We start from the raw sequence: 70571 nt of genomic DNA, 5'->3' as shown, positions 1-70571 counted from the left end.
TATGAAGCCAGCATCACTCTAATACCAAACCAGGTAAAGACGCCACCAAGAAAGAAAATTACAGACCAATATCCCTGATGAACATGCATGCAAAAATACACAACAAAATACTAGCAAACCGAATTCAAAAACACATCAGGAGACTCATACACCATGATCAAGGGGGATTCATCTCAGGGATGCAAGGATGGTACAACATTTGAAAATGCATCATCATCATCTACCACAGCAACAAAAAGAAGGATAAAAACCACATGATTATCTACATAGATGCTGAAATAGCATTCAACAAAATTCAACATCCATTCATGATAAAAACTCTCAACAAAATGGGTAGAGAGGGCAAGTACCTCAACATAATAAAGACCATATATGAGAAATCCACAGCCAACATCATACTTAACAGAGAGAAGCTGAAAGCTTTTCCTCTAAGATTGGGAACAATACAGGGATGCCCACTCTCCCCACTGTTACTCAACAAAGTACTGGAGGTCCTAGCCACAGAAGTTGGACAAAACAAAGAAATACAAGAAATCCAGATTGGTAACGAAGAAGTCAAAACTGTCACTATTTTCAGAAGACATGATATTGTACATAAAAAACCCTAAAAACTCCACTCCAAAACTGCTAGAACTAATATCTGAATTCCACAAAGTGGCAGGATACAAAATTAATACACAGAAATCTGTTGCTTTCCTATACACTAATGATGAACTAACAGAAAGAGATATCAGGAAAACAATTCAATTCACAATTGCATCAAAAAGAATAAAATACCTAGGAATAAACCTAACAAAGGAAGTGAAAGACCTATACACTGAAAACTACAAGACACTTAAGAGAAATTAAAGAGGACACTAACAAATGAAAATTCATCCATGCTCTTGGCTAGAATTAATACTGTCTAAATGGCCATCCTGCCTAAAGCAATCTATAGCTTCAATGTACTCCCTATCAAAATACCAATAGCATTCTTCCACGAACTGGAACAAATAGTTCTAAAATTCATATGGAACCACCTAAGACCCTGAATAGCCAAAGCAATCCTGAGAAGGAAAAATAAAGTGTGGGGAATCTCACTTCCCAACTTCAAGCTCTAATACAAAGCCAGAGTAATTAAGACAATTTCGTACTGGCAATGAGAACAGGGCCACAGATCAGTGGAACAGAATACAGACTCCAGATATTAACCCAAACACATATAGTCAATTAATATATGATAAAGGAGCCATGGACATACAATGGGGAAATGACAGCCTCTTTAACAGCTGGTGTTGGCAAAACTGGACAGCTACATGTAAGAGAATGAAACTGGATCAAAAGTAAATTCGAAATGTATCAAAGACTTGAATGTAAGTCGTGAAACCATAAAACTCTTAGAAAAAAACATAGGCAAAAATCTCTTGACATAAACACGAGCAACTTCTTCATGAACATATCTCCCCGGGCAAGGAAAACAGAAGCAAAAATGAACAAATGGGACTATATCAAGCTGAAAAGCTTCTGTACAGGAAATGACACCATCATTGAACAAAAAGGTATCATACAGTATGGGAGAATATATTCATAAATGACAAATCTGATAAAGGGTTGACATCCAAAATATATAAAGAGCTCATGTACCTCAATAAACAGAATGCAAATAATGCAATTAAAAAATGGGCAGAGGAGCTGAACAGAGAGTTCTCCAAAGATGAAATTCAGATGGCCAACAGACACATGAAAAGATGCTCCACATCGCTAGTCATCAGAGAAATGCAATTTAAAACCATAATGAGATATCTCCTCACACCAGTAAGGATTGCCACCATCCAAAAGACAAACAACAACAAATGTTGGCAAAGTTGTGAAGAAATGGGAACCCTCCTACACTGCTGGTGGGAATGTAAATTAGTTCAACCATTATGGAAAGCAATATGGAGGTTCTGCAAAAATCTCAAAATAGAAATACCATTTGACCCAGGAATTCCACTTTCAGGAATTTACCCTAAGAATGCAACAGCCCAGTTTTAAAAAGACTATGCACCCCTATATTTATCGCAGCACTATTTACAATAGCCAAAAAATGGAAGCAACCTAAATGTCCATCAATAGATGAATGGATAAAGAAGGTGTGGTACATATATACAATGGAATATTATTCAGTCATAAGAAGAAAACAAATCCTATCATTTGCAACAACATGGATAGAGGTAGAGGGTATTATGCTCAGTGAAATAAGCCAGGTAGAGAAAGACAAGTATCAAATGATTTCACTCATATGTGGAGCACAAGAACAAAGAAAAAGGTGAAGGAACAAAGCAGAATCATAGAACCAAAGAATGGATTAACAGTTACCAAAGGTAAGGGACTGGGGAGGATGGGTGGGAAGGGAGAGATAAGGGGGAAGGGAAAAAGAAAGGGGGCATTATGATTAATATGTATAATGGAGGGGGGCATGAGGAGGGCTATGCAGCACAGAGAAGACAAGTAGTGATTCTACAGCATCTTACTGCACTGATGGACAGCGACTGTAATGGAGTTTGTGGGGGGGGACTTGCTGAAGGGGGGAGTCTAATAAACATAATGTTCCTCATGTAATTATATATTAATGATACCAAAAAAACAGTGAAGGAGAAATAAAATCTTCCTCAAACAAATACTGAGGGAATTTCCTTTCAGTAGATATGCCTTGCAAGAAATGTTAAAAAAAATTTTCAGAGAGAAATAAATATGGATCAGAAATCTAGAACACATAAAGGAAGAAGTATCAAAAGAAGAATAAGTGAAGGTAAAATAAATGTCTTCTTTTGTTTTTCTTAATTGACTGAACAGATGTTTCTTCAAAGTAATAAAACCAACAGTGTATTTTATTGTACCTGCTTATATTTACATCTTATGTATATGTGTATACACACACACATACACACACATTCTTATGTATAAGTAAATTGAATGACAACAATTACACAGGGACAGGAGGGAGCAATTAGTATTATTTGGTTATGTTATTTATGCTACTTGTGAAGTATTATAGTGTTATTTGAAAGTGGACTTAAATTAGTGGTATGTATACATTGCACACTCTGCACACTAGGAAAAGTAAAACAGAAGTATAACCAATAAGCTAAGAGAAAATGAAATCATATAAAATATTCAATTAAAACTACAAAAGGCAGAAAAAATAAGACAAAAATTGGAGACAACAACAGGGGCAATAAACAGAGAACAGTAACAAATTGGATAGATATTAATCCACCTATGCAATGATCATTTTGAATGCAAATGATGTGAATACAACACTTAAAAGGTTAAGATGGTTAGAGTGTGTCAAAAAAACAAGACCCAAGTAAGTCATCTACAAAAACCCACTTTAAATATAAAGATACATAGAAATTGAAAGTAAATAGATGTGGAAAAATATACCATACTAACACTAATTAAAATAAAGCACAACCAACTATATTAATTTTAGACAGAATGACTTCAAAGAAAGGGACATTATCAGGGAAAAAGTGGGGTGTTACATAATAATACAGGCATCAGTACTCCAAGACATAAAAATCTTTAACATGTATGTACTTAACAACATAGCATCAAGCCATGTGAGGCAAAAATGAAGAGATTTGCAAAGAGAAATAGATAAATCCACTATTAGACTTGGAGACACCAACACCCATCTATTAGAAATGGACAGATCTAACAGGCAAAAAATCAGTGAGCACATAGTTGAACTCAACACCACCGTCAATTAACTGGATATAATTCACATCTATAAACTACTTCATTTAACAAAAGCAGAATACACATTCTTCTCATGTTCACATGAGCAGTCATCAAAATATAAATCACATTCTGAGCCACAAAATATACTTTTAAAGGATAGAAAACCTACAACATCTGCTTGGAACACAATGAAAATAAACTAGGTATCAATAATAGAGAGATAACTAAAAAAATCCCAAAATGGAGATTAAGCAACATATTTTAAAATGATACGTGGCTTAAAAAGAAATCTCAAAAGAAGTTATAAAATATTTTTAACTAAATGTGTAGCATGCAGCAAAACAGGGCTTGGAAGAACATTTATAGCATTGAATGCAGATATTAGAAAAGAAGGAAGATTGAAAAATCAATAAACTAATAATCAGTGACCTTGAAGGGATTATGCTAAGGGAAATAAGTAAGATAGGGAAAGACAAATGCTACATGATCTCATATGGTGGAACTAAAAAATAGTTCTCATAAACACAGAGAATGGATTAGTGGCTGCCAGAGGTGGGAGGGGGGGAAAGTGAAATAGGTGAAAGGAGTCAAAAGGTTTAATCTCCAGTTACAAAATAAATAATTCATGGGAATGTATTATACAGCATAGTGACTGTACTTAATAATATTTTACTGCATATTTTAAATTTTCTAAGAGATTAGATCTTAAAAGTTCTCAATACAAGAAAAAAATTCTCTATGTATGCTGATAGATATTAGACTTATTTTATATCATTAATATATTAATATCTATTAATTATGATTTTATATTTTATAGTATAAGCAATATCATTTATATTTATGATATTAATTATACAAAATTATATTAACATATTACATAAGATGATCTAAATATATTCTTATATTTAATTATAGATTATGATATATACAAATATCAATCCATTGTATAGATGAAACTAGAATAATGTTTTATATCAAATATACTTTGATTTTCAAAAAGGAAATATCTTAATCAGTCCTTTAAGTTTCTACCTTAGAAAACTAGAAAAAAGGGCAATTGAATCTAAAGCAACAGCAAGAAAAGAATAAGAACTAGAGTAGAAATTAGTGAAACAAAATCAGAAAATTAATAGAGATGATTAATGAATCTACAAGGTGATTCATTGAAAAGATCAATAAAATTGATCACCCTCTGGCCAACCTCAATTAAAAAAACCAATAGATAAAAACTACTATTAAAATGAAAAAGGGACCATCACTTTAGATGCTATGGACATTAAAAGAATAATAAATGAATACTATGAATAAATTCTTTGCCCACAAATTCTATGAAAGGCACCATTTTTTGAAAGACACAATTCCTTGAAACACGTAATTTGTCAAATATCACACAAAGAGAAGTGCACAATCTGAATTAGGCCTACATCTATTAAATTGAATCAATAATTACCTTCAAAAAAGAGAGGACTATACCCAGATCGGTTCACTGTTGAATTCTATCAAATATTTAATGATAAATTTAAACAAATTCTCTATATTAACCTTCAGAGGATAGAAGCAGAAGGAATACCTCTTAGCTCTTTCTATGAGACCAATATTACCCAACCTCAAAACGAGATGAAGACATTATAGCAAAAGAAAACTACAGACCAATATTTGTCATGAACACAGATGCAAAAATCCTCAGCAAAATTTAGTAAATTGAATTCAACAATGTACAAAAAGAATTATACACTACCAAGTAGGATTTATCCCAAGTATGCAAAGCTGATTCAATATTCAAACACTGTTATGCCCCACTGTATCAAGAAGCTTAAAGAAAAAAATCACATCATATCAGTAGATATAGAAAAAAAACAATTGAAAATATTCAGCACACATTCAAAACTTTCAGTAAACTAAGAATAGAGGAGAACTTTCTCAACTTGATAAAGAATATACATAAAATACCACAGGATAAAGTCATCTTTAATGGTGGAGAGCTCCAAGATTTTCCTTTAAGATTAGGTACAAGCAAGACGACCTCACTCACCATTTTCAATATTGTACTGGAAGTTCTAGCTAGTGGAATAGAGAAGAAAAGAAAATTAAAGGGCAGAAAGACCCACACAATATTGTCGACTGAGCATTAAGAAAGAAACAAAGGCAATACAGTGGGTAAAGATAGTCTTTTCAAGAAAAGGAGAAAATGTGCTGGAAAAACAGGACATCCACATGTAAAAATATAAATAATGAATTCTAGACACAGACCTTACACCCTTCAGAAAATTTAACTCAAAATGAATTATAGATCGAAATGTAAGATGGAAGGATTAAAGATGGTGGTGACAGAGGTGAAAGAGAACTCCTCCTAAAACCACATATAGTAGGAAAATAGAATTTAATACAACTAATCCTGAAAGAGCAACAGGAAAGAAGGCTGCACCAGACTGCACACACCTGGAGAAAAGAGCAGACTTCATGGAACAGGGTAGCATACTGAAGCTATGACCTGGCAGGGCCCAAGTCCTTCCCCCACCCCAGCTCACCAGCGGTAGGAAAACAAACATAGCGGGAAGTGAGTGGAGGCCTGGGACTGCTGAACATCTACCCCGGAGATCTGCTCTAGGAGCATAAACCTACATTGCATGGTGCTCTGGTGATTTAGTGTGGTTGGAAAGCTAAGACAGGTTGAATACCTGGAGAGATGAAGATTCCAACTGCTTGGAGAAAACAAGGATTCATATCCAGCTGATCTGGGTGGGCAGTCTGAGAGACTTCCTAAAAGCGAGAGGGCTGCTAAAGGGGCAAGGATTGTACAGAGCTTACTGCTCAGGAGAAAGGACAGTGTGACAAAATTGTCCAGGGTGCACTCTGCCCAGCAGGTTGGAAGGTTAAATGATCGTCAGACGTTCCATACCCCTGGCTGGCTACACAGCTGCAAAGACCCCACTTTGATACACAGCCTGCTGTCTCTTCCTCCCGGCTAGCCTGCACCTGGCTCAGGCTCGCAACCCAGCAACCCTTGCCCTGTGTCAGGCCAGCCAGAGGTAAGCCCCGCCTACAACAGCTAGAAACACAAAGCATAGAGGCTTACACTTGGTTTGGTCCACTGATTTTGGCAGTGGAGACAAAACAGCAGCCGGGAAGCAGTAAACAGCTCTTTCCTGCACCCAAGCACCAACACCGCTCCCATGAGACAGCCAACATTGCTCCAGGGCTGAGCAGGTCTAAAGAGTAGAGCTTCTGGGCACTAGAGGGCACAACAAATTATGAAATGTCAAAGGAAACTGGTTCAAAGCAAAATTATGAATACACGTGAGAAAGATTAATATGAAATCAACCACATGAAACTTCTTGAAAGAAATTTCAAAATAAAAATCATTAACATGCTCATGGAGATACAGAAAAATATCCAAGATGTCAGGAACAAATTTAGGATGGAGATCCAATCATTTAAGAATACAGTGGAGGATATTAAAAACAGATTAGATACAGTAGAGGAAATGATAAAATGTAGAAATTAAGGAAGAAGAATACAAAGAAGTTGAGGCACAGACAGAAAAAAGGATCTCTAAGAATGAAATACTGAGAGAACTGTGTGACCAATCCAAATGGAACAATATTTGCATTTTAGGGGTACCAGAATTAGAAGAGAGAGAAAAAGGGATAGAAAGTGTCTTTGAGAAGGTAATTGCTGAAAACTTCCCAATCTGGGGAAGGAGATAAGTCTCTCAGGCCATGGGGATACACAGCTCTCCCAACACAAGGGACCCAAGGAAGACAATACCAAGACATATAATAATTAAAATGACAAAGATCAAGGATAAAGACAGACTATTAAAAGCAGCCAGAAAGAAAAATAAGATCACATACAAAACAAAATCCATCAGGCTATCATCAGACTTCTCAGCAGAAATCTTACAGGCTAGAAGGGAGTGGCATGATGTATTTAATGAAATGAAACAGAAGGACTTTGAAACAAGAATACTTTAACCAGCAAGATTATCATTTAAATTTGAAGGAGGAATTAAACAATTTTCAGATAAGCAACAGCTGAGAGAATTTACCTCCTACAAACCATTTCTACAGTGTATTTTGGAGGGACTGCTATAGATGGATGTGTTTCTAAGGTTTAATAGCTGTCACAAGGTAATAAAACCACAGTAAAAAAAAGTAGAAGAGCTAATTACTAAGCAAATGCAAAATTAAATCAAGTACCCCCAAAGTCAATCAAGGGATAGACAGACTACAGAATATTATACCTAATATATAAAGAATGGACGAGGAATAGGAGAAAAAAACCTTTAGATTGTATTTGTAATAGCATACAAAGTGGGTTAAGTTAGACTCTTAGATAGTAAGGAAGTTAACCTTGAACCTTTGGTAAACACAAATCAAAGCCTGCAATGGCAATAAGTACATACCTATCAATAATCACACTAAATGTAAATGGTCTGAATGCAACAATCAAAAGACATGGAGTTAGTGAATGGATAAAAAAAAACAAGACCCATCTATATGCTGCCTACAAGAGATTCACTTTGAACCCAAAGACACACACAGACTAAAAATGAAGGGATGGAAAAAGATATTTCATGAAACTAATAGGGAGAAAAAAGCAGGAGTTACAGTACTTGTATCAGCCAATATAGACTTCAAAACAAAGGAAGTGACAAGAAACAAAGAAGGACATTGCACAATGATAAAGGGGTCAGTTCAACAAGATATAACCATTATAAATATCTATGCACCCAACACAGGACACCTACATATGTGAAACATACACTAACAGAATTAATAGGGGAAATAGAATGCAATGCATTCATTCTAGGAGACTTCAACACTACACTCACTCCAAAGGACAGATCAACCAGACAGAAAATAAGGACACAGAGCCACTGAACAACACATTAGAATAGATGGACTTAACAGACATCTATAGAACTCTCCAACCAAAAGAAGCAGAATACATTTTTCTCAAATGCACATGGAACATTTTCAGGAATAGATCACATATTAGACCACAAAAAGAGCCTCGCTAAATTCAAAAAGTTTGAAATTGTACCTACCAGTTTCTCAGACCACAATGGTATGAAACTAGAAATAAATTATGCAAAGAAAATGAAAACTTCCACAAACACATGGGGGCTTCACAACATGCTCCTAAATAACAAGTGGATCAATGACCAAATAAAAACAGATCAAGAAATATATGGGTACAAATGACAACAATAATTCAACACCACAAAATCTGTGGGATGCAGCGAAGGCCATAAGAGGAAAGTATATTGCAATACAGGCCTACCTCAGGAAAGAATAACAATCACAAATGAACAGTCTAAACTCACAATTAACATAACTACATAAATAAGAACAAATGAGACCCAAAGTCAGTGAAAGGAGGGACATAATAAAGATAAGAGGAGAAATAAATAAAATTGAGAATAAAACAATAGAGGGAATCACTGAAATTAAGAACTGGTTCTTCAAGAAAATAAATAAAATAGATAAACCCCTAGCAAGACTTCTCAATAAAAAAAAGAGTCTACACACATAATGAGAATCAGAAATGAGAAAGGAAAAATCACTACAGATACCACAGAAAGAATATAGAAAGAATTATTAGAGAATACTATGAAAAATTATATGCTAACAAACTGGATAACCTAGAAGAAACAGACAACTTTCTAGAAAAATACAACCTTCCAAGGCTGACAAATAAGAAGAAAGTTTGAACAGACCATTTACCAGCAATGAAATTGAACTGGTAATCAAAAGAAAAAAAAACCCTAGACCAGATGGCTTCACCACTAAATTTTATCAAACATTTAGTGAAGACCTAATACTAATTCTCCTTAAAGTTTTCCAAAAAGTAGAAGAGGAGGGAATACTCCCAAACTCATTCTACATGGCCAGCATCTAATACCAAAACCACGCAAAGACACCACAAAAAAAGAAAATTACTGACCAATATCCCTGATGAACATAGATGCAAAACTACTCAACAAAATACTAGCAAACTGAATTCAAAAATATATCAAAAGATCATCCATCATGATCAAGTAGAATTTATTCCAGGGATGCAAGGGTGGTATAACATTCAAAAATCCATCATCATCCACTACATCAACAAAAATGACAAAACCACGTGACATTTCCACAGATGCTGAAAAAGCATTTGACAAAATTCAACATCCATTCATGATAAAAACTCTCAACAAAATGGGTAGAGAGGACAAGTACCTCAACATAATAAAGGCTATGTATGACGAACCCACAGCAAACATCATACTGAACAGCGAGAAGCTGAAAGATTTTCCTTTAACATCAGGAACAAGACATGGATGCCATCTCTCTGTACTTTTATTCAACATAGTCCTGGAGGTCCTAGCCATGGCACTCAGGCAACACAAAGAAATAGAAGGCATCCAGATTGGTAAGGAAGAAGTTAAACTGTCACTGTTTGCCAAGGACATGATATTGTATATAGATAACACTAAAGAATCAACCCCAAAACTACTAGAATAACTGAATTCAGTAAAGTTGCAAGAACACAAAATTAATACACAGAAATCTGTTGCATTCCTATATACTAATGATGACCTAGCAGAAAGAAAAATCAAGAAAACAATTCCATTCAGAATTGCATCAAAAAGAATGAAATACCTAGGAATAAACCTAACTGAGGAAGTGAAAGACCTATACCCTGAAAACTATAAACACTCATGAGAGAAATTAAAGAAGATACAAATAAATAGAAATACATCCAGTGCTCATGGATAGGAAGAATTAATAGTGTCAAAATGGCCATCCTGCCCAAAGCAATCTAGAGATTCAATGCAATCCCTACCAAAATGCCAAAGCATTCTTCCACAAACTAGAGCAAATCGTTCTAAAATTGATATGGAACCACAAAAGAACCTGAATAGCCAAAGCAATCCTGAGAAGGAAGAATAAAGCAGGGGGAATTACACTCCCCAACTTCAAGCTCTACTACAAAGCCACAGTAATCAAGACAATTTGGTACTGGCACAAGAACAGACCCATCGACCAGTAGAACAGACTAGAGAGCCCAGATATAAACCCAAGCATATATAGTCAACTAATATACTATAAAGGAGCCATGTACTTACAATGGGGAAATGACAGCCTCTTCAAGAACTGGTGTTGGCAAAACTGGACAGCTACATGTAAGAGAATGTAACTGGATTATAGTCTAACTCCATACACAAAAGTAAACTCAAAATGGATCAAAGACCTGAATGTAAGGCATGAAACCATAAAACTCATAGAACACATAGGCAAAAATCTCTTGAATATAAACACGAGTAACTTTTTCCTGAACACATTTTGGGCAAGGGAAACAAACGCAAAAATGAACAAATGGGACTACATCAAACTAAAAAGCTTCTGTAAAGCATAGGACACCATCAGTAGAATGAAAAGGCATCCTACAGTATGGGAGAATATGTTTGTAAACAACATACCTGACAAGGGGTTAACATCCAAAATATATAAAGAACTCACATGCCTCAACAACCAAAAAGCAAATAACCCTATTTAAAAATGGGTGAAGGATATTGAGACAATTCTCCAAAGAAGAAATTCAGATGGCCAACAGGCACATAAAAAGATGCTCCACATTGGTAATTATCAGGGAAATGCAAATTAAAACCACAATATCACCTCACACCAGTTAGGATGGCCACCATCCAAAAGACCAGGAACAACAAATGCTGGTGAGGATGCAGAGAAACGGGAAACCTCTTAGACTGCTGGTGGGAATGCAAATTATTTAAACCATTGTGGAAAGCTATATGGAGGTTCCTCAAAAAACTAAAAATGGAAACACCATTTGACCTGGGAATTCTACTTCTAAGAATTTACCCAAACGAGTTCTAGATTCAAAAAGACATATGTACCCGTATGTTTATTGCAGCACTATTTGCAATAGCCAAGATACGGAAGCAACCTAAGTGTCCATCAGTAGATGAATGGATAAAGTAGAGGTGGTACACATACACAATGTGTATTATTCAGCCGTAAGAAAACAATTCCTACCATTTGCAACAACATGGTTGGAGCTAGAGGGTATTATGCTCATGAAATAAGCCAAGCGGAGTAAGCCAAGTACCAAATGATTTCCCCTATTTGTGGAGTGTAACAATGAACCAAAACTGAAGGAACAAAACAGCAGTAGACTCACAGACTCCAAGAAGGGACTAGCAGTTACCAAATGGGAGGGGTGGGGTAGGGTGGGTGGAGAGGGAGAAGGGGATTGAGGTGTATCATGATAAGTACACTTGGTGTAGAGAGGGTCACAGGGAAGACAGTGTAGCACAGAGAAGACAAGTAGTGAATCTGTGGCATCTTACTACACCGATGGACAGTGAGTGCAATGGGGTATGGGTGGGAGCTTCATAATATGGGTGAATGTAGTGATCACAATGTTTTTCATGTGAAATCTTCAGAAAAGTGTGCGTAACTGATACCTTAAAAAAAACGCTAAAAAAATCAATAGATTTCCAAAGTATTAGAAAAAATCAATAATGTAATACTGTAGAACATACCACATTGGCTACAGAAGCCATAAAATAAAAATATTCCTAACAAGAAATGTATAATATGTATTATAAGAAAAATATAGACTTAAGAACATAAAGACATGAAAAAATGGAAATAAATATTATGTACCTTGATGGGTAACCTCAACACTTAAGTTATTCTCTTCAAATAATGCTATGAAGTCAATACACTTATTTCAAAGTCGTGAAAATATTTTTCAAAGGCACAAAACTGTTATGCCATTATTATGGAATATTAAATGCACAAAAATAAAAAGGCTGAAAGTGAAGAATACACACTCGAGTGGACCATAATATTAAAACACTGTGGCTCTGGTACAGACATAGATATGTAGATCAATGAACAGAGTAAAGTCTAATACAGAGCAGGAGTAGGTAGAGAATCAGTATGTGAAAAGGTGGTTCTGAAAATCATTCAGATGTAAACTTAATTATAAATGGTGTTGGGAGAATGAAACAAAGAGATCCCCAAGCCATATTCTCATAAAAACAAATTTCAAAGTGAATTAGATTTATATGTAAAAAAACTTTTATCCTTTAAAAATATACAGAATACTTTTTACAAACGGGATGAAACTGGCATAAAATCAAGAATCCATAAATAATTTACATATTTAACTGTATGAAAGATTTAAACTTTTTTATGGAGGACAATACCACAAACAAAATCAGAAGACAACCTATCATTAGAAGAGAACATTGAAACACATCACAAACCATTAGTTAATATTCATATGTATATTATTCATGTGTATGAACTATAATAAAAAGGTAAACTTATAGACTATGAGCAGAGAATAACAAAAGAAAATTGCCAGGAAAAGAAACAAATGGTCAATTTATGAAAATATGCTCAAATTTATAAATAATTAAGGAAATGAAAATTAAATAATAAAATGAAATAGTTTTTGTTACAATGGCAGTAATTTAAAGGCTCTTAAATATAGTTCCCAGTGCTGATAAAAATATATAGTAAACAAGCAAGTTGCATAGTCTAAGGAAATTGTACAACTGGAGAATGACTTGACAATACCTAGCAAAATGTAAAGTTCAAAGTATTATCATTTCAAGATCCTGCCCTGTCTTACAAAAAATAGTGTAAGCATTAAAATATATGTACAATATTCATTACAGCACAGTTGTAATAGCAACATTTAAGTTCACTAATAGTCCAAGAATAGGTGAATGGATAAAGACATTTCAGTATATCCATACATTAGCAAAGATAGTCATTAGAAAGGAAAAAGGCAAACAATACATTGGCACTACGAAGTACGTTCATGATACATTAAGTGGAAAAAAGCTACTTGCAGAAATACTTATATATTATTTTTTAATTAGTAATTTTAAAACAATGTGTACAAATGGTCACATAAACTTAGAAAAAAGCCTATTAATAAACATCAAACTGATAACATGCTACCCACAGAAGTTTGCTTAGATTGGAAAGAGTAATTAGTAACTTTAAATTAGCAATTTTAAAACAATGTATACAAATGGTCATATAAACTTAGAAAAAAGCCTATTAATAAACATCAAACTGATTAACATACTACCCATAGAAGTTTGATTAGATTGGAAAGTGTAACTATCACATTTTATGTATTTTAATATTTGTTCAAAGGGGCATGTATTACTGCAATTTCAATAAATAATTCCAGTGCTTTTAAAATGTTATCACTTTACATACAGAAGCCAAACTACAGCAAATAATTCCAGGCAATCTGGCTCTAACATAGCTTTTAAATTCACTTTCAACTATACTTCTCACCCATGTTCAGTCAGTTATCCCACTTCACTTTTCTGTAGCATTTCTAAATCTCATTCATTTTCCCAGTCAATACTGCTTCATCATCTGAATTCATACATTCCTCCTTGAATATGTCTTGAATATGTACTTTATCTCCATTTAAGACCATTCTCTTGAAGACAGAAATTGTCTTTTATATCTTTATGTTCCCAGTGTCCCATGAGAAATGTTTGATACATTTTTGTTCATGTAAATTTATTGTCATGCTATATTGAACACACTTTCAAAATCTGTATTAGTTCACATATTCTCCCCATTTTTAATGGAAGCTTCAAGAAGACTGTATGTAAGTGCTTTTGGAGGCAGTTTAAGATTGTGACTCAGAAAGATCCCAAATTTGCTTCCTTCCATAGGCACACTGAATCTACAGCCACATATGGAAAGATCTGAAAACCAGCTGAGTAGTTCCTCCACATCAGATAAATGAGAAAGAGGCCACAAAACCAGGTAGGGCAAGCTGAGACCCAGCTCTTCCAAAACCCCACTGCTGGGTGCGGCAATGTGCAAGTAGGAGGGAACTCATACACTCTGAGCTTCTCCCTGAGGAACAAAGGGTTTGTTACCCAAATTAGAAACCCCTACTCTTAAGACCTGTACCTAAAAGATGAGTCCCCAAAATATCTGGCTTGAAAACCAATGGCACTCGGGTACTGGAGACCCAAAGGGCTGTCGCTGAGAAACAGCTTTTAAAGGGCTAAGTGCACGGAAAACTACAAGACACTCATGAGAGGAATCAAAGACACCAATAAATGGAAATCTATTCCATGCTCATGGATAGAATTAACAACTGTCAAAATGGCCATCCTGCCCAAAGCAATCTGCAGATTCAATGCAAACCCTATCAAAATACTAACAGCATTCTTCAATGAACTAGAACAAATTGTTCTAAAATTCATAAGGAACCACAGAAGATCCCAAATAGCCAAAGCAATCCTGAGAAAGAAAAAGCTGGGAGGATTATGCTTCCTGACTTAAAACTCTAGTACAAAGCCAGAGTAATCAAAACAATTTGGTATTGGCACAAGAACAGACCTACAGACAAACGAAACAGAATGAAGAGCCCAGGTATGAACCCACACATATATGGCCAATTAATATATGATAAAAGAGTCATGGATATACAATGGGGAAAAGACAGCCTCTTCAACAAGTGGTGTTGGGAAAACTGGACAATATGTGAAAGAATCTGACTGGATTATTGTCTAACTCCACACACAAAAGTAAACCCAAAATAGATCAAAGACCTGAATGTAAGTCATGAAACCATAAAATTCTTAGAAGAAAACATAGGCAAAAATCTCTTGAATATAAGTATGAGCAATTTTTTCCTGGACACATATCCTTGGGCAAGGGAAACAAAATAAAAAATAAACAAGTGGGACTACATCAAACTAAAAAACTTCTGTACAGCAAAGAACACCATCAGCAGAACAAAAAGGCATCCCACAATATCAGAGAATATATTCATATACAACTCATCAGATAAAGGGTTAACATCTAAAATATACAAAGAACTCACACGCCTCAACATCTAAAAACAAATAACCATCCAAGAAACAAATAACCTGTTTAAAAAATGCATGGGACCTGAAGACATTTCTCCAAAAGAATACAAATGGCCAATAGGCACATGAAGAGATGCTCCACGTTGCTAATCAGGGAAATGCAAATTAAAACCACAGTGAGATACTACTTTACACCAGTGAGGATGGCCAATATCCAGAAGACAAGAAATAAATGCTGGTGATGAGGAGGAAAAATAGGAACCCTCCTATAGTTTGTGGGTATGTAAATTAGTTGAACCATTGTGGAAAGCAATATGGAGGTTCCTCAAAACACTAAAAATAGAAATACTATTTGACCCAGTGATCCCACTCCTAGGAATTTACCCAAAGAAAACCAAATCCCTGATTTGAAAAGAAGTATGCACCATGTTTATCAGTGCACTACTTGCAATAGTCAAGATATGGAAGCAACCTAGCGTCCATCAATAGATGCATGGATAAAGAAGATGTGGTACATATACACAATGGAGTATTATTCAGCCATAAAAAGATAAGAAATCCTCCCATTTGCAACAACATGGATGCAACTAGAGGGTATTACACTCAGTGACATAAGCCAGGAAGGGAAAGACAAATACTGTATTACTTCACTTATTTGTGCAGTATAAAACAAAGCAAAAACAGAAGGAACAAAATAGCAGTAAACTCATAGACACTGAGAAGTGACTAGCGGTTACCAAGGAAGAGGGGTTGGAGTGGGTGGGGGTGAGGGTAAAGGAGATAAAGGGGCACAATAATTCACAATGACAATGTAGGTTGGTCACTGGGATGGTAGTACAGCATGGATAATACAATCGATTACTCGGTAACATATTAATAGATAGTAATCACACTAAGGTGAGGATTTAATATAGGAAACTTTTGAACCACTGTGCCATATATTTGAAGCCAACATATGACTGCATATCAAAGATACTTTAAAAAAAAAGCAGAATCTATCACCTTCAGAAGTTACCAATGCATTCTACAGCAGGACAAAACAAGGTATCCAGGAGTAGAATGAAACTATGCCTGACGAAACACTGAATGTAGTCACATTCAAGATATTAACTCTATCAAATCATATACTTATTATCACACATCTGTTGGATTCCTTTCTTTGCCCATATCATTTAGGAAATCTTCTTACATAATTTCAGTGAGGCAGACCATAAGACCCCCTCTTGCCTCAAAGAACCCCATTTTCTCCTAAACACAGATTGGATCAGAGCTGTTTCCAATGCAGCATGGCTCTTCAATTCCTTTTGTGGAATTGATATGGAAACTTGGGAAAAGCCTTTCTCCTTTTGAGATTTACATGAATGGAGATGGTGATGGTCATTTGTAGAATACTTAACTATGCCTAATATAAAGCTATCATTGAATGCCAAAAAAAGTGATATAACTGAATTCAATTTCACTCCCTATAACTTTTTTCTCTAGCCAATACCTGACTGAAATTCTGAACACTGAATAATTTTCTGTTCTTGACCATATTACATGTTGCTGATATATTTTTAGAAATACTATAGGTAGAGTACATGGAAGAAACCTTGCCTCTCTCAGTAAATAAGGCTACCATAGATGTCTTCAAATAATTTATCAAAAATTTCAATTTTTACATGTCCGTTTGAGTCCTCTGCATATAAAAAATAAAAAATCTTGCAATCTTTCACATCACATTCCTGTCAGTTTTTTCATGCAAAAAAATCAGAAGTGGAGAAACGAAGTTGAGTATTAAATGAGCTCATTAATGTAACTATACAGAATAACATGATACTTGCTAAGAATGTTAGCTTTTGAAAATTAATTGGACACTAAACTTAATACACAGAATACAAAAGTAATGGATTAATATCTAACCAGATACTTTAGGAAAACCCTCAGTAAGGAAGCATGAAGGAAATGTTTAATATCCTTAGAACCTCGAACCATCATTTTGAACATTTACTGATTCATATTTTTTTCCCCCCTAAGAGATGGGAAATCTCTTTTCCCCAAGAGTGGCTTCTTCAGAAACTCCAAGTTGGGTAATAATATGGATATAAATCTTGAGCAAGTTATTGGCTTCTCTGCACCTGTCTCCCCATCTATTAAAATAGGAAGTGGGATGTTAATGTGGGGATGAAATGCCAGTTCATGGAAGCACAAAGTACCCTTACACATGAAGTGCTTGGTATCATAATTTATTATTACTATTTGAGGAAAATGACTTTAATATTACCTTCCAGCTTTGTATAACTGGTTTGCTCTTAAAGTATCATTTTTGGTGATTCCTCTGCATCTTAGAAATTCTTTGAAGTTTAAAAACTTGAACAGAAAAACCTTTAATATTAACATGTATAAATTTACTGAATACAAATAAAACGTCAGTAAAATAACATATATTACCAAGTTTAGTTATAATTAAAGGCAATGTTGAAACTAGAACCTGGATTTCCTAACACCCAGTTGTCTTCTTTCCTCTCTACCACACTGCACAGATTTATAATACATCCTTTGGCTTTGTTTTTGAAATAGGTAACTATAACTACTATTGTGAACACATGAAAAAACATATTCTAAATGCCAGCTAGAATGTGAATGCAGTAAACTGATAGTTTTAAACATCTTTCATGAGTGAAGTTCTTGTCTTCTTTCAGACCAACAAATATAGATTAAACGTAAAATTGTGATCATGATTTAGTACAGAGTGCAACTGTAAATGACACTAAATGAAAACAGTAAAAAGTGGTCAAACATTCAAATATCCCAAATGTTTAAATATTCAACTTTGAACAAAGGCCAAAATTTCAGGTATAATTCAAGAAACTGAAATGCAGAAGTCTCTCACACTTCTTACATGACTCTCTATTTTTAGATTGTTACTATAGGGACGGAGTGATGGTTAACTTTAAATATGAAACTAGAAGAGGGTTAAATTTTAAAAAGCGTACTTTTAAAGTAAAATAGAAAATATCTGTAGAGTTCACTTTTCTAAGATGAAAACAGAAAACCTGAAATAAGAAATCAATCCCGTTAACCAGAGTAGATCCAAAAATTTTGACAGATGAATTCTTAACCAAAACACCAATGACTCCATTGTGTACCATTAGTTCTTACATTAGAAATATATGTAAGCTTTTAATGTAATTGGCCGAGGTCAATCATTTCTGCTAAAATCTGCAAAGAAAGGGCAAATGGAGTTCCTAGAATTCCTGAACACAAAGCATTTTTTTATGCCCAGATATGCATTAGAAAACAACTTACATCAGGTAAGAAAGAAATACAACAGGTAATTCTCATCTTTATCAATTTATTTTATACAAAACAGTAGCAATGTAGAATATGCGCATTATCTTCCGCTGCCACATACACAAGTTGTGAACATTCCAAGCCAATGTACACAGTTTGAAGGGGAAGGCTAAACAATAGCATCAACCATGCTACTGAACATAGGAATTTTTTATTTAAAAAGATTAAAAATTAGATAGCAATGTCTTCTTTATATTGCTCTCATCATTGAAGACTAACGAAAAATAAAAAGTGACTTTTTAAGATTAAAAACAAGAGACTAGGGAAGAAACCAAGAAGCTGCTATAACACTGCCAGACTCAAACCATCATACTTTTCAATATTTGCATACTTAATAGCAGCATTATTTTTACTGAACCGTGTGCAACTATGTTTAGAAACACATCAAAGCAAAAATATCATGGCAGTCATCAATCAAGACCCAAATGAAACAAAAAACAAAAAAATAACTCTAGGATGAACACACTATAAGCATATGAACATTTATGGAGAATAAATCAGTATCTACATTCTTGGACTTGTTCCATTCTGCCCCAATAAAAGTGTCAACTCAAACTGTCAACTGTGCATTTTTGGAGGACTTGAGTTTTTCCAGTTCTTATTGTACTGCATGCTTGGAACAAAGAGGGACATAATAAATCCTTCTACACAATGAACTTTATAAGTAGACAGATGAAAATAAATTTACTACTTGTAAACACACACAAAAAATTCAAGATTTTTAATCTTTAAACAATCAGTGCTTCCAAAAGCAAATTATCTTCTGTATCGACCTCTCTCCCCTCGGTCTCTGTCCCGATCACATAACCGCTCTCTTTCTCTTTCTCTGTCACGTCCTCTATCTCGTTCTCTGTCTCTTCTGTTATCTCTAGGACGGTCTCGCTCTCTCTCCCGGTCTCTTTCACGGGGTCTACTTCTCCGACCACTGACAACAGCTTGCGTGCGACGAAGGAAATCATCCACCCTCATGTCATAATCATGCTAGAAAAGTTAAGAAATGGATTAGGTATGTGGAATCCCTATATTGTAATTATTGTCCAGTATACTGAAAGAATATAGAGAAATGTATGATGCATTAATTCACAGACTGTAATTCTGATATTAAGAATTTAGATGTCTTACTAATTAGACTTACAACAGAGGTTTATCCAACTCATTAAAAATAATTTCTCAGTTTCCTATGTAACTTTAATAACTTTTCCATCGTATCCCTTTAATAAGACTGAGGCAAAAGTAATCACCCAGTAATGACCATAAACCATCATGCTGCCATTATGCTAAATGTCATCAGTTTTCCTTCAACAGATGAACTCTAATTTTTCCTCCTCTGATTCTGCAAACCAACCTGAACCAACTCTGCCCTCTTAAGGTGAAATCAGGAATTCTTAAATTCCAGATTTTCTTCAAAACTCAGCAACTGTTAAAGACAAACAAGTTTATGGGATTTGATAAAATGTTAAGAAAATATGTACTTCAGTTAGACTGTGAAGTCTACTCCACACAGAGCTATAATACACAAAAGGCTGAGGATGACAAGGAAAGGTAAAAGAAGCAAATGTCTAAGTGAGGTGTAAGTTGTTACTGAGGCTACTTCTCAGCCTGGCCCCTGATCTAGCTTTCTACCCTAAGTCCTAAACTCACCTTTACTTACTGAACTTAGTTTCTCTTCAAAAGACTGTTTACATATACAGAATATAAGGTTCAAAACACAATTCTACAATTCCTTTCATATATAAAATGTGTATGTTAGCAAAGAATGTGTATTGTAACCCAAAAATTACTACATAAAGGTGTATAAAATAGAACTTGTTGAAAAAGGACAAGTATACTTCAGTGAAGGACCTTGGAGAAGACTTCCTATTTTGAAAATCATGGTACCTATAAGCATTTTTAAAAACAGCAAAACCCATCTGGTTGACTAAGATTTTATCATGCCTAGTTTCATCATACATGGGCTATAGTATTTCTTTCTGTGTGATTGAAATAAAACTATTACAGTCTATTAGGATTCTTAACTTGTTTTACTGAATGTTAAATATATTAATATGATTTGATTTTCAAGGATTAGTATCTTTATGATGATAAGGAAATGACAGTAGTTAAAAGTATCTCAAAGATAGGTTAGGAAGTTACTGCTCGGTCTGGCCCTCTCAAATATGCATGCTCTTCACCTAAGTTGGAAGATAAAAATGGTTTATTTGGCCCAATACAAATTCATCATTGTGTGTGTGTGTGTTGGGAGGGTAGGAATTTGGGTCAGGGTGTCAGTCCCAAATTATGCATCCTATTTTAACCACAAACTACCTTTCTAAGGCTATCAAACTTACATAGGAGGAGAGGAACTATGCTAACAAGTGCCAGGAAATAATTTCACTTTTAAAAGTACTATTAGGGGAAAGAAATGGATACTACATAATAAACAAACAGCTCAACTAGTATAATGAAAACCCAGAAACATCAAACTAGAGACTTTCATTCAACCTGTTTTGAAGTGATCAAAAAAAGCTTTCATGTCCACTGTATCAAATTATTAGAACCAATAATCACTAAAGGACAATTATTATTCTGCTACATTTCTTAACATATTTGTCATTTGCTAGCATTATTATAAAGAATCAGGGATAGAGATGAAACAATTAATTTGGTTACTAGTTTTAACAAAATTTTGTAGAAATGGAAATATATGACTAAATGATAAAATTATCTCTAAGTTTAATATACACCATCTATCCTATGAAAATTGAGTCAGAATATATAGAAAACTTAGAAATCCTACTTGTAATATTGAAGTTATAACAGAAGACTACAGGACAGGAAAAAAATATCCTAGCTCACTATATCCCCAGGACATTATCTAAGAGTTATATGTAAGAGTTGCCTCAACTTAAGCAGTTTGTTTGATCAGAAAAAAGATATACATAGTCATTTAAATAATCCAAAGGGGCTAGTCATTTTGAATAAAAGAAAGTTGTGAATTACTCCACAACAGTTTGCAGTAAAAATATGAAACAGTCCATCACTCAACATAATCTGGTATCCCCCACACTTATATTAACTACAGAATTCCTAAGTCACAAGTCCCCTCACACTTGCTTTCTCTTGCACTTACTACTCGTTTATCTCTGTATCTTGCTTCGTGTGGTACTGGATGATGTCCTGAGTAAGGGGGATGAGCTTGAGGAGGTGGAGCATGGTGCTGATAGTAAGGATGGTGTGGAGGCTGTTCCATTCCAGGATAAGGAGCCTTAAAAAAAGAAAACCATTTCTTATAAGCATCTACCAAATACCCTTATCAACAAACCATTCTTAAAATTCCCATGCCCAAACCACCCACCCCAAACAAGTAATTTGTACTAACAATTTACTTTGGCAGCATTAAGATTCTTTAAAATACCCTCTTTATTTGCTTGTTGAAAACATGTGCTTAATAAACTAATTACACATCTTTTAAGATTAACATATTTGTACTTTTGTACTGTCATTTAAATACTAACATAAATAGCTAACACTTTCATAGTGCTTCCTACGAGCTAGGCACTGTCCTAAGCACTTATATATTTCATTTAATTTTCATAGCAACCCTATGAGATAGGTACTATTCTTAATCCTGGTTTATAAAAGAGGAAACTTAAGCACCAATTGCCTAGGTAGCTGGCTTAAGATAACATTGTTAGTAAAGGGATGGAACTGGGACACAACATCAGGAATCCTGCCTCTAGAATCAGAGAGCCTAACCACTATTAAAAATCTATTCTTAAAAAACAAAAAACAAAACAGAACAAAACAAAACCTTCATGAGCTAATAACTTTTTAAAGGCCATTATAAAGTTAAGAGCACGCCAAAGGTTATTTCTCTAGTTCATGCCAAGATAATATTAAATATTTTGATTTTTTTTCTAATTTTATAAAATCTGAAGGAAACCTAGTAATTCATCTATCTGTATAAAGTACCTTAAGTGAAACAAAAGTCAGATGAAGAGACCACATTACAGGCAGCATTTAAAATTAAAGAAAAGAAAAAGGAAGAAACAATAGGAACTACTTGAACTTCCAATTTTTTATTTCTTGGGCTAATGCTTCAGCTACCCTCAATTCCTTGAAATATACTCTTAAAAATAATATCCAGTTTTCTTCAAGGAAGAGTTAAAAATTAGGAACAGGGTTTAATAACCTTATTTTATATAATTCACTGAGTATTAGGATCAGGAACTGGGTTAGACTCTACACATATTTTATAAATTTAGCTTCTCAACAGTCCTGCTATGAGGTTAACACTACTCCATTAAATTTTAAACCACACAAGTACAGGCATTAAGTCCATTCATTCACCTGCCTTGCATAGTGTAAGTACTAAATACAAGTTTGGTGAGTCAAAGAATAAATGCCCACTGAATTTTACTGGTAAGGAAAACTAAGAAATGTATTATAAACTTGCCCAAGATATTAGAGCTAAAAGTGGAAGATATTTTAAGCCAGGCAGAGTTTGCACTACTAGCCACTATAATAATAAATCTTACCACTTTATCAACTAAGCCTGTACTATTAACACAAATCATTTAGTTTTAAAAACAGCATGCATTTATTATATATTTCAAGTCTGTTAATAGTAACTATAACAATCATATTCAAGCAAACACTCAAAATATATGGAATTGCAAAGAAAGTTAAGTAACTTGCAAAAATAGTAATACAAACCATTCCTTGCCAAGGTGGTGGTGGTCCCATGTTATGAAATTCCCTCACATAATCATTGTAGGACTAAAATGAAAGATGACAACATCAATAATAAATAAAATCAAACCCAGAAGTACAAAGTCAGAACCTGATTTTATGCACATTAAATATGTAAATGAATGCTTACCCCATTTAAAAATACATCTCGGCGAACTCCTGAAAATCGTCTGTTGGGAATAAGATTTGTGAAACTAAATTCAGGTAATTCATAAACTTGTTCCAAGAATGTAATTCAAAACTAAGCAAGAGTGAACCCAACTTACCTGTCTACTTCCTGGTATCGTGGATCCTTTAAATACCCTGTTCAAACATCAAATATTTTAGTAAATCAAATTTATATTTTTTTACTATGGCATTATAATTAAATGTTCCTTACCACTCATTTCAATTCTTCCCATGGAATACAGTGATGGTACTATTGCATTGCTCCATGTTTAATTTTTTGTCAGATTACATGATAATCTAGGAGGTGACTGAATAACTTACTGATATCACAGAATTATAAACTTCAAGACATTTTTCATATGGCTCTTCTAAATCCATACCCCAATTCTGCTAGATAGATAATATCTTCATTCTGCACTATAAAGAAGGCAAGGGCAGAGCAATTATCTTGAGGACACTGTAACAAAACGTCCTTTAAAACTAATGTTTATCTTCCACCTTGGGTATACACCAGCTTTGCTAAATCAATCATAAATTTTCAAAATGCAAACTTCAAGGCAAGTAAAGCAAAACTGCAAAAATGAAGACATTTTAAATGACAGAATGATAATGATAAGACAAATATTCTGCCCCTCACCCCCTTTTAGTAAAGGATTAGCAAATTAGAATGCAAAAATAGTGGCCATATTACTAGTAAGAAACGAATTTCATTCTCTGGAATATCCCATTTTGGAGAAGAATGAAACTTATCAAGCCACTTGTTACATTATAGTGCTATAGTGCTTGCTAATCCCAATTTCCAACTACCTAACTTTTACAAGGGTATCATTGACTGTTTTAAATATCTTCTCTTAAATAAAGTTTGTCTTTTTAAATTCTGGTTAAGGAAAAGATTGACTGAATAGCTGCTTTTAGATTACAAACCAAGTGTTTGCCATTCCTCCCTTCATAAAGCCAAAGAACTTTTATATAGAAAAATAAATAAATAATTTCAGTTTCCAGTTAAAACTGTATGCCACATATATACTAAGTATCATAGGGAGTAAAAAGTATAATAAGAGTGTAAGGTCACTGCTTTTCCTAACTATATTTAATCTTAAAACACATGCAGTTCCATTTGTGTAATTAACTGATTATAGTGAGTCATACTAAAATAAAATAGATCAGGCAATTTAACAAAGTAACAGGAAGAATTACGAAGTAAGGACTATTAATAATTTCCTAAGGTTTAAGCAGTCATGTCCTTGTTTTCTCACTTCTAAAACTATAGGATTATGATATATGAGAATGTGTGTGTGTATGTGTCTAAAATAATTTTAAGTCAAATATCTGCAGGATTATAAAATATTAACCTGGTCTCTGGTGAAACTCAGGGGCATAGTCAATCCTTGGTTTCTTTCTGCTGTTATGAATATCATAATCTTCTGGTCGACGCCTACACAAATTAGACACATTAGAAATTAAACCAAAAACTGCTGGGAGAACAAATAGCAAAGCAAGAGTTTCTGACAGAAATAAGGACAAAGAATAGCCCATTATTTCCTTTAAAGCAACACCTAATTTTTGATAAGCAAATCTTAATGTTTCTAACTTTTAATTCCTCTAATTATTACAAACCAATTCTGAAACATATTGCTGGATGTAGATATTCTCTGTAATCCTCATGCAATGATGAGAGAGTTGGGAAAAGTAACCTGCTAAAAATATATATGTCACATTTTAGTATTCTGAACAAAAGTTAATGAGTTGCCCTCAAGCTAATATAAATACCCCATTTAACAATCAAAACACTCCCAAATAAAGTCTCCATTCAGGTATAAAAAGGAAAAAAACTATCATTACACAGCAGGTTAAGTCCAAAGCCTATACATTTAAGCTTATTAATGTCATTTCAGAATAAGTCTAAACAAAATTCAGAATTAAAAATTTTTCTTTTGCTTTGCACAAAATGATACTTTTCACATGATCATACAGAAAATTTGATATTAGAAGTGAGTTTACAGGGAAGTTTTAAAAAATCTTAGTACTTTATAAAACTAACTTCTACAGTTAATAACATTTAAGAATTAAAGGTATTTTTTTCTAGAGACAATGCCTTAAAATAAAACTGGTAATAAGTAATGGGGCAGAATATTTAACAGTTCATAAACGAGCTCAAAGTATATTCTTTAGAAGGTGAAATTTTACTGTCAGCAGAGGGCTGTGCTTTACTGTCTTCCATAAATCTCAATAGTTAATGTAATACATCATTAATATACTTCATTTTACTTAGTATTTAATAGCTACATAAAATTCAGAAATCCAAGTATTTTAGGTAATATCTTTTCACCCTTAATATCAAATAAAAACTTTATAACCTGACATCACTAGTTTTGCAGCAATTTCTCTGCATACCAAGTGCTTAACTTTCTGCAACACAAGTTCACTCAGACTGCAAAGTGCAATAAAACCCCAAGCCCCCCAACAGAATAAAAACAGTTCCATCAATAAATTAAGAAGATTAAAAGCTGGTTTAAAAAATAAACATACCGCTTTCTTGTAGTTTGGGGAGTGCATATACGACCGGTATAAAACATGATAGTAACAGTTCATATAGTAGTCCAACTACTGACTTTAAGCTGTAAGCCACAAACATATATGGAGGCCCTGGCAGGCTTGAGAAGGTGTAGTGGTGTAATAATATAGTTTGCAGTCCATTGCAAAACTGAGGTAAAAACTTCACTTGTATGTACTGTATTGCACTGGAAACCTCTTAGCTTAAAACTTCAAAAGACATCTTGGTGTTCAGTCCTTTTAGGCCAAAAATAAGGGGGCTCTGCCAGGTTTCCTCCTACCTACTTGACAGTGTCCTTTTTAAGCTCAAGAAATGGGGACTCTTGTTGGATTATCTGTACCTACCACAGGAAGTTTCCACCAAAAGGAAACTTAACCAAAGGTTTCATCCCATCAACCATACATCCAACAGTCTTTAGCAGAATATTTTAGATTTAGCTGTATGCAAATCTACACAGGGGAAGGTGTTGGGTAGAAGGGCTTAAATCAGTCCTTTGCAAAGACTTCTCCAATTCTGTAACAAGTTAAACCCCCTTTTCCTGGAAAATGCTGTTTAGTTCATAAAGTAGTGATCAATAAACATGGCGATCCTCTAAAAAACACTTTAAGTCCACAGGTACGTACTGCCAGCATCTGGAAAAGCTGTAAACAGACACAGCAACAGCCCTTCTTTTTGGTTTGTTGCCGGGTCTCCCAGGGCCACTTGATCCCCTTTGGAAAGAACCTATTGTTTTCAGAAGCTCAGCAAGATGTGTGAATTCACTGGGTACATGTTAGAGAATATTTGGCAATGGGGTTAACACATCACGGTGGTAAAATCTGAAACAGTCCCATAATGCTCCTCTTGAATATCAAAATAACTTAAAATATTTTATCCTCTAAATGAGGCGTCATCTTCTGAAAAAATATTAGTGATCCTTTATAAAAGTCCCATATCTGATCAGGCTTATCCAGAGATACACCTGAAAGAAAAGGCTTTTTTACAAAACATTAACAATTTTTGCAAATAAAGACTTCCTCCTTTCTAGCCTGTTCTTAGTAACAAAGCCCTACCTCATTTCAATGGTATACATTGAATTATCAGAATATTAACTGATCTAAACTGGTTATTGCTCTTTAGCAAGTAATTCTTTCTGCATAAGGAAAGATCCCCATATTCCTCTTGAAAAATGACTGAGACCAAGGTGACCATGTGAAATCCTCAATGAAGCCACAAACTAGTCCATGCAGCTTGATTTGAGGATTTTCTGTTTCTTCTTTACCGCAGGACAAACTTTTGACGAATCACATTCATTCCTCCATCATGTTATTCTGATACATGTGCCTATTATCAGTCCAAAGAACGTTTCTAACCTTCCCACATCCCGGACTGGTTCTCGACGGGATGGACGTCCTCTTGATCGGGGCTGAGAATGCATTCTTCTCTTGTGACGCATTTTATGAATGACCTGATACAAGTCAATACTTTCATCCGGGGGAAATAGAAGACAAAGCTGGGTTCCACATTCAAGTTCAATTTCCTGGAATAGTAAAGTGGCAATTTATAAGACGAAAACAGGAGAAACTTTACAGATGTGTTGTATTTTCCTGATGGGCAAGAACAAAAACAGACTGACTTGGAGGCTTCCTTCCCAGGGATGATGATCATATAGGGTTCCAATAAACTTCCTTGGAAGGTTTTTGAAAAACCTTTCAAAAGTGTTTTTTATGTCGTTACATAGGGTAAAAACTAAATGTAAAAATCTCTGAAGTTAACAAAACAAATGCAGTTGCTTAAACTTCTGTTAACAATCACCCTCTGCAAACAAGGGAATTATTTCTTTGTGCAAAATACAAAAGTATCAGGACAGTCATCTATCTTAATATATAGTAGAGGAAAAACATGTTAGTGTGTGCCAACAACTTTGATAATTATGAAATGCTAACTACACTGAAATACAAATGAGATTAACTACAAAGGCAGACTAACCTGAGGGCTTTTTTAAATTAAGTTTTCATTTTCAATTAACAACATTTTTACTTATGAGCAATGAAAACGTTACTTCTATTTCAAAATTATGTGTAGAAAACTAAGAGGGTCAAAGATTTGGTTTATTTTAAAATCACTACACACTTTTAATTTCATTTTCAGCCTTGAAAACCTAAATACATATAAAGTTATCTTTTCATAAAGCTTCATTCTATTCATAGAAAACTTCAACAAAGATGTCAAATGGCATTAAATAAATGCATATTGTACAAAGTGCAAAATCTTATTAAACAGTAATAACAAAAAACATTTTAAATCAGGCCAATTCTTAAAAACTTTTGCTTTGATTGTATTAATGAAAGTACCATATAGTTATCTATCTTTCAACATTAATGGAGGTACTATTTATCAGCCATAATCACAGTAATCATGAACTCCAAATTAAGAACATTTACCCTTAATGTTTCACATAAATTCTTTTAGAAATGGTTTAAAAAATGTCCTGCAATAAAGAACTCTGAAAGTATACATTACATATGTGTTTTTAAAAAATCAATTGTACAACAAACCTGTCCATCACGTCCGATTTTTACTGGCTTATGTTCATTCCAAGGATTGGTGAGATGAGCCGACTTTGTGAAGGGTAATTCACGCCTAAACGCAAAGTATTATTAATTATAGTCTTTGTAAAATCCTTTAAACTTTAGTAGTGAATTCCTTAAGTCAATCATAACTTAAATGTGGCTAATATTTAAAGAATTATTTATTTAGCCTGGTAGTGCTTATTCCCCAGAGAGGGAGCTCTTTCAGAGACACACTCTTCTCACATTCTCCAGTGTTCTCAAAGAAAGCTAAATAATATAGTGCATGAAACACGAGCTTGGACACCAAGACAGTTTGGGGTTTATATTCTAAGTTTCTCTTTCTCTCAACTTCTGAGCCTTTCATCTTATAAACAAGGATTTCACCACTTACTTCGTACTTGTTTTAGTTTAGTTTACAAATGAAATGACATATATAATGTTTATGGTATTTCATGCTTCTCTGTACTCAAAAAATTGTAGTATTGACTGATTGATCAAGAGCTAATATTCTTAACCAGGCAGTAAATTCCAAATGAAAATAAACTGTCCCTATCTTTGGTCCTATACTTGCCCAGATTCAAGGGTCCCCCCATTTTCAGTAAATCAGTATTCTTCACTACCCACAGAATGGCTCAATACAAATATTTTAATTATAAATTTATTCATTTGCATATATTATGCCCTCCATTTACACTACAATGCCGTATCTACATCATGTAAGCATATCCGGGTTCTAAGCTCTCTGAGCCAGAGGGCAAAATGGTCTCACCAATTTCAGAAACATATCCCGTATTTTTGTATTGTTCTTTATCATTTTGCTGAATGCAAAAATGACACAAAATGAATACTTATTGGTTGTCAAGAAATAACCAGCGATTAGCAGCATTAGGTAAGTATTTACCTATTTATGCATAAGTAATACAAAATTAAATGCTTTAATTATAGAACTATATATATATCTATGATACAAATTACTCAGCCAAAGATGGACGTATAAAGATGAGTAAGATAAAGAACTGCTTACATTTCTAACCTTTCTTCGAACAACTATTAAATAAGAATAAACAAGCGCACACAATTATTTTGTAGAATGGGTACCATAAATAGAACACATGAGTTTTGTTTTGTTAATGTGGATGATCGTATTTATTTGGAAGAGAAAGGAAAATAATCAGAAAATGCTTCCTGGAAGAAGTGACATGTGGGATAAGCCATAAAAAAAAAGTGAGTCAGGAAAAGCCATATGTTGAGAGTTAAGGCAGTTACATTTGAAGCAATGAGAAGGAAAACACAAGCAACTTGGTACAGTAGAAAGTTATATAACCATTTATTCTCATCTTTCATGTATTTTCTTCAAGGTGAATACTGATTGCTCAAATTTTATGTAACTTTTTTAAACCCCAGATGAAATTTTGACATTGACAGGGAAAATCTAAAGTTAAGGTAACAAAGTGGCAATGCTCTAAGGTGATGGTGATATCACTGTACAGGGGAAGTGGGCAATGAACGACGGCAACACCCACTAGGTATTACTAAAAGGCCTAGATTCTTTGTCTAATAAAAACATTACTTCACCTATCAATCTTAAATTTTATTTCACCTTTTCAGGGTATGAGAGGTAAAAAAAAAAATAATAATAATAATAAAAAAAAGGTATTATTAAGCTAAAATAAATCCATATACCAGAAGTCTAGAATATCCAGAGGCAGATCTCTAGTTAACAATTCTTTGTATTTTGTTTAATACTGTCTTAGATACTTCCTGTAAATTGTCAGTTAAAAAAATAGTTAGAGGAAAGGAATAACCTACAGGCACCAAAATACAGGAAAGTTACACATTATTATTGCACAGTTATCACTATTTAAATATTAGCAATGGAATACCCACAGTTCCAAACACAGGTATATGCTGAACTTACCTGTTTCAGCTTGGGGTTGAGATTCCTTGGTGGCATTGGTTCTAACTAGATTCTAATGACATTAGCCTAATGTTTTGACAAACTAGTTAATCCCAGCCAGGGTATATCAGAACTATGAGGCCTTAGTCAAAATAGGGCTTAGAATAAGTTAAGAGAAACTGCAGGCCCGTGGTCACCCCAATTATAGAATAAACATACTAACAGTTACCTTTTGAGCATTCAAGTATAATGAGGAAGGCACAAAATGACTATCTTTACTGTGAGTATGTCCAAGAACAAGAGAGTGGTGACTCACTGACTTCAAGGACCTTGGTAAATGGAGCAAATGCAACAAAGCAGTGTAAAAGTATACAGAAACTTTAATGTACTGGACAGTGGTTTGGTTATTAAAGGTAAAAGGAGTAGTGGAGAAAGCCTGAAGAAAAGAGAAATGGGTTATTTGCAATGTATGTGAGAGAGGGTAAGTATAAAATATAGTCATAGACTTAATTCTGGATACAGAGTATAAAGTTTTATTTTGAGCTCTCAGTAGCAATTTAAGTAAGTCAACTTTTATACTCCACTCTCCTACCTGCTAACATGCACCCTCTGGTCTTATACTTCAGTGTGCCTACAAAACCCCCGAACCACTAGGAACAGGTTTGAGTTGGGTCTCAGGATTCTACATTTCAGCAATCAATCAGATACTCCTGATGAAATTCTACTGATGATACTGATGTGTTCTAGGGACCACACCTACAGAAACTTAAATTTAGTTATTATCAAATCCAAAGGGTACTTATATATAAATCTAATAATTACCATATCTAAAAAGAAAAAATATGAAAAAGTTACTATTAGTGATAGCAAATGTAAATCTCATTTTATACAGAGAACTTAGGAAGTTCAAGAGACTTACCTAAGTATTAATGAATTATCACGTGTCCCTGCAGAACTCTTAAGAATGATAAAATTACTCCTGAACATAACTTATGAGTTAATTAGAAATGTTAAAATCATAGTTTTTTACTTAGGGACTAGGCAAATCTAAAACTTACTTGAAAATAAGCTTCCCTAACCAAAATTCTACACAAAGTATTAGTAGATGAACTACTGGGTTTGTACCTCTTCTGCTGCTATACATATTTAAGGCAAGTTAGTAAAATAGCTATTAAGTAAATGAAGAGGAATATGAAGACAATAATTATGAAAAATTAACCCACTTTCTAAAATTAAGAAAAAAATTTCTGTATCAATAATTTGAAAAATAAAGAATAAAAGAACAAGTAACACTCAAAATGTAATTTGCTGCAACCAATCTAAAACTAGGTAATTATTTCTTCTATTTCTAAGAAAGTATTACCTCCAAATATTTTCCAGTGACACTAATAATGTTTCTAAGTCATGAAACCATTGACTAACAAATTCCTCCTTTGGCCTTTATATTTAACTAACCAAAAATAATACTAATAAAAATGTCCATTTGTAGCCCCATAGAGAAGGGTGTTCCTTGCCTGGGACAAGTTCCCTATTAATCGGGTGAAATTGAAATAAGTCATGGGAAAGGGTAGGCTGGTAGAAAGGCTTTTATTTTTATTTATTTATTTATTTATTTTTGAGAGGGCATCTCTCATATTTATTGATCAAATGGTTGTTAACAACAATAAAATTCTGTATAGGGGAGTCAATGCTCAATGCACAATCATTAATCCACCCCAAGAAAGGCTTTTATTTTTTACAGTCACTAGCCAGCCCCAGATCCGACTCCTCTGGACTCAGCTGACTCTCTCCTTCCCTAGCCCACTCCTTCTGGCAGGAACTCCATGGATGGGTCCTTGGTGAATGGCAAATGCCAGACCAATTACATACCAGCAGGAATGGAGGGGAGGAGAGAATGGCAGTTTTCTCTCCATCCCTTGTCCCAGATTGATGGGAGGCCGTGCAGTGGTGTGTAAATACCTACTGATATGTAAATGAACTAAGGCTAGGCAGTAGATTCTGAAAATTCTGCCGTTTACCTCACACCATCTTGGCAGAGAAAGAACTAGCACCTTGTTTTCCCTATAAACTGTCACCAGGGGGATATCACCTACAGTCTCACCACCTTAACACTTGCATTTCAATCATTTCAATATTATTCTGCTTTTTCATTTATTATCACCTATCCATACTGTTAACATGGACAATTATTTCTGCATTTTACGCTTAACTGGTGAACTGTAAGTTACTTAACCAATTTCCTATGAGACAATTTAGATTCCTTCTAATTTTTCCCTATAGAAAGTAATGATGGGATGGATAATGATACATTTTCATGCATATAGCTCTTTGCTACTCTATTAACAATAAACCTAATACACTATTTCCATTATATCACTACACAATGAATGTGGGCTCTCTATCCTAGCCATATACCTCACTCCCAATTACCTGCTCCGTCCTCCCATAAACCTATGGTTTCTGTTTCTATTCTTTCACTTGTGCTAGTCTTCCTTCCTGAATATGAATAGCATTTTTCCTTCTTTTTCTTATATAATTCCTCCATATCCATCAAAACCCAAGACCTAAGCCAATATATAACTTAAAAAAAATCCCTATGGTCTCTTTCAGGTTATATTTATTTAGCAAAAATAGATTTGTTGCATGCTGCACAAAGCTTGCTTAAATAATCAGCTTCTTCATGATGCTGAAATAACTTTCTAGACCCAAGATAGAGCTACTTCTGACCAAGATGTCCCATAAGCAAACCGAAACTTAAATTTAAGTTGTGTGTGCCTGTCAATTCTCCACTCTACCAGAAATGAGCCAATCCCCAAACACCAAGTGATCTCTGGGCTTTTCTCATGCCAAACAAGGATAGGGGACCCAAACAATCAGATATTTTCTACACATCTCTTCCTTGTTTTTCACTCTTAATCCTATAAAAGCTTCCATTTCAGGAAGTTTTACAAGTTTGTACCACCTAAATTGACTTTTTAAATTATTTTTTAAACATTGTTTAATCATTTAGTAAGAACATAAAAATAAATGGTAGTAACTCAGTGTTCAAACTAAGTCTATTTTTCTAATAAACATACTTAAATTTTAATTTCTCTAGTTTCAAAAGATCACAGTACAAACTAATCTATAACTTCCTTTAAAAACACTACTTGTTTACAACCAAATTAGTCACCTCCAAAACATCAACCAAGTCAGTGATTATTTCTCCCTTTCCCAGTAACTAAATGACATGTTAATCCCTAAAAGTACATAGATATATGCCAGATAACATCCCAGGCAATTGTCTAATTCAAGACAAATTAACTATTTTATTACTAATACAGAAAACAAATGAAATATTCAACTCCACTAAATAAATCTTTGCCCTTTGCATCCTGTATTATAAAGGTGGTGAACAAGACAAGCTAAGCATATTGATGTTATTTTTATTGTAACAATGGTTGAATATTAATATTGTTAAATTTTATGGATCCAACTCAGCCTACTAATGAGACAGAGACTAATAATCAGAGATAATAAATTAAAACTAAACAACTGTGGAGTTTTAACATTAGTCCCAACTGTTAGTCCATTCAAAACAAGGGCAATTTTTAATTATCTACATTAAGCATGTAATTTACCTGCAAATCCAATCAATTTTAAAGACACCTCCCAGCATTTTAGCATTCATTCCTGCTGGAAGCACCCAATGTATAGGAGATCCTCCATGATGTGATTCTGAAGAAAGTCTTGCAAATCCTAGGGGAATCAAAGCACAACATAATGTATAGATGCTAATTAACCAATGTTCTTATACACCATAATTATTTTTACTCTTACCTTGAAATTTTCCACTCTCTCTGACAGAAAATATTAAGATAACACTCCTTGCAGATCTGAATGCAGCATTTAATTTCTTCTCATTTACAGGCAGTGTGGACCATACACCCTGTCAAATGATGTAAGGATCACAGACTGAAACTACTGCAAATTATTCATGCTTCTAATTTTATTTGCAAAAGAACAATACTACTGATACTGTTGTACTTAAAATTCAAGTAAGCTATGATGAAAAAAGATTTTATTAGCTGTCAGAATAATGTAATATTAAGAACTGAGGAGAAATACGGAAAGGATTAACAACCTTATCAAAATCTTTAAAAATAGTAATCACAAAGAGAGGAGGCAGTGTTTCAAATCGGTGGGCTAGAATTCTACATAATAAAAAGATCTAAAATTATTTTAATATCACAATCACTTACTATGGTAAAAATATGCTGCTTAAAAGTACATCACAACATCACAATATGTACATTTTTCTTCTTGAAAAATTGTGCCTAACCAAGTAATTAAAAATTATTGTATTAGGAAATCTGTAAGCAAAGAATTTCTGTGAAGTTTTTATTAGCATTTCTCATGTTTTTTACTTAAGTTCAATTTTTTTTTGTATTAACAGATTGACTGAAGAAGATTTTAATGAATTATTTGTTCATGATAGATTAAAAGATACCATTGTAATATAAAATAGAAGCTCCACTTCAGTTCAATCTGGTCATACAAACCAGATCTCATTTATACTAAATGCTTAATAAGTTCTGCCTAAATCCACTTCAGCTAAAGAACAAACTTCCACTAGGTAGCTATCTGGTCTGTATTATTCCTCTGTCTATACAGTTTGACAGGTAATGCTTATCTTAAATTAGAAATAAAGGATACTGATGCTAACATGGTTAGAAAAATGTTTAACTTCAATTTTAACTTCCTAAAAATCAGGGGAAACTGTAGTTACTCATTTTAAACCAAGAACAGAAAGATATTAGTTTGTGTAACAAACAGATATATCGTTATAGCAAAAACATAAAAAGAAATTAGTATCTTACAACATCCTATTGGGCATAGCCTTTTGTAAAGCCCAGGGTAGGTCTTTAAGCTAATTCTTTCCTTTCCTTCTAAATCCAAGTGATCTTACTTATAAAAATAAAAGAAACTCTCTATAAAGGAATGATCTCTTTTTAAGAACATTTCAAGGTATAAAACAAGCATCAATATAAAATAAAAATTGGTTACCTACAGAAACTTTAAAAAAGGGTTAGTATAATAAATGAGCAATTGAATATAGAAACAAACAAAAAAGTCTTCACCATACAAATACAAAATACATATTATTCCTCAGTATCGAATATCTTGAGTTCTAAAATTATTTTTAAAAGATTTAAAAGAAAAGTCAAATTACTATTAGGTTGCCTAACCAGCCGTAAAGCAGACCCTAAGGGGCAAACAGGCTGTGGATCTTAAAAGCTGTAATGAAAATCATAGTATCTTAATGCTACTTGAAACACTCAAGTTCACCTTCTCATTTAAAATTTTCAAGACTAGAATAGTTACAATGGAACTGATGCCAATCAATACCTTAGCTTTGGCAAGAGAGACATTCTCATGGTTGTTACTCTTTATGAGAAAAAATCTTGCATCCTGTAGGACATATTTGAGTTTACTGGTTTGATCTGAAAGAAAGAAATCCAAACTGATTAACCGGAGGTCATTATCACACATAAGAGTGTATAAGCTGTACTGAAATTTAGCCCTCCACAACCCAGCTAAAACTTTTAAATTCATAATCACCCATTCAACCTGGAAAGCTAAGCCACAACACATAATAAAGCAAAGTTAAGAAAAGACACCAGCATTTTGAAAGAAGGTAAACCTAATCTAGTGATGTTCCGATATATCAGATTCACACTTAAGTATGAGAATGGCTCCAAACTGTATAGATTTATCAGATTATTCAGGCTGATAACAGACCACTAGGTTACTAAAAAATCATCCATCGTGTCCAAAACTAAAATATACTGAGATATTTGCCATTGTTCTAAGATACAGTAGAAGTGAAAATGCAGCTTTATGACATTATCAATATTTTCCTTAAGTGTAATATATCAGAACATTACTACATTAAAACCAACTATTAATGGAGAACCAATAAGGCAAAATAATGACTTTATGCAGCATGCAATGAAAACAATTTCAAATTTAAATGATACCTTTTCGGACAGCACGAACGGAAGATGATAATTTCTCATGCTTCTTTTCTGAACCTGTATTTAGCCAAAGTACATTTGTTCAGATTGAGCTTTAAATAGAGATAAGACAAAATTTCTACAGTCTTGTCACATAAAGTTCTCATTTAAGACAAATTATTCTCCCTGGCGCACCCACACACAAAAATATACTTCTCAATGTGTACGAGTGTTTTGCTTTTTGGGTTGTTTGGATTTTTTAAAAAGATGTATATTTGAACAGTTTCCCACTCAGAAAACTAGTCACTGAATCATCATCTTCCAAGAAAAAAAAAAAAGTGAAATTCCACTTAAGCAGTAACAGAACAGGATTAAAATAACAAGAAAAAGCTTAGTTTCCTCTAGAATTATTACACTGAACATGCCAAAAATCAATACTAATGGACATCAACAAGTTCACACTAAACTACAGCCTCCACACACTTTCTACAGTAGGTTACATTAGAATCAGTCAAGTATGAGCACAAATAAAGGTAAAATGAGAATACCTGCATATGACTCTGATGCAGAGCTTCCACTTCTATCAAATACAATTGGAGATATGCCTCTAGCCCTCTTCCTTTCCTTCTTTTTCTCATCTAAAATGAATTCAAACAAGATTTTTTAGACATTACAACTTAAGTAACAAAAATTCAAACAAAAATGTTATCAGTCTTGGACAGGGACTGCACTGGGGTATGGGTGGGGACTTGATAATATGGGTAAATGTAGTAACCACATTGTATTTTCATGTGAAACCTTCATAAGAATGTGTATCAATAATACCTTAATAAATTTATAAAAAAGAATGTTATCAGTCTGGTTTTTGCATAATCCCTAATTATTAGTCCCTATATTTCTCTCTTCATCCCTCCACTTCCTCAGAAAAAGGTATTCCATTTCAAAGACACTGTCCATAAAATAGGCCATTTTGTTGTTTCTCTCACCAATTTCAATCAAACAAAAATGCATGGCCATTCTGAGATCCATTTATCCTATACACAAAGTGGTCTTGAATAAAGTTCTCCAAGGGGGAAAAACCTGCACAGCAAAAACTATTCTTTCAGAAAATTTATTGTGTTCCCCTCTATGCATCAGATTAATCCTCTTTATAAAACGTATACTACCATTCTTCATCACAATTTCAATTCTGATTCTATCTTAGGTGTCTGATGAACTCTAGAACACAAAGCTTATGAACTATTAAAAAAAAACACTATAGTAAATTAGTAATTCCATTCTGGTTGCCATTGTTTGTTTTGTGTCTTCGATTTCGTTCTTCTTGACCATGTCCTTTCTGGATTATTGCTCTTATTTTCAAATTCAATGTAAAATTTATCCCTGAATCTTAAATGATTGCCTATGCACTTCTATAAAAAACTAGGAATCTTCAACAGATGAAAAGAACCATATCAAGCTTAATTTGGAACTTCATAAGCATATAATGAGGACCTAAAATGAAATTAGTCTCTCCTATCTCTTTTTATTGATACTTTTTAATTACACCAGCTTTATTTTTCAATTAGAAGGAAAATGGAGAAAACAGTTATTTTTATAAAAATAACAGCTGAAAAAGAACAATGACCTTGTACCTATTATATAATGACTCTATAGATAGAATTAACTATTTTTAAAGATTTAAATATATCATCTCCATTAATTCTCATAACAATCTCATCAGATACATGCCATTACTCTCATTTACAGAAAAGGAAATATCACCTTAAAGAGTTAGGCAACTTGGCCAGGGTCCCACAGTTCCAGGTGGCTTAGAACCTAGGCTCAAATCCAAGTCCTCTAACTTGAAAGTACAAGCCCTAAGCTCTATTGTTATTGAACAAACAGAGAAAATACTACTATTCCTGAAAGACAATTCTAGGTCTAACTAGTTTGAAGATGGAAAACTCCAAACATATCCTAAGTTCTTTCTCTTTTAACTTACGCGTATTTCCCTTTGTAATTTACTACCAACTACTTCCCCAAACAGAAGTAGCAAGTTGCTTGTAAATACACTGATTTTCATAACTCAGGGCTGAAAAGGAAAAAGTGCAGCAGAAAATACAGCACATTACAAAGCTAAGCCCATTTAAAGCTTACAACCATGGGGGCTATAGACAAAAAAGCATTTATTTCCAGGCTTGCTGGCTTTGAATGATACCTGACTTTCAAGTCTTAAAATAACTTTTCTCAGAGCAAAGAGTAAGACAAAGTGAACAGACTGATGTCTTTTAATATAAATGACTGAAAACCTCACCCAAACAGATGACAAAGAGACTTATGAAATCTCACACGTTTGTTATGTTCACTGACTCCACATTACTACTTGACACACTGTAGGAACTGGATTCAGTGAATGACAACCACATTAAAGAGATCAGAAAAACATAATTTCTGTATGTTAAATCCAGCATTACCATGAAAAATCTCCAAAGATTTTTCATCTTTTTTGCATAAATAAAAATTACTGGTCTTACATTTATGATCTCAAATATGTGGATATATTCACATGGAACCTGTCTACTCATTTTCAGGTCCCAACTACTATTCTCAGGACAAAAGAACAATGAGTTCTGTTAATAAATCTTTAACAGCACCAAAGTGTGTCACTTTTATAAGAAAGTTAATGAAAATTCTCAAAAAAAAATAAGGTCAACTGGAATCTAAAAAACTTATGAGACAGAAAATAAACTGTAACCCCAATAGGTCAACTAAAGAAAGGAAGAAAAAAGCTAAGTTTATAAATATAAATAGTACCTGATCCATCTGTACCTGAACCAGATCTGACAGACCCATCTGTGAAGGAAACGGACTCAGAATCAGAGTCACTAGCCTCACTTCGAGTGTCATAGTCATTTCCCTCTTCCTTCTGGTCTCTCTCATCCTGCTCATATTCTTCTTCCTCCTCTTCTTCCTCCTCCTCCTCTTCTTCCTCTTCCTCTTCTTCCTCCTCCTCCTCCTCCTCTCCATCTTCATCTATTTCTTCATCTTCCTCTGCATCTTCTTCTACCTCTTCATCCTCCTCCACATCTTCTACCCCTTCCTCCTCATTCTCAGAGTTGTTGCCTTGTTCATCAGAAGAACCACTGCTGCCAGTCTCATGGTCAGAGCCATATTCTTCCGAGTTCACTTCCTCCTTAGAAGACTGGCTGGATCTGCTTGCACGTCTATCCACTTGAAGACCAATTCTCTGATGTTTAAAGAAAAAGGGAATCAGCAGTCATATAACAGATAAGGTCAGAGTGAATAAATAGTTCTAAAGCCTCAAAAAGAATCGTTTTCTGTTTTATATCTGCAATAATATTTACTACCTCAGAACCGTCTGGTGTAGGGGATTTGGCCCTCCTTTCAGGATCCCTTTTGCGGAGACAAGTTTTTTCTGGTTGGCTTTTATATGGTTCTCTGGATGAACCGCTTGACAAACGTATCTTCCTATCAGCTTCTAGGCGCTTGTTCCTTTCCGATCTTTGATATTCCTCATTTTTATATTCTGTAACTGACTTTCCTTTTGTACTAACTATTCTTTTGTTATTGCTAACTGATGAGCTCAGTGGCTTAGAAATCAATGGTCTTGAATGAACAGAAGGCTTTTGTCGTTTGGTGTCAGTAGACTCCATTCGGTCACTTTTTCTTTTTGATCCTTAAAAATACAATTTAAAACAGCATATAAGAGTGTTTGGATACTTGATCACCAAAGATTTACATATAATATACAGCAAAGGAATAAAAAGCCTCATTTTAAAAATGTGTCATGAAATATTTTACTCCAAAGTTAGTCAAAAGAAAACACAGCTTTCAGATACTGGATTTAAATAAATTCATATATTTGGGATGTTTCACACATTTCAAGAAAAAAATTACTCTTATTCATATGAAATTGGGTACAACACTTTATGATTGTAATTTTGGTATTAACTGCCTCAAGGAAGAGGTATAAAAGCAAAGTCACTTTAAGAAATTAAGTCTACTGTACAGTTGTTAAAACAAAAATAATAGAAATCTTACCTTTTTTCTCGTTTTTATCTTGTTCACTCTCTGGATTATACAGTTCATCATCCTGTTCTGGTACTTCAGTCAAAATATCATCTAGAACGTTAAGTTCTCCATCTGCAAGCAAGAAAATTAGAAAGTGATACAGAAAAATTATCATTAAACATTTATTTATGAGTCCTTACTATTTTGAGGTTACAAATATATAAAGACAACTCTCAAACAGCTTTTATTTCAGGATCAAGACACAAGAATAATTCCTATAAAACCATAAAAAATAAAGGACATGATACAGAGCTCTGTTCTACAAAGCCAGGTGTAACGTGCACCCCACGAGTATGAAAGGATATACTAAGACACAAAAAGAAAAGGCCAGACGTCTATATTTGTATCTCAATCTTTTATTTCTAATTTTTGTAACTGCTTTAAAACACAAACAATAAATTAGGAAATATTTCTGTGTAACTTATAAACATGTGATTATCAAAGACTGTGTACTCCTCACAAGATACTTATTACCAAAGGAAATGTAATTTGTTACAGTGGAGGAATCTGGCAGACTCCAGTTTAACAAAATCATAAGTAACCGGTTAACATCACCAGTAGTGGATTAAATCAGTATCATAGACCTGCTGGTGTGTTGCTATGAGAATATTTTGTAGTATTCTTATACAAAATGCAAAATCTAAACCTGTACATGAGGAAGCATCAAACAAACTCAAAATAAAAGGAATCCAAAAATGTCAGTGTGATGAAATACCAACACTAAGGAACAACTCCAGATTAAAGGGGACTAAATGACCTAATGGCACAAATACAGTACATGATCTGAGACATAACTGGGAAAACTAGTTAAATCCAAATAAGGTCTACAGAATATATAAGTATCAATGTTAATTCCCTGATTTCGATAGTACTACAATCAAGTCCTAATTTTTGATAGTACTACAATCAAAGTCCTAATTTTTAAGAAATACATAATTAAAGTATTTAGGGCAAAGAAACATCATGTCTGCAACTGACAAATGGTTCAGCAAAAAAGTATGCCTGCATGCATATATACACACATTATACACTGAGAGAGAATATGAATTAGACCAATGTGGTAAAATGTTAACATCTGTGGAATGCGGTTGAAAAGTTTAAAAAATTATACTATTCTTATAGCTATTATATTTGAAATAATGTCAAAATAAAATTAAAATAAAAAATAGATGTGCTACACAATCAAAAACCTTTGAGGCTACTGTTATGGCCTATAAAAGTACAACCTGTTCAGACAAGGGAACTATTAACTATAATTGACATAGTCAGTGATCACAAAAACTTAGAACTCTACTGCATCCTCAGCCCCATCCCGTCTAAAAGTACAAAATACAACTTAGAAATACATGCTTAAACTGGTATTTTTTACAATACACTAAAGCTAATTTTAAATGTTTTGAACACTAAGTATTACAGTACCAAAAATATCTTTCCAAATGTAAGGTATTGTAAAGAAAAGTATAAAGGCATGAAAACATGAGATAGGACAATTAGACCTATGGCTCCAGCCAAAAAAGCAAAACCCACTCAGAAGTATAGCAAGTGTTATTAGTTTAAGGTCTATAAACAGGTCAGATGGGATTCAACTCTTCCAAACAGGGACGGAAATCAGTGACTAAAAAGAACTAAAACAATTAACGTGGAAATAAGAAGGAAAGCAAGATTACATAGGATAGGGAAAAGGTAACACCTTCTGTATTTTGTGTCAGACACAGCTGCCATTTAAGAACACCTGGCAACTGATTTCTTTGAGTGATGAGTGCTTACCTGTACTTTACCATTTTCCTAAAATGGACATATACAATATGGATTTTTATTTATTTATTTTTTGAATCAAGATACACCAACCAAAAAGGCTTCTAACTCATCCTCTGGATTCATTTTTACTAGGGAGGAAACTCCTTCTGAAGATCTGAATGGTGGCAAACTCAATTTTTAGACTTCGTATTATAAACAACAACAAAAAAATATACTTTTACAGAAAAAAATCCAAGTCTTGCAAATATTTAATGATTCTTGGGTTAAAGCTCTCCTGTCAGTTAAAAAAAAAAGGGGGGGGGAGGTTCAACAGATCTTAACAGAATCAAACTTGTAGAACCAAAAAGAAAAACTATAAAACTGTCACAACAAAATAGGCAACTAAGTAAATTAAGGTTATGAAAATCTTTTCATGAAATCATTGTATCAACCCAAAGAAAGCTTGAACCATTCACATGAAATTTTACTCTGTACTTGCTAAATCTAGAATCAAAGAATTGTGCAGATCAATTTAAATTTCAGACATGCCTGAATATTAATAGTGTCCCTATAAAAAAAGGGTTTTACTGTTTAAAAAAAGCCTTAATAATTGTATTAGTCAAATTCTGAGATTGGCTGCAGTGTTAAGCATGTACAAATTTTTAAGACAACAAATATTAACCAATGCCTATTTTAACATTTTATCACTTTGATATATATGAACTATACATATCATATGAAACACCTAAGATATGTTTTATCATCCATTACTTTGCAGGTAAAGAGAGAGAAGCTGAGAAGTTCAAATTGGCAAATTCACCTGCCTAAAAACAGATGGATATGAAACTAGAGTCCAGGCTTTCTAAATTCAAGGTTAAATTAGATTAAGAACATTAAAAGCACCTTTAACCAAAGTGTAAGAAAACAACAATGCAAAATATTATTAAAAGGCTGTGTACCTAGGAACTTCAAATTAGTGTGCCAGAAAGCTCTGCATTACCAACATTACAGCATCTTAAATTTATTTTAAGATCATAACATCCTCACTTAATGGTATACACATTTTCACACAAATTATAGTCCATGATCACCAAATAACCTAATTGTGGTTTTATCACAATACTGGCAAACTAAGATTATAGGGCAGATTCTGCGTATCGCTTGTTTTTAACACAAGAATGGTTTTTGCAATTTTAAGGTTCTGTTAAAAAAAATAATAATGTGACAAACCCTTATGTGGTCCACAGCTTAAAATATTATTTACTATCTATCTGACCCTTTACAAAAAGTTTGCCAAGCCATGATATAAATGATCACATTTTATATTACTTCTCTCCAACAATGAAACCACTTATATATTTACTGAAATATGATACAGAGGACAAAGAGATTTAGATTTGGAAGCAAGAAAATCCAGGTCATCATATAAGAGTTAAGTCTCCTTGTGACAGTCCCAGTCTGAGATCCAGTTTCTACACCTTTCCTAAGAGGCATTTAGAAAAAAAAGATCAGTGTTTGGGGAAAGAAGAAGAGGGCAGTTATTTGAACCTCCTGATGAGTTTTTAACCTATAAGCCTTTCCCTATCACTATCAGATTCTAATAAAACCCTACCTACCACAAACCTTTTGTTAATGTCTAGAGTAATATATTATAAAAAAATGTAGTCCAGAACACAAAAAATACTTTTTTCAGTAAGACAATTCTGATTATCTATTGCTTTATAACATGCTTCTCCAAAACCTGGTGGCTTAAAACCATGCAATTATCATTGTTGCTTATGGTTCTGGGGTTCAACTAGAGTCTCTCATATGGCTCCAATCACATGGTGACTAGGCACAGAATCATGTGAAGGCTTGCTTATGCAATGTGTCAGGCTGGCTCCTAGGCTGCGAAGACTCAAAATATAGCTGGGGCTTTAGAGCCTTTCTTTCTGTGGTCATGCTCTACCTACCATGGCAACTTCAGGATAGGCAGACCTTTTACATGGTGGTGTAGGGCTCTAAAAATGTACATCCCAACAGAGAAAGGGCCAGGCAGAAGCTCAGCAACACTATCACAGTAGTTTCTTCCAAGGTAATCAATCACAAAGTAGTACTCAGGTTCAGAGGACACAGACTCCACTTACTGTTGGGAGAAATGTCGAATCCTTGGTAGATGTTTTTAATATCTACCTAGTTTTTTTTAAACTAAAACATTTTAATTGTAAATGTAAAGTGTCTTTTTAAAAAACAAAATCTAGGTTAAAAAGGTTAGTGTTAGTACTATGTTACAAAACTAACTTAATCTGCTTCCTCTGACCACATCTTTCATTGACTAAAAAAAGCACTTGTATATATTTTAATCTTCTCAATTTAGGATGAATTAATTATAAATAAAGATTATTTTAATATTCTCAGAAGTTAGTGCTGTTTAAGACTCATCAGTGGCATATCTTTTTTGGAAAAAAAATAATCAGCTCTTTAAGAGACAAAGGTAACACGCATTAGTTCTCGAGGGTGACTTTACCTTAATAAACGTTCTAAATTACTCTTACCCTGAAATTTAACATCATTGCTCAGTATAGAGATATATTTTCAATTACTTCATAGCAATTTGACAGTAGGACCCCAACCTAAGACTATTAACAGTAAAATGAACACAGGTTAGCAAATGCCAGGTTAAGAAGAGCTCTACAAACGTACAATCATGTAGTAAAAAAGTTAACTCGAATGCAGCATTTCTATATGACAAAGCACTTCACATTGCAAGTCTATATAAGGAACTATAGTCTTTTTAAGACCTTGAAAATTGTGTTTAAGACATCACAACAAAATGAATTTTTTTTACAATGTGTCCATGCAACAAACTACCTCAAATGAAACATAAAATACTTCACTAAGCAATATTTCCATTTACAGCTAAAATTTACATCGATCCTGAAGTTTTATGAACTAATAGTCTATAGGATGAATGTGGCTCTTGGATGCTTTGTTTTTGAAAACTGAAGATTTAATGTAAAAATACAGACCCTATTTTTTAAAAGACTATTTAATCATCAAGGGCCCAGAGTCTCACCTGAAAACAACCAGATGGAGAAGTCCTGATAGCCTTCTGTTAAGATGTGTTAACGTTCTGCATGAGACAATCTGGGTTTATACCTGGCAAATCACTGTATTTACTAATGCTGCCTGAACACAGACCATGCTTGCTCTTTAACTTAACTCATCATTATCCAATATTACATAATCCAAGTACATTATCCATTATTACATAATCCAAGTACCATGTTGTTTGATCTTCCAAATTTTCAAGAGGATTCTCAAATTCAGATTTTTATTTAGAATTAGTCTGACTTTTAAATGTTGCCTCAATTAAAAAGAAAATAAAGCAGGCTACTGCTAGCTTGACTCTCTGTGTAATAAGTGCAATCAACTGAACGTTCTGCATCCAGTCTATGATGTATAGTGACTTCATTTTCAACACTGATGCAAGCTAGCACAATTGTAGTTGTCACTGCAAACTATTGGCAAAATGAGTTTTGAGATCCAGGGGTCTAACAAGGCAAAACAAGGAAATAAAAAGAATCATTGTTTTTAGATCCTGTTCAAAAACCAAGATGTTAGAACAAGGTCTGCTTTTTGTTACCATGACTAAGATTTTTGTTTGTTTTTAATAAATATGGGAACTTGAAAATCTAACTGGCTTTCAAAATAGTTTAACCTTTAGGTTATGTATGTAGTAAGAATTCCAAAATGAAGCCCACACAACTGAAGTGACTTGACTAAAACCTCACAATTCTGAATCCAAACTTAGGGGTCTTTCGACTATACCAGAATGACACCTAAATCTTGAAATTCCTGGCCCAGAAACACCATAAACCTTAACTCCAGGGTTATCAGTGTAGAAAAATCAACCTTTAACTGCCACACGAACCTTTTTTTCTTTTAACCCAGGAAGCTTGAGTCAAGATACAAATTACTTTTTTTTTTCAAGGTCCAGCATCAGACTATGATCTAGCATATTTAAAAGAAAACTAGGCAATTAAATATACTACATATTTTGTTTTCTAACACAGAATACCAAAGTCCATTATACTTCTTACTTTAATTCATTTAATAAAGTTTTAGTGCAGTTTGGCAGTAGAGCAAAATTTCCTAAAACCTCCCTTTCTGTTGTTACATTTTACATAAGACCAGATTTCAGTTACTTTTTGTCATTCAACACTGTCAGTCCTCTAAATGAGGTGTAAAAGACTTGGGTATACCATCTAACTTGCCTGTCTTCCAAAAAACATAAAATCGAAGTCTAATGAGACCATTCACAATTTTTATCCTATTTCTATTATGGGAAAACGAATACACTGGAATATCAAACACACACTCTATGTTTTATAGAGCCCTAACTAAAGTGGACCAAGAAAGTCAATCTTATCCTAAAGACTTACTATAGTGAGGCCTACAGTACCAATATACAGCGTGTGTGTGTATGTGTGTGTGTAACTGTGTGTACATATTTACATGTAACTATATAATTTAAACTGAGACACTGTTAGCTTCCGTTATCAATAGCAAATGTCACGTTACATAACTAGTCAGTTATTAAGTTCAACCTTGGGCTAATGCTTTACTTGCAAATCATTTACTTAAGGCACTGAGACACAATTACTGTATAGGGAAACTGGTATTCCAGGCCCTCATGGAGCTTCCAGCCTGGTAATGTGGAAAACATGTTACTTATGAAAAGTGGTAACTCATTATCCACATTTTGGATATAGTGAATTTTTGTAACTGTTTTTCAGAGAGAACTTTTTAAGAGCTTAAGAAAATACAAGGTGTTTTTATTACAAAAGACGTATTTCCTCACATAGAAAAAGAGCATTTGACATTACTGTCTTTCAAACATCTTTCAAATCCACTTTTGGAACAAATAATCACCACAGGACTCAGAGGAAGCTGGCTATCTGTCCAGTTATAGAGGTTTCAGCTCCTATTATGGGTATTACAGAAACATTATAGAAGTTAATGTCTGTTTATTACACAGATTAATGTGCAAAGCCCAATAATCCAAGGACTCTGTGACCAAATTTTTTTTTAACTGTTCCATTACAAAAAGTAAACTTCTGCAATGTAAACATTTGTTATCAAGATCTCACACCATTTATGGGATTGTTTAGGAAGACACCTATGGTTTTTGACATGCCTAAGATTCTTACAAGGCTTATCTTTATTATTCCCTAATGCTTCATACAAGGTAGTAACTGATGGCAATAAATATTTAGCTTCCTACTTTTCCTTGTTCAAGTATAAGAAAAGTTAAGTATTAATTCTAATTCTATTATTCAAGCTGTGACCATGATCAAGTAAGACACCCTGGGCTTCAGTTTCCTTATTTGCAAAGTGGGTTATTCTAGAAATCTTTCCATTACAAACTTAAATAAGCAATTCCAGTAGATTTTCATTTGCCAGCTTTCCCAGTAAACTAGAAACCATCTTTGATCTAAACTATAAAGATAAACACTTATATTAGAAGTTTTAAAACAGAAGTGGTCAATTATGGAAATTAAGATTTTTAAAAAACTACACAAATGTGAGAGCCTTCAAAAGTTGGACAATTTATCCTAAGTACTGTTAAAAGGTAGCTTTACTACTTCCCAAAAAGAGTTATAAAGTGTACATATTAGGATGGCATTTTCATTACTAAACCATTTCTAAAACAAAATTTTTAAAATACCACCTACTTTTCTTACTCAACATACATTACTGTGTCTATTAGTGAATTACAACTATACTTCAACAATGAATTCTTGAGTACTGAGTTTTATGCATTTTGTATTTATTTCACAACCACCACCCACTCCCATACACACAGCTCATAGAGTACACTCTGACAAAATGTTGACTGATTCCTTATTAAAAATAATCTACTTTAATAATTGTGCTTACTAATTAAAAGTTTTTCTTCTTCACTACCACCATGCAATTCCATGTTCACATTTCTTCCAGTTTCTCAAAAAAGGGGACGCTTTTTAAAGATTCGTTTAAGTAGGAGTTCTACCCACTCCACTTCCCAAGCTATCCTAGAGCAGTTTATTGAAGCATGAAGACTCTTCTTTCTCTTAGAGAAGAGACCACTGGCTTAATACAACTTGACTCGAGTCATTTAACAAATTCCCTCCCCAAATTAGGCACAGAGAAGAGTAGATCTGTTGAGATAACAAGGGAGCAGTAGTGCCACGTTTTAATCAACCAAAACTACCACGGCAATCTGAGGGTTGGAAAAGACCTCGGGGCAGCATCAGAAAGACCACTCCCCAGTCACATATTGATTCAAGATCTACCTTAACATCTCTAGAGCCTGGGAGGTCGGTATTTCAAAAGACATACATTCCGTTCTGGCAACATCCGTTGTTGCTATATTGCACTGTAATTTCATCCCTCCGACTCGCTATAAATTACACCCATTTGTTCCTGGTTGTACCCTCTGGGAGAAACGTTTCTTTGAGACTAGTGGTCAGGATTTTTTCTTGCCAGGCCTAATCATGTAATTACCCTTTCAAACATGTTTTCCAAAGTAAGTACTCGAGGAACCAAACCAGCAATTCTTGCCACTGTGCCTATTTAACAGAACAGTCAGAAGTTACTTGTATATATTTGTCGAGATTAACAATCTTCCTACACTACTTAAACACGCTCGTTTACTACATTACCCGCTTTGATAGTGGCATTAAGGTTATTTAGAATACAGCCTAACAGAAAAGGTAGTTCTGAAAATACGCATTACATCCGCATGATCCTACCAGGAAATAAACTCCAGGGGCCTGCAACTCCTAACAGGCCTTCCCTCAGCCGCGCCCAGGACAGCTCAACGGACAGTGAAAAGGGAAATTAGGCAAATAAAAACCGTGGGCGAGAAGAAGTGCTAGGTCTTAAGGGGAGAGAGGGCGAAAGGGCAGGCCGTCTCGGTGAGGGGAACACCCCGCAGGGGGAAGGCGCACCTCCCCGACCCCCATCCCTCAAAGACGCCCAAGCTCCATCGACCCACCGGAGCCCCGCCTGTCACCTTTCTTCGCACTAACCTTTCTCCTCCCGGCTGTCGGCCGCCATTGCTCCCCTCCGGTTTCCGCTGTTGGCGCCGCTGTTTCGTTGCGACTCGCGCGGGCGCCGAACGCGAGGCGGCAGCAGTACCGGCACGTCAGGCAGTTCGTCGGCCGAGCTACGTGCTTCGCGCCTTGGCCTCTACCACTCACCTCGACTCACCCTTTTTCTCCCCTTTCTCCCTCTTCCCCTCCCCTTCCTTTACTCCGAAGGCCTAGGCCAGCCTCGGAGACAGGAGGGGGTTTACGGGGAAGGAAGGGAAACAGATGGCGACGGCGGGTGGCGCTAAAATGGAGCCTGCTTCCTGCGTGAAACAATCCCGCTCCCGAAATGCCCTGCGCTGTTTACGCTTCGTTCCTCCCTGGGAACGTCACAATGCGGAGAGGGGCGGGGAACCGGGACGCGCGGGAGAACGTGACGTAACGTCAGCACGTCGCCCCGTTCCTCGCAGCCCGGATGTCCCTGGGAGTAAGTAGATTACCAGTAAATAGTGTCACCCTGCTCAGGTTGGTACTCCGGGAGGTGCAGTTTTCTCACCTGAACCGGACCTTCCATCTTAAGGGGAAAGACGCTTCCTGGTGCTCCGCGGGACTCCTAATTCAGTGTTGAAAACCGGAAATTTATTTAGGATAAGTTTGGGCCAGCCCGTTTACAGCTACCACTGTGTACTCTGGGTGCTGCTGTATGTACTTTCTTAGTTGGTGTCAGATCACTTGTCACAAAAGCCTAGTAGTTTTGTGTATAACTGTGAAAAGGGATTGTATTTTAATTTAAACATGTATTATGATTTAAACATTTATTGAGGCCCTGGAGTACGCAACTAATTTGAAGACAGTTAAGAAATTGAAACTACTACGGAAGTAACCAAAAATGTCTTAACACATAATATGGTAAAATCTGCAAGGAAATTTGTATAAAGTTCATTGTCTAAAGGAATGAAACCAATTTTTCTTTACTGCTGCATAACTTGAGTTTACAACTGTGGGTAAAATTGCAGTATTTCCAGAATCTCTTGCCTGGCCTTAGTATGTATCTCCACACCAATAGGTATTTCCAAGGGTTGGAGAGACGTAATTTATCTTCATATCAATAAGTAATTACTAGGGGGAGCGAGGGCATATCTGAACCAGAGAGGTTGGGTGGGGTCCCTTTTTGCAGCAGCCAGGTAGCGAGAGACATGGGAGAGCAGAAGTGGACGACTGCTTGCAAGCTATGAATGAGTATCTCCCACTTCATTTCTCCCTTCAACTGATTTCGGTTTCAAAGGTAATTTGCCCAGGGCTTAGAGACAGATTTCCGCACCCCTCCTCACATCCCCCTGGAGTTACAACAATGGAAATTAATTTTGAAGGAGAAAAAAAGTCAATTTGGAAGTACTTTTACATTGTTACATAGAAACAAACTAATGACAAGCTCAGAGAAAGTGTCTTGGTTCTTGATGGTCATTGTAACAAATTGAGACCAAACTGAAAGCAGTGGGAACATTTTTAAGAATGACCTGAAGGAAATAGAAGAGGAAGAAAATTCAGTAAATATAAAACCCAGCTATGTATCAGATGCTTAGGAATCAAGTGTGAATACGACGATATTTCTGCCTTTAAAAATTTTTCACTGTTACGGGGAAAAGACAACAAGAAATTGCTGTGTAAAAATAATAGCTAAAAATCATTTATTCTTAACTGTGTGCCAGATACTGTGCTTAACACTTGACCTACACAATCTGATTCCATCTTCCAAAAATCCAATTATATTACTAGCTCTATTTTACATAAAGGGAACGTGAAGTAATGTGAAATTAAAGTGCCCAAGTAGTAGTAACATGGCTCAAATCCAAGCAGCATGGCTCCAGTGCCAACCACTTGATAATATTGCCTCATGCAGAGTACACTCGGTGTTATTTTAACTGTTAGGGGTATGTCATTCAGACTTGGGGGAGGGGTACAAAATTGAGTCAAGGAAAGCTTTGGAGCAAAGTAAGGCCTTTTGAGATTAAAAGACTTTTAGCCTAGGTACAGGGGGGAAAGGGAAGGGGTGGTGGGCAGAAGGATGGTTTTCATGTAAAAAAGGTCCTTGGTGGCAGAGCTGCCCATGGGCCAATACATGTTGATATTCAATGGTTAGGTAAAAAGACACTGAATCAAGAACAGTGTTATGTAATGTTCTATTCATTTATTAATTCAATCAACTACTAAATTCTTATTCAGTCCCAAATACTGTTACAGGCTCTGAGGTTAAAAATATATAGTATAGGATCTGGTTTCTCTCTTCAATAAGTTTGAGTTTAGATTTCTAGTTAAGGAGACAAGGCATAAGTAAATTAAAAATCATGATGAATTATCTGAAAGAAACAAGAGGTTACTTATGGCATGGTGTGAGGAGGGGACGTTTAATATGGAAAAACCAATAAAGGCCTCTAAGGAGATAAAGTTGAGACTGATCCTAGTAAAAGGTAGAGGTAAGAGTCTTCCAGAGAATAGCACATACATAGGTTCTGAGGGAGGAAGAGGTCGAGGATCTAAGAAGAACATCAATGAACTGGAACTCAGATAATGGGTGAGGGCAGGTGCTGAGATAATGTTTGACAGACAGGCCATATATTAGGAGTAAGGGCTCAATCAGGACACAGCCTAAAACAAAAGTAGAATAAGATTTGCAGACAGAACTTCAGTGTTAAGCCCACTGGAGAATCGAAATGGAAAATACCATGGTCTTTTCACAATCTACACCTTTAAAATATAAAACCAGGCCAATATAAACTCAAAGTGATCAACTCTCTTTAGAGGAAGACACAAAATCTAGAGTCTCTGAAACATATTTTTCACTACATTCAATATTAAATCAGGCCAGGGCTAGGTCATACAGCACAGTTTGTAAAAGGGAGCCTGCTGACCTAAGACTTACCTTGAACCAGGACAGTATTTGTGTGCTTTAGTGAAGTTTACTACCTTTAATCATGACATGTTTTTTCCAGTGGGACTTGGCCTCCACCACCCCTCTCAATGGCCTGGGAAGGTGTCTTGCCAGTGGGTTTGAGCCCTGGGCATGCTCACTATGGATTCAATGAGACTGAAGAAATGACAATGGAATGTTCTTGGGGTGAAAGAGCTTATACATACTTTATTCTCATGATAGCAGGTCAATCACTAGAATCACGTTGTGGATAAAGTGAAGGTTCCTATGGCCAGGATCCTCACCTGAACTTAAACTACTTGATGATGTAACTGGCCTGCTGTTAGGCTACTGCTTCCACACCCATAGGTAATAAGCTATTATTAACTGAGTCACTGTATGAAGATCTCTGCCCAGTGCTCTGGGTGGAGACAGAGATGAAGGAGGATTACAGACCTGCAGACTGTTAGATGCAGACCTAATTCTAAGGCTCAACCTATCACTGGGACAACAAGCCAGATAATAAACCCTTTCACCCCAGAGATGTTCCATTTTCATTCCTCAGTCTCATTGAATCCATAGTGAACTTGCCTGTATCTGAAACCCATTGGCAAGACAATGGGTGTGCTGGGTATCTCTGATGCATTCCTACACTCTCTACCCTGGTCTTCACCTTAGAAGGCTGATCCATATAAACTGCCCAATTGGTTCCCATTCTTGGTTTTGGTTGAGTTCAGGCAATGGAAGGCAATGTGCAGGATATCTAAGAGTAGGAAGAGAATAAGGGTCGAACTGTTTATTTTCATAACTCCCTCCATTAGGGTTACTAGAGGTTGACCTTGCTATATCTGTGGTCCCAATTCCTAGCAGGCAACACTATCTAAACAACTATCCTATCTAGGTTCTGGTAACCCTACCCTTCATTTTCACATTTTGGACTAGGGTAGTGCTGTAGACTGAATTGTGTTTTCCCCAATCTCATATATTGAGACCCAAACTCCCAATGTGACTATATTTAAGAGATAGGGCTGTAGAACCCCAGGGCATCCCTTGAATACCAGGCCATCATTGCTCCAGTATCAGTCTCAGTCTCTTGCTTGTTTGTTGGAACTAACAGGAATCCAGGACAGCAAAGCTGTGTGGGTTGGGGAGCAGGATTCTGGGAGCTTCATAAAATCAGTAGCAAGTGCTATGAAAGGCACAAGCCTAAAAAGGAAGGGCACCTGAAGTACCCAAACCCTCTCATGACCATCTTGGGACTAGCCCAGTGAAGAAAAAAAACCTAGCAACTAAGATATCCATAGAGTTAAATCTGTCAAGCAGCAAGGACCCAGGGTTTGAACCCAGCTCAGACCTTCAGCTCTGAGGGTGCCCAGGTCTGGCAAGTCCAAGAGATGTGCCTGATGGTGCCCTAATTTCAGATTCTTTAAGGAGTGCTGCTTTTGTTCCCTTCTCCCTCTTTGGGTACAAACTTAGTTCTCTGCAGCAGCTGGGACACATTCCTCCTTTACTTTCCTCTTCTTACCCTAAGAGAGCACATACAAGGTGGTAAGACCTGGTTTCTCAGGTGCTAGGGACAGCCAGGTCATTGCTTATATTCAAAAGGAGAGGAAGAGGCTGAAGGGATGCAGAAGGCTACGTGTTACTTACCCATTTCTGAATAAACATTTGTTATTCTTGGAGAAAGAATAGTCTCTTCAATAAATCGTGCTCAGAAAACTGGATATCTACATGCAAGAATGAAACTGGACCCCTATATCACACCATACACAAGAGTAAAGATTAAGGACTTGAAAGTAAGGCCTGAACCATAAAACTCCTAGAAGCAAACCTAAAAGGTAGTAAGTTCCTTGACATTGGTCTTGACAATGATTTTTTGGATTTGGCAACAAAAGCAAAACCAAACAATTGGGCCTACATCAACTAAAAAAGCTGTTGTACAGCAAAAGGAACCATCTACAAAATAAAGTAACCTATGGAGTGGGAGAATCATACACCTGATAAGGGGCTAATATTTAAAATGCATAAAACCCTGTACAATGCAATAACAAAAATAACAAAACAATCTGATTAAAAATGGGCAGAGGGATTGAGTAGACATACAGATGATCAACAGGCACATGAAAAGATTTTCAACATCACTAAATATTAGGGGAATTAAAATATAAACCACAATGAGATATCGCCTCATACCAGTTTGAATAGTTACTATCGAAAAGACAAGAAATAACAAGTGTTGGAGAGGATGTAGAGAAAAGGGAAGCCTTGGGCACCTATTGCTGGGAATGTAAATTGGTGCAGCCACTAAAGCAAACAGTGTGGAGATTTCCCAGAAAACTGAAAAAAGGAATACCATTTGATCTAGCAATTCCACTGCTGGAAATATATCTGAAGGAAACAAAAATACCAACTCAGAAAGATATCTGCACCAACATTATATAGTATACAGATACAATAGATATAATGCAAATAGTCTTAAGAACATAGATAATATTAAATTTTAGTTGAAGGAGTTAGGAAGTGGTAGTTTTGAAATTTATCACTTTTGTCTTTAATATGATACACTTTAACTTTGTGTAATCTAATTTTTAATAATCCCTGTGTTTAACAACTAGCTTGCAAAATTTCTGAAAATCTAACATTGGCTCTTATAAGGTATTATGAACCAGCCCCAATATACCACTGCCCTTAACTGCCCCTCATTAGCCATAGCTCCCAATAGCCATATTTGTATAATGTTACAGTATCTCCTGGCCACAGCTGTTTAGAGAGAAGTAGGAATAGCAGTAGATCCCAAGTCACTTCTCCAAGAATTTAGACTAGGACATCATTGTCTTTGTGTATGAAGCTGTAACTAATATGAATATTTCAATCTTACCACTTTTTGATCATAATATGGACTAAGTAGCAGAAAAGATTGATCTTCCAATAAAGAAGAAATGCAAAGGGAAAAGCTGAAATGAAAAAATAAAACACATCTTGGTTGTCTGACAGCCATCTGGTTTTCAGCTGCAGTTGTCCCTGAGGCCCAGGGGCATTATACTCTTGGTCTTGGACAGATAACCTTACCTCCTGTTAAATCAATCAAACCGGAAGGCCAATAGACTGAGGTGGCTTGAATGCTCTGGTTGCCTATATAAGTGAGCCAAAACCTAAGCCTGGAAATGCCTCAAGGTCACCAAATTGAAACCTAAGGACAACCAATCAAAAACATTCAACTAGGCTTTAAGCTATAGACAATGAAATAATTTTCTTTCTTTACTTCCACACTTCCTCTGTATCAGCCTTTCCCTTGGCTCCTGACAGCAAAGTACTCCTAACACTTCTGGTTTGGTGCTATCCCCTCTGAATCCATTTTTGCTTAAATTTTTTAATGTACTTTTCTTTTAATACTGGTGACAATGCAAAGTGGTACAGCCACTTTAGGAGGCAGCTTGACAATTTCTTACCAAACTAAACATACTCTTACTATATGATCCATCAGTTGCATTCCTTGGTGTTTACCCAAAGAAGTTGAGAATTTAAGTCCATACAAACACCTGCATATGGATGTTTATAGTAGCTTAATTCATAATGGCCCAAATTTGGAAGCAACCAAGATATCCCTCAGTAGGTAAATGGAAAATTAACTGTAGTACATACAGACAACAGAGTATTAAACAGAGCAATAAAGACGACTATTAAACCTTGAAAAGATATGGAAGAAACTTAAATGTGAATTGGTAAGAAAAAGAAGGCAATCTGAAAAGGCTGTATATTGCATAATTCCATATATGACATTCAGTAAAAGAAAAGTATGGAGACAGTAAAAAGATCAGTGATTGCCAGGAGTTGGAGGTGGGGTGAGGATGAATAGATGCAGTACAGAGGACTTTTTAGGGCAGTGAAACCACCATGACACAATAATGGCACTTTCATGTCATTATATATTTGTTCAAACCCATAGAATGTTCAACACCAAGAGTGAACTGTAATGCAAGCTATGGGTTTTGGGTGATTATGCATCAGTGTAGGTTCAGCTGTTGTAATAAATGTACCATTCTAGTGGGGGATGTTGCTAATGGAGGAGGCTGTGCATGTGTGAGGGCAGGGAGTAAATGAGGAATCTCTGCACCTTCATCTCAATTTTTCTGTAAACCTAAAACTGATCTAAAAAAGTCTTAAAAATACATCACTGGGAGACTTTTTACTTGGATATATGTTTGGATTTAAACTGTGTCAAGCTATCTAAAGCAGGTTTCAGGCAAATTTTCCAGGAATATTTTAGAAATTTGTGGGCTAAATGGAACACTGATGTGCAGCCATTACTTTCATGCATGTGTGACTATGCATGCCTAGTAAGGACCTCAATACAAGCTGTGCTCCTGTAAATTAATGCTTCTATCTACATTGACTCATTGACCAGAACAACCAGTTCACATGCCAGTGCAAGCAGAGAAAGGTGTAATAAAAAAGGGAAAGAATGAAACGTATTTAAATGCTGAGTAGTTAAATTTACACTTAGTTAATCATTGCATTTGTTTTTCAAGGGCTACCTAACCTTTCGAAGAAGAAAAAACAAGAGAGAACACAAACTGAAGGTTGGATGAATATGTGCACTGTTTCTGTTGGGTATCTAGTCTATTCCCCTTATCTCCATTTTAAGCCTTAATTTTATCCAAACAAGTAGCTGGACCTACCTTCCTTGCTTCCTTGCCCCTGCTTCCTTGTTTTTTTTTCCCCACAAATATTTGTTGAATATCTCTTACCTGGTGAGCACTGCTCAAGTCATTGGTTTTGTGCTAAAATAAATGATGTGAACTTGATGCTGTTGATCTGGGGTTCTCAAGTTCAAGTCTTATGCTGTGCATAAGATTCATAAGAAAAATTTATTGAAAAGGCAAATTCCTGATCTTAATCCTTGAGATCAGATTCATGGGTTTGTTATAATCTGGGAATCTGCTATTTTAATAGTATCTCAAGTGATTCAAGGGAATAACATGATTGGATTTGCATTTTAAAATGATAACTCTTATCAACTTGTATACATCCAGTAATTTGGTTTGTGGGAAGCCTCGCCATACAAATTTTTCTCTCTTTTAAGAGTTTTGGATCCAGGCTCTCTGCTCTAACCCAGTGTAACCCCCAGGGGGAAAATCCCGGGGCAAAATACCTCTAAAACCGAAATCAGTCAAAGGGAGAAATAAAGTTAAGAAACCCTTTTATTTCTTACAAGCAGTCATCCCGTCTCTCTCCTGACTGGCTGCAGCAGAAGAGAAGAGAACTCCACCCAACTTCTCTGATACAGATAAGCCCTTGCATACCCTTTTTATTACCTATTGATATGTAGACTCCACCCCTTGGAGATACCTATTGATATGCAGATGCACTAAAGCCAGGTGAGAGATTCTGGAAATATTGCAATTTTACCCACACCCAGTTTCTGCCAGTTGGGAGCTATTGGTCAAATGAACCTCTTTCTACTTTGTGTCGTAATCTGTGAGCGTATGCGGGAATCAGAATACCTACCTCAGAGAGTCACTATGCTGGGTTAGCAAGTGAAGTATGTATGGTAGGTACCTGGCACATAGCAGTAAGTGTTCACAAATTGGAAGTTATTATTATTGTTTTTGCTGCTCTTGTTGTTATTGGTAGTAGTTTTAACAGGGCCTCATTTTTTTTTAAAGGGAAGAAGAGTAGTACATAAAGGTTTGACCACAATAAGTGGTCAGGCTCTAAGGGCATGGCTAGATAGATGACTGCTTCAAAAGAAGAGTTCTGATTGCTTTTATTGTCTAGAAATAAGGCAGAAACTATTGCATTGTTATCAATCATTTTATTTTTTACTGTCCATGTATTTACTTATTAAATCCCTGTGTAGTATGTCCTATCATTATTGCTGCTCTGAAATTTTCTTCTCATTTCTTATTTTAAAAGAACTAAATGTAGCGCAGAGAAGTAAATAACATCTGTTCTTGACAAACATCTAAAAGATGTCATTAACAGAGATAAGGAATATAGAAGAAGCATCTAGATTTTAAGGAAGATAAGTTCAGTTGTGGGTCAATTTCTTCACCATTTACAGGCTTATACCTTTAGACATCTAGGCCTTATACTCTTAAATGTTAAAATTTAATTGAATGCATTATCTTGTTGAATCTTTAAAATAACCTTATAGGAAGGTATTATTATATTACCCATTTTTAATGATGAATAAACTGAAACTTAGATTAACTTATTTGGCCAAACAAAATTATGTGGAAGAACTCAAACTTGAACCCAGAACTAGTGGATCTTAAATCTCATGTTAGCCTGTACAGCAAACTGCCTCCCAGACTATACAGTTCAGGGCTCTGAAGTAGATATGGCATCTGGGAAGACTAAATTAAGTGGCGTAGATGACTCATACAGTTGGCACTCAACTCTATCAGTTTTAGAGCTAAATACTTTTCTAAAATCTTGAAGAGAAAAAGGGCATTTTCAGTACTGTCTTGTAGGCCTTCTTCTGAATGACTGACCTTACCTTTGACCCAGATTGTGTATTTATCCTAAAGTTGTCCACAAACACATGCAGAACATGCTGGGGTGTTCTCAGGTTTACAAAGTGTTTTCAAATGGAAATGTGATGACTGAATAGCCTTGTGGTATGGAGAGAGGAAAACATCATTTAAAGTCAAAATTGTGTTTCTTCTGTCTGCTTTTAAAGAGATAAACTGAGGCATATTAAACATTTTAAGATTTTATTTGAGCAAAAATCAGTTCACATTGGGCAGTGGCAAACTGTAAGTAATTAGAAGTGCTCCGCCTGTAAGATAAATTCTAGCCGAAATAAGCAGGCGAGGAGAGGCAACAAAGGGCCAGGCAGTTTATTTGAGCTCAATTCCTGGGTGATGTTCCCCAGTCTGGCTATCACAGGCTGAGGAAGTCACGCTCAGGAGGGGAGGCGGGGAGTTTTTAAGAGAACAGAGAAGGGAGGGAAAGTGGGCCACGCTAGGGGTAGGTGGGGAATTTTTATTGGTTCAGGGTCGGGTGATGGACAGCCAGAGGTCTCCTCCTTCAGGATGGAGGGGGTCTGCATCCTTTGTTTGTTGGCATGTCATGGGACTGGAATCCAGGAAGAGCTGTTCGTACCTTCCCCATAAGGCACAGAGCTACTTGGTGCTGTCTCTGCTCTGCCTGCATTGTCCTCGCCCTTCTCCCTCCAGTGCCTCCAGCCTTACACTACCCACAGGAGCTTGCAGAGAATTCTAAAGAGAAAAAGCTGAAGCAAAGCAAGGAATTATTGATTGGCTATAGCTTACAGGCTTTTGGGCTATTTGTGATTGAGTGTCCTTAGGTTTTGATTTGGTAATCTTGGGGCATTTATAGGTTTAGGTTTGAGTTTGCTTTTGCAGGCCACAGGGCATTATAAAGCCACCACAGTATAATGGCTTAATCAGTTTAACTTGGCTAAGGGAAGTGGTATAATTTCTATCAGAGGGGAAAGAAAGTTCTGTACTGTTCCCTTCCTCTCTTGTAAAGAATGATGACAGTAAACAGAAGACACCAGATGAACTGTTCAGAAAAAAACTGAAGCCAAACTCCCACCCTCTCTCTTTCCCAAGAATTAGCTAAACATTGAAACAAGGAAGAATACAGGACTTCTCCCATTTCTGTGGTTTTGAGACAAACATTTTTGCGTATTAAAGGACAGGTTACTCACTCTACTTGATAGTGGATTACACCTGAGAGCAAATGTGTTGAGGAAAATTGGGTAGTACAGCAAGGGAATTGTGACTAAGTAGAGAAGCAGAGGAAATCTTTTTAGTTAAAAAATAAATTTCAAACATTTTAATGAGTTAAAAAAAATCAGTTTTTAATTTTCCTTACAGCCACAGCTGAACTACTCGAATATGTTTATTCTAAAAGACAGAGGCCCTTAAAGAAAAGTTTTTGGTATAATTGGTAAGTTATAAATAAGTGAAAAATTAATTGAGCTAAAAAAGAAGTTATGTAATAATTCATTAAATATTAATTTTTGAAGTGTGATTTTAAAACTGATGTGTCATATCCCATCGTATAGATGCCAATATTGCTGACCATTCTATGTAGTTTAAGCAGAAGGGAATTTATTTTTGAATATAGGATGGCTTAAACTCTAGAACTGCAGATCCTAAGTAAGCTTCTGGGGACAAGCTCTACTTGTCAGAATCTGGTGAGTGAAACTGGGCTCCAAGGGCAGCCCTTCCACTAGTAAGTTAAACAAGGGAGAGGCTGCAGCCAGCACAACAATGCAAATTGACAGGGTTCATAGCACTGAAAAAACAACTGCTGCCAATGCCAGGTTCAGGCATCTGGAGTCCATGGATCCTGTGTCTCTGACTGGTGGATCCTGAACCCATAGGCAACTCTTACAGTGAGGATGTCTGGGAAATGTAGTTTTTACTTTCCAACCTCACAGGCACAGAACAAGTATTAGGAGACTGGTGTGGCAGTAGAGCCCTGTGTTACAATATACTTACACATTATTGAATATCAAATTTTTAGGTTGTTACATATTTTTCTTCATGAAAAATAAGCTAAATAAATTCCTAGAAGTGGAACCACTAAGCCAAACAGTTTTAACATTTTTCAAGTTTTTTGTAATTATTACAAAATTGCCTTCTTGAAAGCTTACACCAATTTATATTCTCTCCAGCCATCCTTGTTCTATATTGTTAATCATGTGTAACTCCAAGGGGAAAATATTTTCCCAGCCCAAGGCAAACTACTTTTGATACCAAAATCAGACAAAGGGAGAAATAAAGTGGGAGAAACTTGTTTATTGCTTACAAGCAGTCATCTACTTCTGTTTGCCCATGTCTCATGACCTGGTTGCAAAAAAGGAACCCCACTCGATTATGCTCTGGCTCAACCTTGTAGTTACCTAGTGATATGGAGATGGACCAAGGCCAGGCAAGAGATTCTGGAAATATTGTAATTTTACCCACAGTCCACCCCTCCAGAAACCTTGCCTCACAATCTACTCTTTCCCCATGTTCTGCAATGGCCCCTGTGCAAGAAAACTGGACAATTGTAACCAGACTAATAAAATACAATAACAACAGGAATAAAATCATGATAATCCTCAAGCTGGAGGATCCAGCTATGTTCAAAGTCTTATGCAGATTAATTCCATAGCTCACCCATGCCACAAGTAGTCAGTAGCTGAATGGGTAGGGAGTTCAAAGCAATCATCATGTGGCAGTTGCAGCCAGGGGGTGGGTTCAGGCCACAGGGAATGTAGAAGGAAACAACCTTAAGGGCAATAGATACATGTTTTAATGACGCCAGCATAGGCAAATCTTGTCCAAAAGGTAGGATGCATGCAAGAGAGTGGTCCTGTGATAGGACACTGGCAGGAATGGGATCTCGTCCTGGTCTAATATACCAGACTTTCACCCCCTTCCCTATGGGAGTTACAGATGGGCCAATATAGAGCTATGGAGGTATATGCACTGGCCATAAATATGAAACAAAACTTCCCCATAAGATGCTCTTACCTCCTGGACATTTTGGGTATGATCTTTGGGAACCACTCTGCTGTTACTCCAGGAACACATAGCAGGCCAGCTTCCAGCCATTTTCCCCAAGGTGCCAGAAGGGCCAGCTATCGCTGGTCTATGTGTTTAAATGTCCAGGGCCACGTCTACTCAACAGAGTCTCCAGGGTTTAATGCATTTGGGGCTGGCAGCAGGATGTTGCTCTGCTGCCCGTATCCTGGCTTCAATAATACCTCTTTGGTTTGCACATACAGCTGTATAGGAGAGGCATCAATGTGTGTTCACATATCCACAGGGCTCAAGTCTCCTTTTCCAGGCTTCTCATTCAAATGCCAACACTGTCCATAAGCAAACGGACCAGCCCCACAGACTACTGATGTATAACTTCAGGCCGAATTTCAACAAACCATTATACCTCTCTATCATGCCTGCTGCAGTAGGGTTATATGGTACAGAAACTTCCACTTTATTCCTAATTGCTGCACCCATTCTTGTAAAGCATATCCAGTAATGTGGGTACCTTGTTTGCTCTCAATTACCTGTGGGTGGCCATGGTCTGCAAAGAGATGCTCCAGGCCACTTTTTGTGGTTTGCTGATCTGCATGACATGCAGAAAAAGCAACCAATAGTCCAGTAGTTGTGTCCACACAATTTATTGCATACTAATATCCTTCTGATATGTCAGAAGCCCAATATAGTCTATCTTCCACCTGACAAGGTATCAGGCCCTTTACTGTTGTCCCATGTTGCTGCAGGAATTGGTCTAAGTCCCTCTTAGAGCACACAAGGCACTTCTTCCAGGCTCTGCTGACTTCTTCAAAGGTCAACAGCAAGCCCAACTCATAGGCTACAGCCCACATTGTCTTTTGCCCCATGAGCAACAAATGCTGATGTAACTATTGGGATGCATCAGATACAAGCTTTCCTTCTAGCCCATACACTTGATCCATTGTGTCTGCTTCATCATTCCTGGGGGATGCCAGAGGCAAATGGCCAGTTACATGATATATGGTAACAGTCTTAGTCTGACCAGAGGCCCATAGGTCTTGCCACAATTCTTGTCCCCAAAGGGGCCAGTGACCAACCATCCAGTTGGCATGGTACCATGTCAGTAGCCACAGGATCCAGCTTTGATAGATGGCCCAGCTGTCAGTGCAGACAACTATGGAGGAAGGCTCCTGGGTGATCACAAGCCATACTGCCCATGAGCCCATTGGCTGCTCTTCCCCTCTCTATTCTCCATCCATATTGTCTCAGTCTTAGGATGGAAGGCCACAGCCCTCCACTTTGGGGGCTGCCCATGACTGGAGCCATATATACACCAAGCATCTTCAGGTAAAGGGGCTTTTCCCTCCTAATAAGGACTCTTGGCCACCAATGGCTCAAAAGCAAGTTCTTCCTGCTTTCCACTGGTATAGGTCACTGGCCCCAATAAGCATTCGAGTTCTCCACTTAAGGGGCTATTGGAGAGGGCACTATGCTGCTGTAAGTATGCATCCCATTTGGCCAGTGTAGGCATCTGTTCCATGCTGCTCTGAGGCCTTTGGGTCCAACACCCACCCACAATGGGATAGGTTGTTATTACCTTGGTTGGAGCTGTTCTAGTGATGGGCTCCTTAGCCAGCAAGGCATTGCACTTGGCAGCTAGTTGTTTCTCTCTCAAGGTGCACTGGACCTCTGCTCCTTTCCACAGTTGTGACCAGAATCCAATAGGTTGGTGCATCCATTCAAGCTGCTGCCAAAGGCCCCATCCATAACCATCTTTGGTTACATGAACATCTAGCTCACAGGGCCATGATGAATTCATTATACTTAAGGCCTGTACAGCCTTTACTGATTGCTTAGCAGCAGTAAAAGTAGCTGGACATATTTCATCCCACCCCCACCTGATGCCCTTTTGTACCAACTGGTATAAGGGCTTCAGAATTTGCACCAAGTGTTGAATAAACATACTCCAGTAGCCCAAAAGATCCAAAAACTCTTGTAATGCTGCCACACTCATAGGGGTAGGGAAAGCCTGGATCTTGCCTATGAGTGCTTCTGAGATAACTAGTTTTACACAACCAGACAAACCCTAAGAACTTTACTGACAAACCAGGTCCATGAGCCTTGGTGCTGTTCACAGCCCATCATTTCTTGTGTAGAGGTTGTGGCAGTCTGGAAACTGCCCCTTCTAAATCTGCAGGAGAATCAGATGTGAGCATGATATCATCAATGTAGTATACAGCTGCACTGTTTGCAGTTTCTCGCAAGTGGTGACCATGACAAATGGTAGAACTGTGGAAAATATTCCTGTGAGAGGAGAGTAAATGTCCAGTGCTGACCTTCCCATGTGAAGGCAAACTGTTCCTGACTTTCCTGTGCTATGTCAATAGAGAAGAAAGCATTAGCAAGGTCCACAACATAACGATATCTCTCTAGTCCATGACTGAGAGTGTGTGTAAGGGCTGCTATAGAGGGGACAGCCCATGCAAAGGGGGTGTGACTTCATTCAATTCCCTGTAATCCACAGTCATATGACAAGAGCTGTCTGGCTTTTTCACTGGCCACACTGGGGAATTAAAAGGACTATGAGTGGGCTTTATGATGCCTACCTTCTCCAACTTCTGTAAAGTTTTTCCAATTTCCTGGTGTCCCCAAGTCAATGTACACTGATTAGTATTTTTCACCTGCCTATGTACAGGCAGAGCTGCAGGTAGGTGCTGAGCATGTCCCCTCACAATTGCCTTTACCACATGCACCCTCAGTCTGAACTCATCTGCAGTGGTCTGTAACCACAGGCCCTGCAGAATATCTACCCCCAAAATACATTCTGGGATGGGAGAAATGTACACAGTATACTCCTTTGGGGGCAAACGCCCTATCTCCAGTGAGGTTTGGGCTTTCTTCACTCTAACTGTCTTACCCCCATAGCCATCTGTCACAACTGGGGTCCTGGGAAAATGCTCAGGGTTGCTATAAATCATAAAATATCCAGCTCCTGTGTCCACCTGTACCAGGACACATTGCACATTCACAGGGACCAATGAATTGCTAATTCTATATGTGGCCTCCAGTCCCCACCACATTCCCCCAGGTGGGGGCCTCGACCCACCCCCAGTCAAACTGATGCCCAAATGTCCTCCTGTGGGAGTGAAAGCCCTGGCAGAGCCTGAGTATTATTCCACAGGATGTCTTGCAGGCACACATACCGGACATGGGGCTTTGACTCTGACTGCATGTCCTCGACCTCAGTGGCTGGAACTGCTGCTCTTTCTTTAATTGGTGCCACAGTTCTAACAAGATCCTATTAGGCTGCCCATCAAATTCTTTATCAAATCAACACATATCTGGGTCCTCGAGACCTTCAGGGCTGTTTGCACCTCTCCTTTCATTCGTAGCCCACACAACTCATTGTTTCAATTTCCCCCAGATCTGCTAAAGTACAAGTAGCCTCACTTATGGGTTGCCCTATGTGGGAGGCAAGAATAGTCAGTAGGGACCCAGAGAGAGATGGGGGAGCTGTATGCAGCACCAGATTTCTCATTCCTTCAGTGAACAACTCATCAGGGCCCTGGGGGTCCATATTATAGGTAATATTTTTCATGCCCAGCTCTCATAACTGCTAGAGCTCTGCATATGTTTCCAGCTAGTGGGTAAGTATGGTAAATCACTCTGATCAGGCCAAAGTGCCCTGATGGTTGCTATCAGCCAATCCAGAAGCACCCAATTCCCTGAGGTGTGATTGGCACTTCGCAAACACTGCTGAAGGGAAGGGTAAGTGGTCAGGGAGAGCAGTCTACTCATTTCAGAACCCGACATAACAATGTTTTCCACCTCTATATCCCAGAGATGCAAAAGCCATACAGGCAGAGGTTCTGATGGCTTCTGTCAAAACAAGATGCTCAAGTCCACCAGCTCATTCTGAATATAGGGGAGGAACACGGAGTGCTCCACAACCTGGGTAAGGGATGGCTGCTCCCCCTGAGGAACCTGTAGTTACTGTGTTTTCATTTTTTTAATTACAACACAAAGGGCCTTTAATATGGAAGAGGCTGGTGCCTCAGGTGGTGGCCTTGGCTGCTGATCAGTCCTTGGTCACACCCCCTCATTCTTTCCTGACATCTCCTCTACCATCTCTGTTACTGAAGGCACTGCTCTTTTCTCCCCCTCCCCCATGACCTCCTCCAACACAGATTCTCCTGCTGCCTCCTCCCTCCCTGCTGCCAAGGAATCTTCAAGAAGTGTGACCTGTATTCTCAATAACTGTCTCACTTTCTTAAGGGCATCCCAGAGGTCATCACCTCACTCCTCCAAGTGATGCTGAAGTGTGTCTCTCTCCCATGAGATCTCTCTCTCTCTCCTCGATAACCCTTTCCACTGTCTTGAGGAGAAGGCATCCCAATTCTGGGCATTACCTGGCCACTCAGGGCCTTTAAGCAGTCTTCTATGTCACAGAGTGCTAATTCCACAGCTTCTGGTGTCTCCACTCTTCCCCAATTCTAGGGAAGGTCCCTCTCCTCAAGGAGGTGCTTTAATCTAGACAAATTCCCCACTAGGGTCTCCCCAATTAGAAACCCCACAGATAGGGGGCTACCAGGTGAAGCTGCACCCTCTACCATTGCAGCCACTGGGACCTCCCCACCATCCCATGGGGTGCTCCAGGTATCTCCCCATCATCTCTAGAGACAGCCTACCCAAGGGTTGCACCCATGAAGACAGATTTCAGTTTCAGAGGTCCTGTCGAGTACCACCAGACATAACTCCAGGGTGATAATATTTTCCCAGCCCAGGGCAAATACCTTTGAAACCGAAATCAGTCAAAAGGAGAAATAGAGTGGGAGAAACCCATTTATTTCTTATAAGCAGTCATCCACTTCTGCTCACCCATATCTCTCATGACCCAACCGAGATGCAAAAAATGGACCCCACCCAACCTCTCTAATCCAGATATATCCTTGCTTTCCTTTGTAATTACCTATTGATATGGAGATGGACTACTTCTCTTCACCCCTTTGAAACACCTATTGATATGAGTAGGTGAAAGATTCTGGAAATACTGCAGTTTTACCCATATCATGATTAATGCATTTGTTTGTATTTTAAAAAGAAAATTGCACATTATTTAAAAATGTAGAATTTCATTTGTTAGTGTATTTGAAAATTTTAATTCTCACCTTACGTGAATTAAAATCAAGTCTTTAAACTACCATTTTCCCTAGTATTCCTCAGAAATGCATTTATATTGATCACAAATGATGGGAAACTTAGTATTGTTCATCCATGTATAATTATGATTAGTTAAATAAATAAGATCTAGTGACCTGTACTGATAGGTTAATAGACTTTTCAAGTAAATGCCCAGGAAATTTTCTTCTTTTCTGTCTCCAAAATTAAACTTAGTGGAAGCCCATATGCTTAATGTGAAAGTAAGATTATGTAACTTGCTTATGAGATAGCCAATTCAATTTAGGTGCAAATGCTAGACTTGAATTGTAAGAATCTGAATATCTTCTGTGTAATTTTATGAGGTCAGTGTCTTACTTGTGTAGGGGTCAGATTCTGAGTGTCTTGCAACTTGTAGTAAGAGCCATGGAAGGAAAAAGTCTCTATAAGGAAGAGCTCCGACTCAGGGAGGTCTGAAAGGTCCAAACATACAACTGTAATTCCATCTGCCGAATAGGCTGTGGATTCATTATCCTTCCCTGATTGTAGCATATGAATTCCCATGGAACTCTCAGGCCTAATGAAACAGTTCCCACATCTTTTTCTTCTAGCAGGCAGCATATACAGCATCCAGATGGAAATCCTAAGAGCTGTGTTTGTTTATTTATTTCATTCCTGGGGCTAAAGCATCTTCCTTTTCTTTCCAAATTACTTCAGGCAGATTTATAAGAGGCAAGAAAAAGAAGTCTTGCTTGATTTATTAGTGATTTAGAGGGTAAGAACTTAATCTAAATTCACTTTTAAAAATATCATATTAATTTTTCACCAGATTAAGATAAAACCCCATTCATATGCATACTTAAACAGCGATCTTTTAGACTGACACTTGAGTGTTAGAGCCAAATATTATTTATTTATTTATTTATTTATTTATTTGAGGTATTATTGGTATACATTCTTATGAAGGTTTCACATGAAAAAACAATGTGGTTACTACATTTACCCGTATTATCAAGTGTAAGAGGGTTCCCGTTTTTCCACATCCTCCCCAGCATTTATTGTTCTTAGTCTTTTCGATGCTGGCCATCCTTACTGGGATGAGGTGATACCTCATTGTGGTTTTAATTTGCATTTCCCTGATGATGAATGATGTGGAGCACCTTTTCATGTGCTTGTTGGCCATCTGAATTTCTTCTTTGGAGAATTGTTCATATCCTCTGACCATTTTTTAATAGGGTTATTTGCATTTTGCTTGTTGAGGCATATGAGTTCTTTATATTTTATGGATATTAACCCCTTGTCAGGTATGTCTGTAGAATGTCTGTAGATATATTCTCCCTGATGGTGTCCTTTGCTTTACAGAAGCTTTTTAGTTTGATGTAGTCCCATTTGTTAATTTTTGCTTTTGTTTCCCTGAGGAGATGCGTTCAGGAAAAAGTTGCTCATGTTTATATTCAAGAGATTTTTGCCTATGTTTTCTTCTAAGAGTTTTATGGTTTCATAACTTACATTCAGGTCTTTGATCCATTTTGAGTTTACTTTTGTGTATGGGGTTAGACTATAATCCAGTTATATTCTCTTACATGTAGCTGTCCAGTTTTGCCAACACCAGTTCTTGAAGAGGCTGTCATTTCCCCATTGTATGTCCATGGCTTCTTTATAGTATATTAATTGACTATATATGCTTGGGTTTATATCTGGGCTCTCTAGTCTGTTCCATTGGTCTATGGGTCTGTTCTTGTGCCAGTATCAAATTGTCTTGATTACTGTGGCTTTGTAGTAGGGCTTGAAGTTGGGGAGCATAATCTCCCCTGCTTTGTTCTTCCTTCTCAGGGTTGCTTTGGCTATTCGGGGTCTTTTGTGGTTCCATATGAATTTTAAAATGATTTGCTGTAGTTTGTTGAAGAATGTTATTGGTATTTTGATAGGGATTGCATTGAATCTGCAGATTGCTTTGGGCAGGATGGTCATTCTGACAATATTAATTCTTCCTATCCATGGGCACTGGATGTGTTTCCATTTAATGGTATCTTCTTTAATTTCTCTCATGAGTGTCTTATAGTTTTCAGGATATAGGACTTTCACTTCCTTGGTTAGATTTATTCCTAGGTATTTTATTCTTTTTGATGTGATTGTGAATGGAATTGCTTTCTTGATTTCTCTTTTTGCTAGTTCATCATTAGTATATAGGAATGCAACAGATTTCTGTGTATTAATTTTATATCTTGTAACTTTGCTGAATTCAGTTATTAGTTCTCGTGACAGTTTAACTTCTTCCTTACCAATCTGGATGCCTTTTATTTCTTTGTGTTGCCTGATTGCCATGGCTAGGACCTTCAGAACTATGTTGAATAAAAGTGGGGAGAGTGGGCATCCTTGTCTTTTTCCCAATCTTAAAGGAAAGGCTTTCAGCTTCTTCCTGTTAAGTATAATGTTGGTTGTGGGTTTGTCATATATGGCCTTTATTATGTTGAGATACTTGCCTTCTATACCCATTTTGTTAAGAGTTTTTATCATGAATGGATGTTGAATTTTGTCAAATGCTTTTTCAGCATCTATGGAGATGATCATGTTATTATTGTTGTTTTCATTGATGTGGTGGATGATGTTGATGGATTTTTGAATATTATACCATCCTTGCATCCTTGTAGTAAATTCTACTTGATTGTGATGGATGATCTTTTGATGTATTTTTAAATTCAATTTGCTAATATTTTGTTCAGTATTTTTGCATCTATGTTCATCAGGAATATTGGTCAGTAATTTTCTTTTTTTGTGGTATCTTTGCCTGGTTTTGGTATTAGAAGATGCTGGCCTCATTGAATAAGTTTGGGAGTATTCCCTCTTCTACTTCTTGGAAGACTTTAAGGAGGATTAGTATTAGGTCTTCACTAAATGTTTGATGAAATTCAGTGGTGAAGCTATCTGGTGCAGCAGTTTTGTTGTTAAGTAGTTTTTTGATTACCAATTCAATTTCATTGCTGGTAATTGGTCTGTTCAGATTTTCTGCTTCTTCCTGGGTCAGCCTTGGAAGGTTGTATTTTTCTAGAACTTTGTTAATTTGTTCTAGGTTATCCATTTTGTTAGCATGGAATTTTTCATAGTATTCTGTAATAATTCTTTGTATTTCTATAGTGTCTGTAGTGATTTTTCCTTTCTCATTTTTGATTCTGTTTATGTGTGTAGGCTCTCTTTTTTTCTTGATAAGTCTGGCTAGGGGTTTATCAATTTTGTTTATTTTCTTGATGAAGCAGTTCTTGCTTTCACTGGTTCTTTCTATTTTATTCTTCTCAATTTTATTTATTTCTGCTCTAATCTTTATTATGTCCCCCTTTCT

The 70571-nt window shown here is 36.1% G+C and overlaps 1 protein-coding gene across 4 annotated transcripts; it reads right to left on the bottom strand.

Annotated features, from left to right (window-relative positions):
* Nucleotides 1-18904: 18904 nt before the first annotated feature.
* YTHDC1 (YTH N6-methyladenosine RNA binding protein C1) lies at nucleotides 18905-50005 on the bottom strand. Of its 4 annotated transcripts, none has more exons than XM_017672702.3 (17): nucleotides 49682-50005; nucleotides 40860-40961; nucleotides 40166-40494; nucleotides 39612-40044; nucleotides 37367-37456; nucleotides 36843-36896; nucleotides 36211-36305; nucleotides 34642-34750; nucleotides 34443-34560; nucleotides 28911-28995; nucleotides 27726-27892; nucleotides 25172-25254; nucleotides 23918-23954; nucleotides 23782-23845; nucleotides 23616-23678; nucleotides 22030-22164; nucleotides 18905-19901 (listed from the first exon to the last, which is right to left on the bottom strand). In XM_017672702.3, the coding sequence occupies exons 1-17, from the start codon at nucleotides 49707-49709 to the stop codon at nucleotides 19677-19679; spliced, it is 2217 nt and encodes a 738-aa protein (XP_017528191.2). In that variant the 5' UTR covers nucleotides 49710-50005; the 3' UTR covers nucleotides 18905-19676. The 4 variants fall into 4 exon arrangements, with proteins under 4 accessions (XP_017528191.2, XP_017528192.2, XP_017528193.2 ...); XM_017672703.3 differs by having other exon boundaries at nucleotides 23782-23821; nucleotides 49682-50004; XM_017672704.3 differs by lacking the exon at nucleotides 36843-36896.
* Nucleotides 50006-70571: the final 20566 nt, after the last annotated feature.

This window comes from Manis javanica, chromosome 5, assembly GCF_040802235.1.
Source record: "Manis javanica isolate MJ-LG chromosome 5, MJ_LKY, whole genome shotgun sequence".
Taxonomy (NCBI): domain Eukaryota; kingdom Metazoa; phylum Chordata; class Mammalia; order Pholidota; family Manidae; genus Manis; species Manis javanica.
This window is presented reverse-complemented; position numbering and strand designations above follow the sequence as displayed.

Bases quoted from the DNA above. Each gene is read 5' to 3' on its own strand.
- YTHDC1 (XM_017672702.3), bottom strand. From the start codon at position 49,709: ATGGCGGCCGACAGCCGGGAGGAGAAAG. The intron at 28,996-34,442 runs GTAAATTACATG...CTTTGCGTTTAG, and splicing joins AAAATTGATTGGATTTGCAG to GCGTGAATTACCCTTCACAA. The intron at 23,955-25,171 runs GTTAATATTTTA...ATGTTTGAACAG, and splicing joins TGAGTTTCACCAGAGACCAG to GGTATTTAAAGGATCCACGA.